This window comes from Fundulus heteroclitus, chromosome 8, assembly GCF_011125445.2.
Source record: "Fundulus heteroclitus isolate FHET01 chromosome 8, MU-UCD_Fhet_4.1, whole genome shotgun sequence".
Taxonomy (NCBI): Eukaryota; Metazoa; Chordata; class Actinopteri; order Cyprinodontiformes; family Fundulidae; genus Fundulus; species Fundulus heteroclitus.
The window spans coordinates 15,155,429-15,227,250 of record NC_046368.1 but is presented as its reverse complement, the minus strand read 5'-3'; the positions used below and the strand labels follow the sequence as shown (position 1 = coordinate 15,227,250).

Below are 71,822 nucleotides of genomic sequence, written 5' to 3'. Positions count from 1 at the left end.
GCAGATCATTTAAGGAAGCACCCCATGAGATGGCTTTCCTTGTTTTTAAAGTGAAACAAGAGTTGTTTTGCTCTTTGCTTCTGTATCCCTGAATTGCTTAAGAATGCAAACACTTGCTTAGAGTTGGTCAAGTACAAGTAGAAGTAACAAAGCATGAAAGATGGAGATGTCACTCCATCTTTTGTATTCAAGTAGAGACAAGAAGATTTCAAACTACAAGACAAGTTAAGTTATCACCTTTAAGTAAAGGTTTAAGAAAGTTTATTTGTTTTTTAATTTATTCATCAGAGCAAATTACAGGATGTAATTTGCTCTGATGTGGATGGCATGCAAAGTACATTAGCTACAAAAAATAACACTAAATAACAGATTTGAAGCTGTTTTCAAAGTTAAATACATTTATTTAAATTGATATAAAAATGACATAATTTTAAAGAATCAAAAGCAAGGTTAGTTCTCCACTGGAAGGAGAGCCAACACAATTCATTGTTCCTTGTTCATGTAACAAGAAGTAACAGGAAATGTACTGTAATTTTTTTATTTATCAAAAATATGCAATGAAATGCCAGTTGAGTTCCTCTTGTCTGGAGAATATCAATTAATATCTTCCTCTAGATGTTAAGAGAAAGAACAGCACTGGGAAACACCTGACCCACTTTCTTGCATAAGAAGTCAATGTGACTCTTTGGTCAGCAATGTCTCTTCTCCAGCCCGTGTTCAGTCTCCAGGAAACAAACATCGCTATTGCTTATGGCTGGTGATTTCTTTGCTGCTTTCTTTGCAACTTTTGGTTTCGGCCCAGGTGACTGCCACGGTACCATGAGATAGGTTCAACAGCAGACCCAATGCTTTGTCATCTGCTGGAAGAATGTTAGCTGCTAGCCCACTAGCGTATCCAGCTGTATTCAGCCATGTTGCTACTGAGTGGGGTAAAAACAAGAACGGCAGTCTCTTATTTGCATGTACAGATCTGTAGAAATGCATGTGCATTTACAAATGTCATTTCAGCTGTAAATAATGGATTTTGTTATGGAGTGGGATGAAAATTAGCATAAATAACATGAGATTAACACAATAGTTTTATACAGATCCTCTCTAAGCATGAGGCCTTCCATGTTGTTTGCTCTAAAGAGCCTGACCCCTTGAAGAATCAAAAATGGTATAAAATCCTGATTGTAATTTCTTAAGGTCAGAATTTAGTTTACATCTGGAAACCTGGCAGTCATATGGGTCTACATTTCTACTAACATTTCGGGTAACTAACATTTACATTGAATCTCACTATTATTAGGTCAGAGCAGTGAAAGCACTGCAAAGGCCCTTTGGAATTTTAATTGTTGATATACTCCAGTCAAATTATTTGACTTTTTGGGGACCCTAAACATTAGGGTGACCAGACGCCCTCAATTTCCGGAGACAGTCCCCGTTTTGGATAGCCTGTCCCTGGCAAAAACTGTCCCCAGAAATGTCCCCGGTTTCAGTGTATCATGAGGAAGTAAAAACGTTTAGCGCAGCAAGAGGTATTTACCCAGTCCTGTCACTGTCCAGCTGTAGTAGAAGAGCTGAGCCGAACATCGGCGTTGCAGATCAGGCAAAACAAACATCCCCCCAGACTCTGCGTCATTCCATACATAAAATCTTACAATTTTGCAATTTTGGGAAATTTAAGTATTTCAAGGCACTTGCAAAAGTCACTATAGAAATTATTCCAGAGTGCCACCCTAACATTTTCAAAACACTTTCCTCATTTGTCTTTATCTTACATGTATGAAGTTTGGAATTTACTGAAATGACACTTGTAAATAAAAAACAGAGCATGTTGTGTTCTGTTACAGTCAGCCATCTTGGATTAAATTTGCAAACTCAACCCCCGTTTTGGTAGTTTTTAGCCACTAAATGTGATCAAACTCGTACCAGAGGATTTAACCAATCGAATTGAAATTGTACGACATTGCTTATTGGAAATCAAAAGTTAGCATCAAAGCATGTGGGCATGGCTAAACCTAGTAATCAGACTTCTTGCTATGAAAGAGAAAGGTGTGATCATTTCCACACACAAGGTCGGCGCTGTACCAAACTTTCTGTGTGTCATCAGCGCTCATCTTATTTTTATTTATTTTTTAAATTCACCTTTGTTCACCAGGAAAATCCCATTGAGATTAAGAATCTCTTTTACATGAAAATGCTGTCCAAGGCTGGCAGCAGCACGCAGTTGCATGACAATCACAACAAAACAGAATAAAAGGAAAGAAAAAAAAAGATCAACACAAATAGAATAATGAAAAAGCCCTCAATTAAAACATCTACAGACAAATCATTCCCTCTCAAGATCTTTAATAGCAACCTTAAAAACATTCAGTGGCAGCAACAGTTGTAAATCTAAGTTTTGGATAATCACATTTGCTGCAATCATACAAATTGATGCAAATTCACTCATATAAACTTATAGAAATTCCAGCTGTTTCTGATGATGGAGAACAAGGTTATGTTGAATCTTAGTCTGAACAGTGACCAGTGGCTGGACCATGTGGGTGTGGAGGAGTGGCAAATATCATCATATCTCAAGTTATTGCTTGATAACAGGTGGATCTAAATCAAACATGAATGATACAATTTGCTCCAAACTGTATTTGAATGATCTTTGTTGACCCACAAAAATTAACAGTTGATAGCATTGAAATTTTAATCACGTGCGCCCCCTAGATTATTTCAAACACCTGTATCTCCCTGATGAATTATCAGATCCACACCAACTTTTCTGTGCTTCCTCATGGACGACTTTCAACGCATGATATGGTAAATCGTCACGTTTGCCCCGCCCACTGAGAACAGTGTCACTTTTCTGTGGTAAATGAAATCTGTAGAATAATTTAGATTATTCATAATGTTGACATGTTTCAGCCATCTCGTCAACTCTTTGTGTCAAATTTGCTGGTTCTGAAAACTTGTAAAACTAGGAAAAAGAAAAAAAAGGAATTGGCAGATGGAACAAGACTCACCCTCTAAACTACAAAGAGCAGGCTTTTGACTTAAAGATCTAAAAACATGGTGTACTTGAAAGCCTTTAGCTGGTCGTTCCATTATTTTATTATGCAAAACCAAAAGGAAACATTTGAAGGAAAATAAATGAGAAAAGTGTAGGTGTGGACATGTGAGGAGCTTGCGCCTTCTTAATGATATTCTGCTGAGAAATGTGAGGGGTGGCATGGATTTCAACTTTTAAATAAAAACTTGTTAAACCCGATCCAACCCATTATGGTTTGATCTGAGGAACAATTACTTCAACAAACACACGTGTCAATGATTTCCAACAAAAATATGTTCCCTAACTAAAAACATTCGGACGTAGCAACCCTGTATTCAAAGACACATATCCATGCATTGACTTTTTAAACACCCTCGTGTGTTTTTTTGAAAATGTACAACTTGAAAATGTTTAATTTTCAAGATTTTCACGCAAACAAAGTGAAGTTGATACACTACATTACATCCTTTTAAATCCCTCCAAGCCTTTCTTGTTGAGTTGCGGTTATTTTATTGTCTTCGTCCTTCAATGATCGGTAGATTAAACCTGTTTCCAGGAACAGATCCAACCAAGAGTTTCTCAGCGAACCAGAGATACGGACAGCGGATTGGCAGAAGGAGCCTTGGCAGGGATTGTGGGAGCAGGCAGGCCGGCAGACGGGCAGGCGGCAGATAAAGAGGACTCTATTAGTCTCGGCTCATTGTGCCACTCTGATTTCTTTCCACTTCCTAATTGGCTGGCTTCTGTGGGCTCTGCGGCCATTTTTCAGCTTAAAGGGGAAGGCTCTGTGGGTCACGGGAATAAAGGGGCCCGTCTGACAGGTCAGCAGGCTGATGTCTACAGCATAGTCTCAGGTCAATGGTCAAACTAACATCAAGATAGGCCGCGGCAGCACGGGTCAGCTCCCTCACCAGAGAGCCCGGTATAACTAAGTCGGCAGACGCACTGGAATGTTGTATCGTGGGTTTTACAAGGGATATTCATGCAAAAACAAAGAGTAAGACGCTTTTAATCTTAATGTCGTCTGTAAATGTAGACCTTTTTTACTTATCCTACTTGCCCAAAACCGATACAGTTTACCGTAATTTCAAATGTAAACAATCACCTGAAATACATAGAGAATTAATTAACTGCAAATACTTGTGATCCTGTTTTAAGAAACCTGTATAGTGTTAGTTTTTAACAACATTACACTGCATGATGTTTCCTTTAAGCCAAAAACTGCAAGTTATTACCTTTTAAAAGTTTTTTTTTCTTTGTAAGCAATTCATTTAGATTAAGTTTTAAGGTATAGGCTAGATGATATTTTTGTCTCATCCTGATATTAATAATAAGAGCAAATTAGAAAAAAATATAGATACTGATTTAATCCAAAGGGGATAATTTAGTGTGTAGTCTTTAAGTATCTGACAATAATAATCACAAAGGAGTTTGGTTTATTGCAACAGATCACTTTGTAATCGGTACTCTCCTACTGTAAAGTTTACATCAAAGAGATGAGGAGTCCTACAACATGAGTTGTCGACGCGCTCATTTGTGCGATCAAAGCTGCCGAAACATATATGTGCATATGCGCTCACACACGCACAAACTGACATCAGTCTGCCAGGCACCAGACAGCAGTGCACGGCCAAATGAGATGTGTGAGAGCCCCCTGCTGCCAAGAGGCAGACAGAGAGAAGCAACAAACCCTCTCTAATGGAGACATGACATGCCAGCTAGGGCGGAAACTCAAACAAACGATTAATGGGCCATGGAGCCTTTAGTAAGGCTGCAGAATATCCTCCGCTGCCCCCCCACCCTCCTCTCTCTTTCTCCGTGATCCCCCTTGCTCCTGTTGGCTCCCATGTTGTCCAAGCGGGTTTGACATTTCAAGGACCAGGCTTTTACTCAGAGGCGACATATTTCTGCCATCCCTTAATTTGACTGTGATCCCTTTGAGAGCTTAAGCGGACAGTACAGGCACACACATGTTTGTGTGAGACTTGCAGTGCAATGAAAAGTGATTTAACAGGAGATCTACGGTATCTTGCTCTGGTACTTGTAAGAATTGGCTTCTTTTTTTAAAAAAAATATTGTCCCATTTTTCACTACAAACCTCTATATACTTTATTAAGCTTTTAGAACAAGACAAAACAGTAAATAAGTGGAAGAAAAGAATAAATGTTCAAAAATCTAAAATTTTCACAGATAAAAATCCAACCAGTTGTGATCAGAGGTAGTCTAATCAATACATAGAGCCCATCTATGCATAGTTTAATCGAGATCAAGGAATACATGGGACAGGTAAGAGATATTACCGTGGAGACGTTTAAAGCAAACTGTGTCCCAAGCTTTGAACTTCCCAAGGAGCACTGTTCAATGCGCCATCTGAAAAAGGAAAGATCTTGGCCTAACATCAACCCTACCAAGACTGCAAGGCTGCACAGATCCACAGCCTGGGTGGCAGAACCTGTGGACTGGACAACCGTTAATTTTATGCACTCAACACGTCTGATATTTATGGAAGAGTGACAGGGAAAAAGTCTGCTTTGAAAGAAAGCCAGCTAAGGTGTGGAAGAACTTATTCTAGTCAGATAAGACCAAAACTGAACATGGGTTTGGAGGAAATTCTTCATCCTTTGGCACATCATCACCTCAGTGAAGCATGGTGTGGTGGCATCATCATACTGTGGGGATGTTTATCTTTTCCAGCGACAGGGAGGCTGGCCAGATTTGAAGATGGGTGGAACTAAAACAGCACAATCCTCATAAGAAACCAGCATGTGTATCACTAAAAAACCCTAAATCAGGCACTGTAGTTAAATGTTCTGCAAACGATCTTATGTAAACATGTTTTAGTTTGTATAGCTCTCAACTTTTTGGAAATCATTAGTGCTAATCATGTTAAATAGGAATGAAGTTTTTATTTAAATAGTATGAACCTTAAACAGAGAACAAAAACAGCCACTGAAAGACAAAATAAAAGGGAGGTCTATTTTCTAGGCGCCCATCTAGACAAGCTGCTGGTGCTGTCTCTTCCATCAATATATCTCCTTAGCAGCGAGTTCAGAGAGAAGAAGGGAAGTCCATACGTCCTTGTGTTTTGATTAGCAGGTAATGATCTTTGATCTAATGCGCTGACTGGGAAAGTGCGGCTCCCATTGAAATCCGGTGGATGCTTGGCCGACCTGGAGCCAGTGTCACTTCTCGTTAGGGCCTGCGGCTCCATGACCTTCCCGTTGCAAGTCCCAGCCCCCTCCTCGCAGCAGGAGCCCCCTGCGTAATGATATCAATAGCAGCGGGGGTGCAATGAATACAAATCCGCGTGCAGAATGTTTGGACAAGAATTCGCTCGCGGGCCCTCCCTCCCTCGTTCTGCTACCAGTCACCACCATTCAACCTCTATCCCCCAAACAACGGGCTGGGTCCGGCTGGGCATGGTTGATTTTACTCAAATTAAATTGTCGGCTACTGCAATGAACGGATGCCCCATGCAAACTAACTAACTAACTAACTGTTTCGAAAAATTTGCTTAAATATGTCCATTAATAACTGTACTTGCCATGATAGTCAGTGTGAGAAACTGGCTGCAACTGTAATTAATTGTTTAAATTAATTCATGCATGCAAGTAAATCTATTCATGCTGCAAATCATGTGATAATGAGCACTACACGAACAATTAAGAGTACAAAACTTGGTTGTCAATGTACATAAAGCAGGACAGTTGGATATAAAATATTGCTCATGTCACACTGCTCTAAACGTCGCTTATTTTCTAACATAAAACATTGTTTATGGGGCACAAGGCTCACAAGCTGTATTTATGGCTGCACAACAGTACAGAGTTGTCTCATCGCCGCATCTAATAAACTGTTATATACCTGAACTGACCGCTGGAAAAGGAAACCCTTTAGCCCAGTTGTACCTCATGGTATTGAACACTCTGTGCAGTGTTGGAGCTTGCATGCCAGCCACCAGATTTCCGCCTCTGGTATTGACACAGCCATTTAAAGCACGCTGACCGACTGCGCCCATAACAAAGGCATGTTCATGGAAACAGCCAATGAAATTAAGCAGGAAGGAAAGAACTAATGCATTTCTTTTCCAAACTTACAAGTCTGGAAAAACTATAAAATCCAACCTGAGAGACCTGTTTATTATCCGCTGCTAGCAGCTCGATGAAGCCGCATGGTGAGCATGCATGCTTCTGGAGCAGCCATGTGACTCTTAGCTCAAAATGCACGCAACGAGCGCATACCTTCTGCCTCAAAACCTTTGCTTTTTTTTACTCGCACGGCTCATTAGCACTGCATGAAAATGCCTCTTTTGCAAAATGTTCAAAATATTTCTTGCAGATTTAAACATCAGCATCACTTTAGGTAAAGAAAAACATACGAAGTTCTGGGCAAATTAAACTTTTTGTTACTTTGCAATCCACAAACTTTATGTGTTTGTGGGATGTTTTATGACAAACAAAGGAGTGGATTTTTTTCTTAAGTTAAAGAAAACTTACTTGTGGTTCTACAAGCTTTTGCAATAAAATTCTGGTGTAGAAAGTCTGTTAGTGGACAAAGAGGATCACGAAGACCAAGGAACACAGCAGACAGGTCGGAGATGAATTTTGCAAGAACATCTCTTGGAGCGGGGTGAAATCCATCATTCAGCAAGAGTATGATGATAACTCTGGAGGAGCTGCAGAGATCCCCAGCTCAGGTGTGAGAATCTGCTGGACAGCTTTTAATTGTGCACTCGACACACCTTGCATTTATACTATACTATTTATAGTACAGTATACATTTATAGTATTTATACTATACTATTACTATAGGCATGTATTTTACTATACATGCCTATAGTAATATTCACCTGTACATATATTCATAGTACATGTAAACTCTGTTATAATAATCATCTGTATATTATGCTATGTTACATATCTGTAAAACTCTATTCATAGTAATATCCCCCTGTATATTATATTCGGTACATATCCAGCTGTAAATTTAGTCCACAATACTAGTTATCTATATATTATACTCATAGGACAAATCTATCAGTAAAATTCTGACAATAATAGTATATATCTCTATATTTATTCAGTAAAAACCCATGTCCTGTACTTATGGAACCATTGTTTATCCTGCACTTGCTGCTATTGCACTTCTGGTTAGACCTAAACTGCATTTCGTTGCCTTGTACCTGTACCTGGGTAATGACAATAAAGTTGAATCTAATCTAATCTAATCTAATTTAGAGAACAGTGCGGGAAAATAATTTAAAACTAAAGAGAGAATACTGCAAACCTGTTAAACAAGGTGCTCAGGTAGAATGAGAACAAAATAAAACATGTTGGCCTACATGAAAAGTGATATGTGGGGAGGAAAACTAACAAACACATCACTCTGAAGTTACCACCCACACTGTAAAACATAGTGGCGGCAGCATCACGCTGTGCAGATCGTTTTTTTTCTGCAGGGGCAGGGAAGCTTATCGCAGTAGACGGAAGATGGAAGGAACTAAATATGGGGCGATTCAGGATCGGTGTCCTGCATCTTTTATATTAAGTCTCTGCTTCAACCCACTCATGGCTCATACACTAGCAGAGCTCGGCTGCGCGCTGGTAAAGCAGTTTAGTAAAGCAGGTGTGTAGGGCCACATAGAGACGCGTCTAAAAGTTGCAGGACATCAGCACTTGAGTATTTGAGTTTGAGACCTCTGGGTTAGAAGCTGCAAAAGACTTGATACGGGAACACAGGTGCACCTTCCAGGAGGACAGCAAAACTAGACATACAGTCAGATATAGAATGGGATGGTTTACATTAAAATTCATGGTCATAGGTTAGAACTATGTGGCAAGAGGTTGTCGTTCAAAGACGCTTAGTCTGACTGAGCTTAAGCTATTCTGTAAAGCTGGTTGAGACATGTATATAGTATTGACTCAAATGCATGCGCCACTTTTTGGATTATTTGGACAGGATTTTGAAAAACTGTGTTTCATTTTCCATAAACTTCACAATCAGGCACTAGCTTGTGTGTATCTACAAATATAGTTGCACCATAAAAAGTGGGAGGGGTGAGAAAACGTTCACAACGCTCTGTGAATGAAACAAAATTATCTGAACAAGACCTGTCCCACTTTATTTTCCCAATATATATATATATATATATATATATATATATATATATATATATATATATATATTCCCATTGAGAAAAAATCCACAGGTTTTTTTTAATCAAACTTGTACAAGGCGCAGAAGCAGGATTAGAGCAAAAACCAGCGGCTCAGAAGAGATGTGACTATTTTTTTCTGCGGTGTCACTCTTCACAGTGGTGGGTCGGTTCTCTCTCTTCCCAGTCTGCCACTGAGAAAACAGGAGCAGCATGAGATGACACATCTCACACGACCGGGTTTGATGTCCCCGTTTCATTTTAACTAAAGTGTGGTCCACATACTCATTTGCAACGCTGAAAATGTTGACATGTCTTAAGTGGCGCTCGTATCTGAGGGGTGCTCCTCGTCACAGAAGCTCCATAGTTCGTGGTCTGTCATCGCCTGAGGATGACACCGTCTAAAATCCGTTAATTGCACGCAAAAGCATGCAGGGGCAGGCGCTGTCAGTATGTGGCGCAGGAGACAAATTAATGGCTTCTTGCTGGATGTGAGGTTTGTGGCAGCTTGTTGGCTTCTTTGCTTCTTTTTTTTTTTAAAACAATCACTTTGCATAAATTTGGGTTTTTTCCAGATTTTTCTACTCCAGATCTTTAACCAGTTTGCATTTTTTATTTATTAAAAAGAGGGAATGACAAAAAAAATACTCTAGACATTTCAGGGAGTAGTTTCATAAATATGTAATGAAGTCACTTAAAAAAAGGAGACAGAATACATTTTCCACAAGTGTGAGGACTCCCATTTCCCCTCATCCAGCACTTTGTCTCATAAGCCTTTTATTCAACTACATCTCAAATGCATTAGCATCAATTCGACTACAAGAAGTAAAATTTTCATGCGTACACGAAGGTTGAACATTTTTTGCTCCCTCGTGTCCGGATTACTTCAGCTTTTGTTGCAATATGTGTCTTTCTAGCCTTCACATCTATAACGATGACCATGCTCAACACATGTTGATTATTTTCTCATGACAACATGTCCTTCTAATGCTTGATAATGTAATGAAAAGAGAAATGGTCTCCAACTATATCTAGGCGGAATGAGAGGAAAGATTAAGATGAATAGCTACATCTGGCTCTCACTTGAAACTCTAAAGGAAGTGAAGATAACCAAGGAGGGCCGGGTTATCCATCACCATCCAGACATGTGCACATGTACCACTGTAACGGCTTAGAAAAACAGACGCAAACAGAAAAATCGACGTCCAGGCATCGTCAAAAGCACCACCGGACACTAGGCTATCGTTTTGAACCGAGAAAAAAAAATGAAAAACACACTTTCGCCGAGTTTCGCCCGCCGCAGAAGAGAAAGCGAGGAATTGACAGCCGAGCCAAGAGGGGAGCTGGTTAACGTCACCTATCATCTAGACCCTTAGTGCCCCACACACCCGCTTGCATCGCTCTCTCTCCCGCTTTCTTTTTATTCTTGTGCTCAAGGGAGCAACCTTTCCTGCAGATCGTGACTGACATAAACCCCAAAAGCCTAAGACCCCAAACAGAATTCACTGCAGACCCGGGACTGCTTGTCTTCTGTCTGCCTCATCTATCTCTTTCTTCTACCATTTCCATCCCGTTAACCATGGCTCCCCTTTGTTCTTGCGCTCGATCGATGCGCCATAACTCAACTGGCCTCATGCGTTTGATGTCTGAGCTCTGGATATCATTTCAACCATTTCTGCTGCACCAGTGAACCACACTGATAATGCCGTGTCTCCCAAACCCAAACACGCACAGGCACACACGTCAGCACAGGCACACACTCAATTATTAAAATACATGGGAGCGGGGTGGTGGGGGGGATAACTTGAATTATCAAAAAACCCAAGCAAGCTCAGAAAACAGCAGGTGATTTGTCAAGAGATTTACCTTTCTGAGGAGATATCAGTGTAGAGCGCAATCTTGTAGATTAAAGCAACTGGAAAAAGGTTGCCCAAGTTTTAAACAGCAGAGCAAACTGCAAACCACAGGGGGAAAAAAAATAAAAGAAATGACTCGGAGAAGCAAGCTGCCTTACATTTTAGTTCCCGATCACAGATGTACAGTCAGCACGTGTTATCAGCTGATTTAAAAATGTTTTACAGTGTCCTGCAAAAGTGGTCATAATTAAACTTTTACACAGTTTGTCAACCGTAAACTTTACAGTGTTTCCTTGGGATTTCATGCGACAGACCAGCACAAAGATAAGAAAGGTATAAGGTTTTATTTTTATAAGGTTTTACTCAAATAACAATCGGAAATGTGTGGTGTGCGTCTGTGTTTTTAGGGCAGTTCATTTGGTATATGTCTCCCTCGGTTTTGCACATCTATAGACTGACATGTGTGCTCATTCTTCTTTGCATAAGTACCTTACACTTAATCTGACGGAATGAAGAGCATCTATGAACATCTGTTGTTGTTTTTTTTTTTAATTGAATGTAGGAATGGGCTTTGACTGGACCATTCTGCCACAGCTGTGTAGCTCTGGTTGTACGCTGGGGGTCGTTATCTAGACAGTGAATCTTCACCCTAGTCTCAAGTTTGTTTGTTTTTTCATCCTCCAGTAATTTTTCTTCCAAATAAAAAAAACCATCTTGACTCCAAATTCACTTGCAGAACGTTTCCTTTGCGAAGAAAAATGTACCCGCAGTATGATACTCTCACATCCATGTTTCACCATTGGCAGGGTTTAATCTGGTAAATATTTGTTTTATTTTATTTATTTTTTTCGCATATACTATTTTGTAGGCCAGAACTTATGTTCTTCTTCCTCTTTCCTTCTTCTTGTTACTTGTCAAATAAAGGACAGATTTGTGTAGAGCAGAACAAAGAATAGTCCAATCAACAGATTCTCCCACCTGAACTGTGGCTCTCTGCAGCTCCTCCAGAGTTACCATGGACGCTAATTTGTAATTGTCTGGCTTCTTAGTTTAGATGCTAAACCATTTCTTGGTAGGTTCAGCGTTGTCCCATACCAATTTTGTTTTCACATGATGGACTGAACAGTGATATTTAAGGACTGGGATATTGTTTTATAACCCAACTCTGCTTTAAAGTTCTCCACAACTTTATCCATGACCTCTCTGCTGTGTTCTTTGGTCTTTTTAATCGCTAATGTTTTTGGGTTTTTTTTAACAAATCCCTGAGACCCTCACAGAACAGCTACTTTTACATTGAAATTAAATACAAACTAATTAGTTGATTCTGAAGGCGATTTGTTGCACTTGCGTTCACTGAGGGGCGTCAGATTAAGAGGGGTGAATACAAGTGCAAGGTTTCATTATCACTTAACAGTGAGGGAATGATGTGTTTGAAATCCCAATAAAATACAATAAGTTTTGTGAGTGGAATGTGAACAAAAATGCGAAAGCAAAAGTTTAAAAGGAATGAACACAATGTTCGGCGTTAGCAAATAACTATTTTCATAGCGGCTATTTTTACGCTGGTGGAAGAGAAACAGAAGCATGCAGAACACTGACAAGAAATCAGACCTCCACGGCAAAAAGCAGACAAGTCTTCAATGTTTGGTCCGTTTTACGAGGCCTTCTCGCTGCAGCAGCAGTTTGAGGCACTAGCTGCATCTTGCTGCCCCGGACGGCATTGAGCAGACTGGCGCTCGTTGTTGTAAGGTCAGGCTTGACATTGCATTCAGAGTGTTTAATGACAAGTTGGATTAAGTCATCTTCAGGAACGGGTAAAAGCGCTAACCACTTACTAAGGAGGTCAACGCCCTCAGCAAACAGTTGCTTGTAAAGTCCAGAATGAGAGGAATCACTTTTCATTATTGCTTCAGTAAATATTAAAAATGATCAAATTAAAAGAGGGTATAGATTATCCTGAACCTAAAAACAAAATAGTAATCTACAAGATGATATAAATTGAAGCAGTAGAAAATGACCTTTTGTACATTTTCCACTCTTTAGTAACTGCATTGTGCCGAATGTTTATGTCTCTGCATCGATATAAAAGGAACTGTTCAGTTTTGTTTATCAAATCTGATAATATGCTTAATAATGGATCAAGAAACCCAAGGGTCAGTAGGTTGCAGTCTATAACCTCATGATGGCTAAAAGGTAAAATCATTTGCTAATCCTTTTTAGGGATACATTGTTTTTATTGGTTGTAAGCAAGTTGTTTGTCATTGCCATAAATTTTAAAAGCAAAGTTTTTTTTCTGACCTTTGCTGTTGCAGGATCTGTACAGTTTGCTGTGGTCTTAACATGTTTTTATGTCTAATTCTTAATAAATGCTGGACAGGTTGGAACTGCATAAAAATAAATATGATATTATAAAGTAAGATTTTTTTTATTATCTCATGAGCCAGCTGCAATAGACGATCAATTTGTTTCAAGGTATTGTACATAGCTTCACCAAGGCTGCTGACAACTTTCAGGGTCACTATGCAGTACAACTCTTCTCTCACCTGTCTTCCCTTCCTCTGGGTGGGGCGTGTGAGAAATATTTGGTCATTCAATGTATCTTTGCAGTTCCTAGGACTGTGCTCTGCTAGACTGATATGTTTGATATTCCCTCAGGTATCTGTTGGAGCCATTTCTCCAGTGTGGGGGTCGCTGCCCAGAGTGCTCCGATGTCCACGGACACTACCGTTGCCTTCAACCAGCCAGGCTCTCTCTAGCGCTTCCCTGTGCCCTTGGTATTTCTCCACTTTCTCATCTTACTTTTTCATGATCTCTCCATCTTTTGGGACACCCGCAGCCATTGCAACAGCTGTCCGCTGCTGGCCAATCAACAATGTTGGGTTGTTGTGGAAAATGTTCGGTAATAAATCTCTTGCAAAGCAGTGTATTTAGTACTGACAAGTATGACGTGCTTAACTGCAAATCACAGGTATCACTTGTGTCTGTTTACAATTTGTCAGGCTGAAACTGTCTGCAGAATTTGAAAACCATGTAGCTTTAAAGGGTACCTATGCACAATCCACTTTTTTAGCCCTTAAAAACATTTTGCTGTGTACTTGGAGTCTCCAGAAGTGCAAAAAATGAATTTAACCAGCCATGTGCTGCATAGATATATTTATATTATGTTTGGGTCATATTTTCTAAACCATTCATTTTTCTCTATTCTCTGTTATGTTTTTTTTAACAATTATGCCGCAGTATTTGCTGCGGGGCTGCTAAACAAGGTTGTGGACTTCCGGCTTACCAGAAATCCACCATTTTCATTTTTCGGAGCGATGATGTAGTCCAAACTCAAGAAGGTTAAAGTTACAAGTGATTGGGTCAAAATGTTCAGTTGTTGGGTACTACAGCAAACTACAAAAACGACCGAGAGAAGAGGAGTGTAACACTCTGCGACCTATAGTGGGGCAAAGTGTAAAGTGCCACCTTTAGATTTAAAGAGACAGCACCAAAACTAGTCGTTCTCAGACACAACCCAGAACAGGTGCAAAAGAGGAACTGTGGGGCAACAATAACGAGAAATTCAGACCAAAGCATTGCAGTTCCACTTTATACAGACCACAGCTGAATGATTTGAATGTGAAAAGAAGGGAATTAAAAAGCATGGTATGCCCCCTTTAAAGCCAGCTAAATTTGGAGAAGATATCTGTAAACGCTATTTCTATTTTTCATATATCTCGTTACACAGCTCCAAAACTGATTTGATTTGACACACCTTTAATGCATAGACATAAATGAATCCTTAGAATACTTAATAATCCTTATTCCTAGGGCTAAGGAACACTCAGAGCCTTTCTATGCCATATCATTATTTCTAATAATCCTTATCCTTATAATACCACTATAATATGTTGGATAAGTTTAAAGTTAATGAATAAACAGAAAAACTCCAGTAAAACGTAATTGTATGGCCTATTCTTTAAATAAACACGTTTTGTTTCCATCATGCGTTATGTAAAAGAAACAATAACCCAAACAACAACGAGACAACACTTTGCTAAGCCTTTCCAAGCCAAAATCGGTGAACTATACATCTTCAACTGCAGTGTAGCACCAGGAGATGTGACCTATCATGTCACGAGGTAGAGGCGTGTCTTCAAGTGCACTGAACTGGGAAGGAGTGCAGTTGTCATGTTTCCTAACGTGTAGCAGGATGTATTGCTGGCAGAAGCAGCGGGGGAGATCCCGCGTCTCTCCTGAACACTCAGAGCCTCATGAAAGAATGATGGTTGATTACCTGCATGAGATGAGCTACGTAGACCCTCCAGACACACAAGATCGCACGGTTTGCTGCAAACCCCACCGCTGCAAATGAAGTAAATCTGTCGTCATCTTATTCTGATGAATGGGTTTTTATTTTCCGTAAATGCACAGAAAAATGTGCTATTTTACCTCATTACCTGCCTATGTTCAGAACCTGTCAACACACTGACACATTAAAGTCACATCGTCCTTCCGTACCCCTGCTTCAGTTGTCCCGGTTGGTACCGTGTGTTTGTGCCACAGCCCGGCGTTTTGGGAGAACAAGTTCCAGATGGCTCAAGAGCCCGTCAAGTTTCCTCCACCAGCCACTCCGGTTATCGGCAAGTTCACTTCACTTCAAGGAACCACTGACAGGCCTGTTAATTAGCGCCTTTGGGCTTTTTTTCCCCCCCCCAAGACACGGAAAACACCAAAACATTCGTACGCTGAAGAACTCTTATCTTCTTCCTACATCTCAAGCCTGTTTGTCTGTTTTAAGTCAGAGTTGTACTTGACGGGTGGTGTTTAAACTCATTTTAAATTTTAAAAAATGTATTTAAAAAATGCAAACTGCAGTTTGGGAATAGCTGGTTATGTCTATACATTAATATTCATTGATACAACTCAACTGCACTTTAATGTGGAGGGCGTTGGTAGTTGCCATAAAAGGAAAATGTCTGAACAAAAATCATTGACTCTTCAACATTAGCTGAGCTGCTTTCTTTTAAAAAAAAAATTATAGGAGTAACAGCCCTGCGTCTTTTCTGTGAGGTCAGTCTCGGGCCCTTGGCCCCTACCTCGAGCGGAACTGAAATCCTGACCCGTTGGTCATTTGTCCGTGGAGCAGGTTCGACTTAGGTCAGCGCGCAGAGGAGGAAAAATTAACCATCTGCTTTGATCTGGAGCTGCAAAAGACTGAGAGTGATGAAAGTGGCCCTGCGATATTACACTAGAAGTACGTACGGTCAACACGCACTTATCAAGACTGCAGTCTGTAATTAGACTACAAATTAAGTGCTAGAAACTAGAGCATACACCATCTTATTTAGATTAATAGGTACTTCAAAAAAGGAACTTTGGATGGTCGTTAAAAATTAGCCGATAAAATTAAAGAAATGTGTATCAAGTATGTCAGTTTGTAAGTTTAGTATGTATTAATAGTTCAATTATAACAACATTAGCAGTTTTATTTCCCTGCTAAATCTTTTCTAAGCATTCTGATTAGCTATTCTTATTTATATGTGGTTTCTAGCAGAGGTAAAGTTGACGTGTTTGTTTAGGTTGTGTTGAGAGTAAATAAATCCACTTTGTAAAACTTAAATTTGTCCAAAAATATATATATATATATATATTGTTTGAGAAAGTGTCTGTTTTGGAGCAAAGATTTACTGCAGTGCCCAGTTTTAGCTGCTAGCAAGTTTGGCTTTAGCGCCAATGCTAAAACTTAGCTGTGGTTGACATTGGGAAAACATTCACAATCCACCCAATCAAAACTGATTTATTTAGTTTGGCCACAGCGCCAATGCTAAGGTGAGACTTGCAAGCTAGATGAGCTTTTAAATATGAAGGTGGTTGCTGCCAGTGAACCCTAAAGATTTGCAGCTTAGTTCTGCTTTTTGTTCTGGGTTTTTTGTCCTTTTTTTTTACCTAAGCTGCTGCTGCTGATGTTGCTGATCAAAATGATCAACATAATAATCTGATTTATTTGTCTTTTAGCTGTTAAACCTACCTAATTTCTACTCTTGCACTAATTAAAATCTACCCAAATGACAATAAAATTGCAAATGCAGATTGTTATATCACCTTTATTGACTCAATTGGTTATACGATTTGCTTTGAAGGTGTTTCTTTTTGAGTATTACTTCACTATAACTCTGTAGCTGTTCTTGATGGTTGAATCCATTTTATCAGTTGGTAATTTATATAAAAGTCCAATCCAAAAGCAGGCGCACATCTTGCTTTTGAAGCGGTACACTGGGGGCAGGACAATCGGTGCTGATAGATGACAACTTAGCCTATGAGGCTGACCGAGCTTCCCCCAGAAGGTCATGTCCTGTCTGGCCCCTGTTCACTGCACACTTCCACAACATATCCGGGGTCCCTGCCCTCCAAATTTGCCACTGCATACACACACACACACACACACACACACACACACTGACATGACCACTGTACCCTCTTGGCGCCATACGTGGCGGTGGTCAGGGCCTTGCATGCTATCAAGGATTTGGTGTGTTGGGGAATCAAGAAAGCAGCAAGAAAAGAAGTGTAGAAGTGTAAAGGTCTTGTTGAATGAATCAAAGTTGAAAAGACTAATACGCTCCTAACACGCTTTTGTTTAAACTACATCTTGCTGTGCGAATCCTAAACTAAACTCTATAGATTAAAAAAAATCATCCAACTCTCACAACTTTGCTAAACATTTTTGGACAGGGATTTCTGATGAGCTTTTCTCCTCCAGACAAGCAGTTGCTTTTAAAAATGTGGCCCTTTTAATCCCACTCTGAAGCATTCAGGGTTTTACCCATGATTGGAGATCTGTATAAGATGACTGACTTGAAGTCTGACTTGAAGTCAGACTTCACACAGTGACTATACTGCCCCCTTTCGGTAAGAGGTGTGAGTTCAGCTGAGTAAGAAGACTGATCGAAGGACTTTATGTGAGAATTTGAAATTAAAAAGTGAAATTAAAACATTGATGTTATAGATTTGCTATTATGCACTGCTAATTACCAAATACAAATTATTTGTCAGAACAGACTGACGGATATCTGAGTGTATTTGTTTTATTTTATTTATTCATTCATTCTTGGCAGTATTTATTTACCAAGATTGCAAGATAAACAAGGTGCATATTTAGTTGTGCACAAAATCTCTCTTACTAAATGAAGTTCCTGGGTAATCAAATGTGTTAAAGGATTGTTTAGAGTGGTTATTTTTTTTTTTTAAGATTCTGTGTCATTTTATTACTCGGTATTTGTCTTCGGTCCTGTTACTGCGTTGGTGTCCAGTGATTGTTTTGATTTTCAGTGTTTCTCTGATCCTGGGCAAGATAAATGAAGTGCGCGGCCAAAAAGAGACAGACATCTCACGCAGGCCGAAAAGAAAGTTTGGTGGGGGATGGGGGAGGGGGGGGGTCCTTTCCTTGGAGAACAATTAAGAAATACGTTTTTTTTTTTAAATGAGCGAATTCATTTGTCTGAAATAGGGAAAGTAGCCAAATCCCTAATCCAGAATGCACTTAAATGCACACATCAACCAACATCCCCACACACATATATATTCACACTCACGCACAAGTCAATAAAGAGAGAGACCATGTGACACTTTTGGAAGATATATAGAGTGACTTCTGTGTCCGAGAGGGAACGTGGAAGGTGTTGACTAGATGCAAACGAGTTGGCCCCATTGAGAAGCGACAGTGGAGCTGATAACCCACTTTCCACCCACCCAGAGAAGACCGCTTTATAAGGGCTTTCTGACTGAGCATCCCCAAAAATAACCCTCTCTGATCCTAAACCCTTGGACGGATGCGCATGCCAACATGTTTTCCCTCTCACTGCAACTCTCAGTACTAACCTGTACATCCTCACTCATTCGTGAAAACAAATCTGTACGTCTTTCTTTTCCCCCCTTTTTTTTTTTTTGTATGCCGTCAGCATTATCGAGTGGGTGTTCAAAGTTCATCTGTAGCTCCAAATTGTTTGATTTATAGAAGGATTTGTTTGTATTTGCAGTAATTGTTCTGTTTGCTTGGCCCAATAACAGGATCCGGGGGTCAGAAGGACACAAAACGGGATTGTGCTGGAAAATTACTGGGGTAAAAACTGGAGCAAAACAGACATAAATTTTGCGTGCTGGCATGGCTTCTCCTTCATGGGACTCACTGCATTGCAGCTTCTATTATACCCTATAGTCGCCTGCCGAAGTGCATTTTCGTCTCTTATATGGTGCGGTCAGATTTACTGCTTGACAGCAGCAGCGGATCACAGCCAAAAGATTTTCTTTGAGGAGTCCAATTAGAACCTTTTTATATCGTCGTGATCTCAAAAACCTAAAATTATCCCAGAGTTTTTCCAGAGTTACTGACGTGGAGATGAGTGCCGTCTTTTTCTCGTGGCATCAGGAACACCAAAGACATTACACCAATAATTAATGATACACAGGTCCTTCACAATTAGACCAGAAAAAAGCTTAGATTTGCACAGCCCAGAGTTCGGCAAACAGCAAGGACAAATAATTAGACGAAACGTTTTTTGCTCACATGAGATTTATCCACCACGATTTCTGAACTTCATCTGATCACACCTCATCAGGTCAGTTTCAGACTTATGAATTCAAAAAGATTCGATCATTTTTGCCTGTCTCGGTTCCTTTTTCACCTCACTGCAACTTTATAACAGCCAACATAACCCCTCCAGTCATTTCTACTTTCTAATTGGAAGTTTCTGGCACAGCCCCCCACCCCTGGAACAACTTCAGACTTTTCCCCTTTTGATCCAAGCTAAATTCAGGGTTTCCTTTAGCAGGTTGTTCCAAAACTCTTTGTGAGCTGCCTTTAAAGAAAAAAATAAAGAAAAAAAAACAAAGCCACAGCTCTGTAATTGACAGTAAACCCAGCTAGCCGGTATCTGAACTAACAACATCCAGCTCACCCCGTTCTAAGAGGGCGGCGTTTACACAGATCTATATAAAATCCAAATGAGGTGGGGGGGGGGGGAATTGGCCACATACTGAACAGATTTAATTCTCTGCAGTTTGACTCATAGAAGCAGAGCCTGCACAAGATAATTAGTGAGCAAAGGTGCAATTAAGGGCCACCAGGCGAACAGAGGGCCATCACAAGCACAGAATACACACTGCTCTGACAAATAATTTGGCCCCTTACTGATTACTTCTGTCGTTGCTTTTCAGTCACGCTAAAAAAAAGTTTTAGATCATCAAACATATTTTAATATTATATTCAACCAAACAAAAAAAAAACCCTGTGCAAATATAAAATGTTTTTCAAGTGATTGAGTCAATAATGAAGGGAATCCAAACCAACCAGATCTATGTCTCTATGTGAAGAAGAGACCGTTCCCTAAATTTAAAAACGGCGCGGCAGCAACACATGCCAACAAGCTTTTATCTGACGTTGATGAATATTTTGGCCTTGCCGCGATGGAAACTTTGACCCATTCTTTTCACCTGAATTAGTTTCCTCGCATTAAACGGCATGTCACAGCATCTTAATTGGATTTTAGGCCTGACTTTCACTAGGAAACTCCAAAACCTTCATTTCGTATTCATTAAGTCATTCAGAGGCGAGCCTTCTGGTGTAGGCCAGGCCATCCATGTTCTTTAGTTTTGTTCAGCAGATTTCTATCTCCTCGACACTCTCCCATGGATCTAACTTTTGCCCAGTCTCTTTCTTATTGTTGAATCTTAACTGAGGCCAGCGAGTCCTGCAGCGCTGTAGAGGCTGGCCTGGATTCTCTGGTGATGAGCCGCTCTCCAAGTAATTTTGGGAAGGAGGGTGGGTAATGGCTCTTACTGTGGTTCGCTGGAGCTCCAGAGACTGATGGATGTCACTGACTGTCTCTGATCTGATCTTTAATTTCTTTAGATCAGGGCAAGATCTGCTGTTTTTGAGATACTTTAGCCTAATTCATGTTGTCAGACCGGTTCTACAGATAAAGTCAACAAATTACATTATTGTTGAAAGGTTAACTCATTTCAGTAACTCAGTTTACTAAGTGAAGCACATCATATAGAATAACTACACAGACTGATGTTTTAAAGGGGACCTATCCTGTGAAATCCACATTTTTTTAAGCCCATGAATACATTTTGTTGTGTACTTTGTGACGCCAGTAGTGCAGAAAGGTTGGATGTGTAGAGATTGATGTATTCTGTTTGGGTCATATTTTTTAAGCCATTAATTTTTCCTCTGTTTTCTGTTACTTTTTTTCAAACAATTAAACCCAGTTATAGACATCCAACTTAGCAGTCTCGCCAATCCGCCATTTTTATTTCTCTGAGTGATTTTGTTATCCAAGTTGAAGTATGCCAAAGGTCAAGCGAATAAGTGCTCGGGTGTTCAATACGCCGTCCACCAGCATACTACAAAAATGGCCGAACGGAGTGCGGCCTATAAGTGCTCGGGTGTTCAATACGCCGTCCACCAGCATACTACAAAAATGGCCGAACGGAGTGCGGCCTGGAGAGGGGGCGTGGTTTGAAGTGCCTCCTTTAGATTTAAAGAGACAGCACCAAAACGAGTTGGTCTCAGACGCAACTCAGAGCAAGGCTAAAAGAGGGGGAACATGGGGGTAAATTAAGGAGGAATTCAGACCAAAGCATTGCAGACCACAATTTAATGATTTCAATGTCAAAAGGAAGAACTAAACAGTATAAGTCCCCTTTAAAGACTTCATTTCTGTTAATTATGAGGATTTTCCTCTCACAGCTGGTGAAAACACGACATTTAAGACTAGAATATAACATCAGCCCAATTTAAACAAAACTAATTATTATATAGAAATGAAAAGTATGTTTAATACCTGCCAAGGTTGTTATCTTCCAAACATAATTTTTATCTGACAAACTAGTCTGATCACAGTGCATATTCTAATTGATCCAACGTGACTGTAGTGAAGTCATTTCTTTCCAAGAATGGCATCACCAGTTATTAAATTTAGGGAGCTCTTACTTTTTCCACATACAGTAGTGTGAACTGGTTTATATGGATTGCTTTTTTAATAAAATAATAATTGTATTTACTCAGGTTATCTTTGTAAAAGAATATTTTACAAAATATTCTAAGGAGGCAAACACTATTTTCCAGCGGACTACAAACTTCATATTCATTGTAAGATTTGTGAGGAATAAACTTACTTTTAGATTTCCTTTAAACATTCACTCGAGGCTGCGGGTGGAAGGAGCGGCAGACGTGATTCGTATTGTCTTCTTTAAGTGCTCCTCTGCCTTGAGAGCGATAGCCTGGAGAAAAAAATAAAGCCTGCAATCTTATCATTGGAGGGAAGCATACAGAGGAGGCAGCAGAGCCAGGCCGCAGCGCTGGCTCCTCGGGAAGAAAATGACACACACGCACGCACACGTATCTGCAAACAGATAATTGCTTTGATAATAGATTAAGATTAATGTGATAGCTGTGGGAAAAATCTCAGCGTAATCACTTATTTTGAAACTGTCGCTTTTTAAAACAAAAAAAAAAGCTGTGCACAAGTTTTAAACTGTGCACAGCCTTCTTCTGCTCTATTTTTGAATAATTCAGAAGATATAAAAGTTTTGGTTTACACTCATTTCTTCCAGGAGGACCTTTGTTCCTGCAGTAATTTTAAAGTGCACAATGTTAGACATAGTGTAAGGATCATCACACAGCAAACTTGTCAGAAAACAGAAACCTAGAACACCTAAGATGAGATACTCTGTTCGACAGATACCAAGCATTCAATGATCCCTTCTGGGGGTTTTTTTTAGGCCATTCAAACGTATAACAGCCTTTTTTTTCCTGGCCAAACGCGTGCGCCGTCCAGCCGGTTGTGTTCCGATTCTCAGGCTCTTTGTCATATCTCAAGTGGATGCTGTGTCAGTCCTGGGAACCCTGAGCAGAGATAAAGCTGTCGTTCCTGATGCCTGGAGGGCTCCTGTAGCACTGGAGAGTGCTGGGACCGGGAGCGGGGCATAATCAGGTACATAACAGAGGAGGAGGGGGGGGGGGGGGGGGGGGGGCAGTGGGAAGATGGGATATGAAGTAAAGCCTCACAGAGACCCGCTATCTCTGCAGGAGGATTAACAGATATCTGGACAGCATACTGTCCCTCACCCCTGCTGGAGCTGCTCCCGCATATTTTTAAGGACTGTTTGATTCTCTTGGCTGTAAACAAGTGAGGATTAGTCTGAGTTTTTTTTTTCTTTTTCGTTCTTTAAAGGGTGTTTGAATTTTTATTTATTTATAGAATACTGTTGGTGCTAAAAAGGAAGCGCTTTAATTCTCATGAACATTATTAGGAAGTAAAAATGGCCCTAATTGCAAGAAGTGCGTTTGTTGTCCTATTTTTTTGACAAATATACTTGAGTTAACACATTTTTACCTTATTCCTTTCAACTTAAAAGAAAAACAATAGGCGTTTTGGAAAGAAGCACGGTGTGATTGAAGGAGTGAGAAATCTAGCATAGAAAACGCTTTTTTTGTTTGTTTTTTTACAGTAAAACATTATGGATACTCAAAAATATAGAGACACTTACGATTTAGTCTCGCTCTCTCTGACAATAAACCGGGATAAACCTTTCCTGTTTTAAATCTGTTGGGATTTACAAACTTATTTCTTAATGCCAGAATGATGAAAAAAATCTGTATTTCTGAAAAACCTGTACTGGATTTTCCATCCATCTTTTAAACATCTATACCAGCTTGGGGTCGTGGGGTTACTGGTGCCCATTTCCAGCGGTCAGAGGATGAGAAGCAGGGTACAGCCTCGCTACGCAACTCTCTCCTGAAGTATTTTGGGGGGTTTTGAGAAGAAACTGAAGCACCAGCAGAGAACACGCTGGACTGGATTATGCTGGAATCTACTTTAGATGCTTTATTTGAGTTTGTGGCAATACAATACCTTAATTTCACAAAATAAATAAGTTATATGCTAAACCAAACCCAACTCAAGAACCTTAGCTTCAGCTGTAAAGCTACAACTAAAATAATCTATAAATTAAAAAAAAGGACCCTTAAACAGCTTTATCTGTTAATTATCCAAACCTCAAGTTGTGATTTGATGAAGCTAAATTGAAGGTCATTGTCTAAAGATTTATATTGATAGAGAAATTATTTTATTTGGAAAAAAAAATTATGATTTCTGTCTTGATCTGAAGTGTGGACATTTTTTAACACCATTTATACTTTTCCCCTTATACTAATAATGATAAAATCTATTTCAACACATTTCTTGACTGTACTGGAACGCTGTTTACAAATCTCCACCTTTTCAAGATGAAGTCGCAGAGGAAACTAGTCCAGAATGGAAAAAAAGTCATCTCTATTCTTACCAATTTTTTTGATAATAATCTTTATTTGTCATTGCTTCATACAATGCAATGAAACCTATTCCCTGCCTTTAACCCACCCTTTAAGGAGCAGTGGGCTGCCACTGTGCAGCCCCTAGGGGGCGCTCTGGGGCTGAGGGTCTTGCTCGCCCTCTACCCACCGGGCCACCACTGCACATTTCCAATGATAATGAAGACAAGACACTGGATATTGCCTCTTTCCATGTATTTGGCCATCATTAACAAAACCCACAGTTTCAACAGTTATTAAGCTTTACAGGAGTCCATCTCACTGGATTTCTCTCTGGAGTCAGGAAGCTGTAAGGTGACAGACACCTGCCGGCCCGTAAGGCCTTTATCACCCCAGATCACGTCACGGTTCAGGGTTACAAACTTCACCGTGAGAACTATTAAAAAACACGGGAGACTCATAGAGCTCCTCATCACGCTCATCATGGTGTAGTCAGCCCTCTGCACACGTCCCTCCCTCACAGTCTCTTCCTCATCTTGCCCTTCTTCTGGCCGCCACGACCGAAGCCCGACTTCTTCACCTCTCCGAGCCACTGTTTGTTCCTGCCGCGGACTTTCTTCATCCCGCCGCCCTGCAGGAACTGCTGCTTGTGCTGTATCTTGCGCTGCTTCAGGATCTGCGAGCTCGTCTTCAGCTCCGAGCGGATCCTGCGGCCGCCGGCCGTCACCTGAGGTGTCGCGGGGCTGTGGGAGCTGGGGCCACGGTGGCCACGGCCTGCGGGGAACATTAAATGGAGGATGTAACGTTTTCATTCTGCCGTCGATCGGTAAAACATTTGTGATGCCGCCCTACCTCTTGCCGGTCTCTTTCTTCCACCTCTTTCTCCATCCGAACCAGATCCTGCATCATCCACTTTGTATTTCTTCTTCCATTCCTCATAACTGACAGGTCGTCAAGCGGCATAACGTCTTCATAATGCAGCTAAAACCACGATAGCAACAAGTTCACGAATGGAAACTTTGTTCAAAGGATACAAGTTTTTCCTTTTCTTGTTGTTCACAATTTGTCCGCTCTCGGTTCTGATCTTCTTGTTTTGCTCCTCCTTTCCTGACTCTCTCACAAAACGCTTCCTCTTTCGGTCCCTACATGTAAAAAAAACACACCAAGTCAGATTGTGAACTGGTAAAAATCAGAAACATGAGGTAAAGGAGACACTAAGGTTTTATGTTAGTCACCATCTCATAATCTTCTGGTGCTGCTTTAAACGGTCGCCCTCGTCTCCCATGAGGTCGAGGACGGCCGAGGAGGCTTGCTGTTCAAAGTGAGTGCCGTCTTCACCGAGGCTTAATCTGGGGACAGAACAGGACAGCATTTACTCTAATACAACACATTCTGCCTTAAAGGTAGATAAAACAAACATTTAAATGGATGCACTACCGCTCACCCTCTTTCAGAGTTGAAGTCCTTAGGTCTGTAGGGGATGTAATACTCTTCGTCTTTGCCCGTTTCCCTGCTCTTCTTGCTCTGCAGACCTTCTCCATCTTCCTGCAGGTTCTTTCTCTTGACACCGACCACTTCTGAGAACACCCCCTGGTGGAGACATTAAGAATTGCATGTAAAAATCTCCCAAAAGGTGTTGGCTACGGTAGTTGAGATAAAAAGCTGATTTTTTAAATTTCTTTTAATATGATAAACCCAGAGTGTAAAACATCTCATGGTTACCCATTTCTAATGACCTTTTCATTTTCCCCTGCATTTTGCTTTGAACTTGCTTTTCTGGATGCAGGAATAAATCTGTTTACAACTATGCAGTAAACTACATCAAAACAGACACATCATCTCTCCACATTCAGGAGTAAATGATGGAAAGTATGAATCAAATGTTAAAATCTGATATCCAAATATGAATTTAGTAAGAGCCACTCTTAACCTCTCTAATGTCCGCTCAAAATTAGAGAGGTGGTCAGTGTTGCACCGGAGGAACAGGTGGCATAGTACCAAACCACTGAATTCAGGTTTTTCTGCTCACTTCAATGGCTACAGGTGATTAAAATCCAGCCTAGGCCCCAAGAATGCTTCTACAAACATTTGTCAAACCATAAGTCGCTCTCAGGGGCTCCGAGCAGACAAGCTAGGCCCATAAAGACATAGATCACCCAAAAAATACCCTGTTCAAGTCTGAGTCAACAAATTATTTGCGTCACTAACGTTATTTTCAGGGTTCCTACAGATATTCCATTTCAAAACGGCATCCTTTTTCCACATTTAACCTTCTACATTTTTCCATCAATATTTCCAAATCTTATTTGGAAATATTGGGGGTGGGGGGGGGGGGGGTCTTCAAAACCCAATCACCATCTGAGCCAGAAACTTTATTCTGTTTCTGAAAATATGAAAGAATAGCAATATCAAAGCTTTGTTTATTGCCATCTATACCACAGCTAGTTCTAGTTGTCTAGAATCCCCCCCCCAAAAAAACAAGTGAAATAGCCCTTTGATTCCTGTGTGCTTTAAGCTTTGAGTTTGTTTTTTTCTAATTCAGCAACTCAAAATCATGGTGAAAAATCATATGATTATGGTTAAAATATCAAAGCAAACTGATGATGTAGCAAATCTCAAACAAATAATATTTAAGTATTAGTTGACGTTTAAAGCATAGTTACAAATAGAATAAAGACTGGAAACTGAAGCTTTCCACATATAATTTCTTGGCTTTCTATTCTTATCCAGACGTGGAAAACTACTAATGATACGCGTCATTTTAAGACAGTTGAAAAGAAACCTGGACGCTTCTTTTTTTAAATTGTTCACCTCATGCACGTTTCTGCAAAGCTCAGAGTGTTATTTGAAGGATCTGTACTGATACCTGCAGATCGGCGTCCTCTTTTCCATTTCCCTGAGCCTCGGCGCCGTCTCCAGCAGCATCCCGGGGGATGACAGGAAGCTGCTGCCTGCCTTTCGATGCCATGCCCTCTCTGTGCTTCTTGAACTTCTCCACCACCTGCTTGTCCTTTGAGCGTTTCTTCCGCATCACCTCACTTGCAGGCGTCTTGCTGTTGGAGTTAATTTCAAAAATAGTCTAAATGGAAAAAGGACAAAAAGGGTTTATTTTAGGGCATCGGTTAGCAGCAACTTCCTGATTTAAGCAACACCAGAAGGGAGCTCACAGATTTGGACTTGTAGCTCTTGATTGCGTCAACCAGTTGAAGGCGTTCCAGCTCGTTTTTCTCCAAACCAGAACCTGGAAGAACATTTTTTAAAAAGCTCAAGCTTCATGGATCACGCTGAGGTCTGAGCCCGTTTTAAAACTAGCACCTCCCTCTCTAACTGACCGAGTAACGGGTGGACGGCCATGCTGGACACGTCGGTGCTTTTCACCCGTCTGATCGACTCAGGAGAGGGGTTCGGTCTGGACTTCAGGTACTGCTTGTACGCGTTCTCGGACACGCGGTGCAGGTTCTGCAGGTCCAGGGAGTTTTCGTGAGCGGTGATCAGGTGGGAGCCTTCATCGTCCAAGATAATCTGAGGAACTCTTCCAAACAGGCCGTCTGAATCTGGAAATAAAAAATAAATAAATGGAGAACTATTAAAGCTTTAAGCAGCAATGGTTTCTATCGTGCTGAAAGGCCTTCTGCGGCATTTACCCTGCGTCTGGCCAGCTGTAGCAAACTGAACAGGCCTTCCAAGAAAGAGGTGAAGATCATAGACGTAAGGCATCTCATCTGGACATATCATGCTGTACGCTGTACCACTGCGACCTGCACGCCCCACACGGCCTAATTGGAAAAGAAAAGAGATGGTTTAATCATCCAGGCCTCAACATCCGGCTAATACGTGAGTGAAAAATAAAAAATAAAAAAGATATGAGGTCAAGGCCTGAAGTACCAACCGACTCTGTGCAGGAAGAGTTTAGCTTTGGAAGGGAAGTTGTAATTGATGACGTTGTCCAGCAGGGGGATGTCTATACCACGAGCTGCAACGTCGGTGACGAGAAGCACCATGGCCTTCCTGTGCACAAACTTCCCGATGTTGATCTTCCTGGCAGTCTGATCGAGGGCGCTGTAGATGTAGGCGCACTCTATGCCTTCTGAAGACAACAGCTGGAGAGCAGAGCAGGTTTTACTGTTAGCTGTATTCAGGAATCAAGACTTTGTCCTTTCAACAAGGTTCTTACACACTTATGTCAGAATTATTGGACAGATGGATCAAAAGAGAGAGGGAGGAACGTAGGAATTGGACAGATATAAAGAGGAAGGAAGGAAGGAAGGAAGGAAGGAAGGAAGGAAGGAAGGAAGGAAGGAAGGAAGGAAGGAAGGAAGGAGATGGATGAGACAGAAGGAAAATCGATGGATGGATGAATGGATGGATGGAAACAGGAAAGGAATTGGACAGATATAAAGAGAGAGGAAGGAAGGAAGGAAGGAAGGAATTGGACAGAAAAGAAAGGAAATTAATGGACAGACGGAAGGACGGACGGACGGAAGGAAGGGAAAGGATGAGACAGAAGGAAAATGGATGGATGGAAGGAAGGAAACAGGAAAGGAATTGGACAGATATAAAAAGGAAGGAAGGAAGGAAGGAAGGAAGGAAGGAAGGAAGGAAGGAAGGAAGGAAGGAAGGAAGGAAGGAAGGAAGGAAGGAAGGAAGGAAGGAAGGAAGGAAGGAAGGAAGGAAGGAAGGAAGGAAGGAAGGAAGGAAGGAAGGAAGGAAGGAATTGGACAGAAAAGAAAGGAAATTAATGGACGGACGGATGGCCGGAAGGGGATGGATGATAGACAGAAGGAAAATGGATGGATGGAAACAGGAAAGGAATTGGACAGATATAAAGAGGAAGGAAGGAAGGAAGGAAGGAAGGAAGGAAGGAAGGAAGGAAGGAAGGAAGGAAGGAAGGAAGGAAGGAAGGAAGGAAGGAAGGAAGGAAGGAAGGAAGGAAGGAAGGAAGGAAGGAAGGAAGGAAGGAAGGAAGGAAGGAAGTGGACAGAAAAGAAAGGAAATTAATGGACAGAAGGAAAATGGATGGATGGATGGATGGATGGATGGAAAACACTGAAAGGTTGAAAAGAAAGTCAGACCAAAGGACAGAGAGATGTAAGTAGGAAAGGGCTCGGACAGAGGGATTTATGGATGAAAATAAACATTTTCCCAGAAACCCAACTATCTACCTCCATGCTTTTCCTGGGAGGATCTTAATCTAATTCTATACTTTCACAGATAATGTAGAAGACAAGTTTCATTTAAGAGCCCAGAAAGTTGCTCTTTAAAATATTAGTAAAGTCCTAACAACTAAGTATCAGCCTCAATGAAAAGCAAGCTAAAAACTAGAATAGGACTGTACTACAAACTAGGAATGGGAACCTTCCCTAGTTTTGGTGCTTTTGTGTGTTTATGTAGTAATAAATGTTAGTTTATTAAAGGAGCAATAAGCAATTGTTCAGCATTAGGTCAACTACACTACAAACACTGTACAGTAAATCCATGAGAAAGCCCTTCACCTCCTTCAGGTACTCCACATGATGCTTGGTGGCAGCAAAAACCACCGTCTGCTCCTGAGGCTTCGCCACGTTCCTCAGGAGGTGCAGCAGCAGCGCTGGCTTGTCGTCCACGCGCAGGTGGAAGAACGACAGCTGACAGAGGAAAAGACAGTAAAGCGTTAGGAGAGAGCTGGACACAGACTCAACGACTCGGTGAGTTAAACATCAGAGCAGAAACTCATCGTCAGCCACAACATGTGTTTGGAGCATCATGGAAACATGGCCGTTATCGACTCCCTCACTCACCTTAATCTGGTCGCTGAGCTTTGAATCAACGTCCAGGCGAATCAGCACAGGTTCCGTCAGCCCTGGAAACAAGAGTTTTGTTTATTTTTTTCAGGCCATAACTAACTTTGGATGATACAGCGCGATCTAGAGAAGAGAAAGAGAGAGGCTGGGGATCTCACCGGCTCGGGCGAACTCCACCAACAGTTTAGGCAGAGTGGCAGAGAACAGGAGGGTCTGCCTGGTGTCTGGAAGCCTGCGGATGATTTCCTGAAGCTGCTCGGCAAAACCCATTTCAAACAACCTGAGAAGAGCAAGAGGGGGGAAACACGGCTCACACACAGGCACAAGTCGGCTTCAGCTGTAAAAACAAAACAAGCTCACGCTTAAATCTGTTCAATGCAATAGACTAAGTGACTAAGAAACTAAGTGGATTTGAAGCTTGAATAATGTCCATTAGAGAGAACTAAACTTAGCTAAACTAATTTCTAGTAAATTCTGGTGTCTTTAACCAAACCCTTCATCTACAGTCAAAGAATCTGCTCTCCTGCCAACTCAAATGCCCTCCTAGATTTTACTTGTCCCACAACGAGACTCCACTCTTTGGCCTACACACGAAGCAAAGCAGCCTTCCTACTGTGAAGCACGGTGGCGGCTGCATCATACAGCGGGAACGCTTTTAGTCGAGAGCTAAACACGGATCATTCGGGGAGGAAAAAACCTGCTGGAGGCCACAAAATGCCTTAAAGTGCAACACAAGCTGACCTTCCAGCAGAGCAGTGACTCCCAACCGTACAGCCAGGGCAACACAACGCTTTACATCAGTGATGACCGAAAGTTTTGCCAATGGGGACCAAAACAGTCCTATCTAAAGTGACCGCAAACCGTTGATTTGTTTTCCCTCTATTACTAAAAATGTTTATTTTTTTTTTTACCATTTTATTGCTTCATTTTTTACCTGCTCAACAATAAACAAAACACACACTTGAACAAAACCAACAAATCAGTCTGATTTCTGAAGGAGAGATATTTTTACGTCACTGTGAAGCTTAACCCAAACGGGCCATCGCATGATCGCCCGGTTTAAAAAAAGGAAAAATAAAAATAAAAACCCAAATTCTTTGGGTCCATTCCGTTTCTGCCAACTGTCATGATGGTTGCTGTGTATATTTTATGCAACAAGAACAGGACATAAGTTAATCTTCTAAAGCATTTGCTTTATTTAGCCAAGTTTACTAAAACTTCTGAGTAAAACTAAGTAAAACTTCTGAGTAAAACTCACTGGATGTCTGTGGCCCTATTTACTGTCGGATTTAATTAAAACCAAAAATAGGTGGCCGATAAAAGATTGATATTTGTGATGTGCCGTACATTTCCATTTTAAGAAGCCTTTTTTTAAAAGGCCTAGAATTCGTTAAACTTTCACCTTTATAAATTTCCTTTTTATGTACCATATTTCTAGTACTATAAGGCGCGCTTAAAATCCTTAAATTTTCTCAAAAATGTATATATATGATTACCTCTGTGCTTACTGAGCAATTTAATATGGTACAATGTGCTCAAAAATCTGTTGAAATGTTTAAGTACGCCTTTAGTTAGCAATGAAGCCACTCCGTTGAATAGACATTCGGAGTATTACGGTACACTGTGTCACTAGCTGATTGGACCCCTGAGCTGTCTACAAGGCTGCCTGACTGTAATGTCAAAACTAGAAGTGCATTCATGTAAGACAGCCCCCGCCCGCAGTACACACTAGCAACAGTAAACCTAGTAAGTTAATTCAATATAAAAGTTACGTTTATTTTGGCCTTATGTTAGAAACAGGGCAGTGTCGTCCAACTACTCGGTCCTACCGGCAGACGGATAGCGCTACCTCTCAGGAGAGAGCTGTGTAAGGCGACCAGATTTGATTTCTCTTATGAAAACTAGAGACGTCTCTGATTTTGTTAAGCACAGAATCTCTGCCTGGGGAAGGTTCGTTCGGTAAAACTCTTATGCGTTGGGACAGCAGCAAGACCGGGTAAATACCCCTTGTTGCCTAAACTTTTTACTCCATCATGATACAACGAAATCGGGGACATTTCCAGAGACAGGTCATCCAAAACAGGGACTGTCCCCAGAAATCAGGGACGTCTGGTCACCTTACCAGAGGGACGGAGTGATATTACACAGTTAGGAAGAATATGTAATGCGGTTTATAATCAGGTGCGCCTTATGGTTCGAAAAATACGGCATAGCTGCATGAACCGCCTTAGTGGGCGCCATCAGATTTGTGCAATTATTGAAATGTTATCAGAGGAGAGTGGACAAAAAGTTCAGCGTCCAGAAGTGCAAACCAGCTGGAGACGCCTTTTCAGATTTTTATTTCTGAAAACATTTCCCAAACTAAAAGGTTCATTGTTACTTCATAATTACTATCACAATAAACTCCAAAATAAATCCAATTACTGAGGCGCGGCTCCTTTTGAAAGGGACCGTAGCTCACCTGTCGGCCTCATCAAACACCACATACTCCACGCTGTGCAGCTTCAGGTTCATGTCCGTGATGACATGCATGAGACGGCCAGGGGTGCCGATAATTCTGTAGGCGGAGAGGAGATCACGTGTTTTTGCTTCTTTTTTATTTTTAAAGCATGCAAATAGGAGAAAACGTGAGTGCTACGTTCAAAAACGTACATGTCTGGGTTTTCATGAAGAGCGGCGAACTGATCCTCCATGCTGGAAACAGAGGAGATATTTACTGTTACCAAGTATTGAAAAAAAAAAAAAAAGGTAAAAAAAAAAAAAAAACTATATAAGTGAGAAGTTGCAAACCTGTCTCCACCAAGAATTAAAGCAGTCTTCAGGCGTGTGAATTTACCCAACTAACAGCAAAAAAATAAAAAAAAAATCAGAGTAAACATTATGAAAGAGCAGCACTTCATATTTCCAAAAAACAAAAAAACACAGCAGCCATCTTGAAAACTTTAGCACAAATCCAACAGACCTCTTTTGTGAACTTCATGGTCTGGAGGGCCAATTCTCTGGTGGGGGTCAGGATGAGAGCCCTGGCTCCCGTTTTGGCCTGAGGGGCCTTCAGTTTCTCAAACATGGGCACCAGGAACGCGGCTGTCTTCCCGCTGCCTGTCCTCGCCATGGCTACTACGTCCTTCCCGTCCAGAATCACAGGAATGGTCTGACGAGGTGGAGAGCAGCAATGAGGCGTCAAGAATGTCACAGATGTTTCGCAGCATCATCCACGGATATTACCGACATACCTTCCTCTGAATGGGAGTAGGGACTTTGTAACCCTTCTTCATGACGCCCTTATAAACTGGGAAGCTGAGACCTGGAATTAAATATAAAGTTGGCAAACTATGCGGATGCAGTTTAATAAGACGTCTGTTTTTTGTTTTTTTTTAAACCACAAGCAAAAAGCAGGGAAAAGCAACTGACTGTAAAACTCACCCATGGACTGAAACCCCCCGGACTTCTTCTTCTTCTTGTTCTGGGCTCGGACGAGCTCCCTGGTGTCGGGCTCCACGTCCGACGTGCAATCTGATGCCACGGGGAAGCGTGGCAGTTTCCTCCCTGGCTGTAGAAATCAGCGAGACAACACGCCCACCGCTTGTTAAAAAAACATGGAGCTACAAGGTACGAGGGTATAAAACTGGAGAACCAGGCAAAATTTCACAAAGGCTGAGCGACAACCGGAAATATAAATATTATACAGTGCCTTACAAAAAGTATTCATCCACCTTGAAACCATTTTTTTTTTCACACCACAACCTCATATTTGCATGTATGTTATTGGGATTTAATGTGACTGACTGACACAGAGTAGAACAGTGGACTGAAATGAAAGAGATACTTGTTTTTACATATTATTTTGCAAATAAACCCCAAAAATAAAAGCGCGTTCAGCCCCTTTAACCCTAATATAGTCCAGTGGAATCAGCTCCACCTGTGTGCGATACGATCCCAGTGAGAATCCGGCCGTTCGGCAAAGTTGTGCTGAAGAACATTAGTGAACGAACACCTTCAAGGAGGAGCTCCGACAATCTCACGGAGCGCCGTTCGATCCAACAGATCCAAAACAGAAAGGGTAGCCCAACCACTACAGCAGCCGGTCATCTACTACGCCAATCCGGCATTATGGAAGAGTGGCAAGAAGAAAAACAATGAAGAAAGTCATTAGTCCTGTTTAAGGTATGCTAAAAGCCCCCTAGGAAATGTTTGGGAAAAGTCACATGAGAGCAAAACTCATCTTTCTGGCTGCATGCATAGCAGTGACGCATATATAACGCTGGACTCAACATCCATGTGTGGCGGCAGCGTCAGGCTGGCAGCGGGGACAAGGAAGCTGGAGAAGGATGAAGGATGCAAGGAGACCTGTTGCATGACGCAAGCGGCTGGAGATTACTGAGGAGGCACGCCTTCCTGCAGGTTATCGATCCTAAACATGCATCAGATGAGCATTAAGGGTAGTTACAGCCCATCCACGGGAACAAATACACTAAAGTTATGACCAGGGCGAACCTCTGATACTTGACATTTTGTATCCTCTTGAATACTTCATCCAAGCAGTCCTTTGCGATCGCACCATCTCAAACACGGACACCGTAAAGACCTATTGTCTAAAAATAAAAATTCTAGGGCTGGGCAAGTTAACGCGTTAATTTCGCGTTAACTCATTAGACTATTAACGCCGATATTTTCTTTAACGCGCATTAACGCATGTTGCTCACATGCTTTTATTTTGTGAAGGTCTGTTGCTGCGGTGTAGGGGTTTGAATCAGAACAGTAGGTGGCGATAATACGCCAACAACCTCGCTGTCAGCCAAACCTCGGATTCAGAGGAAGAAAGGTGCTGGCCGGAAAAAAACACAGCTGACATGCGGAAGGCGGTGTTTCCCGCAAGAATTTGCTTAGGCGAGGCGGTGAGTTGGCGAACGGAACAAGTTTTGTGCGGAGCGGAGTCTGCATCGACGCCGTCGGTGAAGTCGCTTCTCGTTTCAAAGTATCCATGTATTTTTGCCTGTTTTTCCCTGCCATTCACTATATGCACGCGAGAAAGCAACAACAAAAAACCGCGTGTCAACGTCAAATAAACGCAAGCAACGCAAGCATATCGAGTTAGCAAGCATTTCAGTTTAAAGTTCTTCCAGCAACAAATATGACAGAAACAAGTTAGTTGTAACCACTGCCAAGTTAAACTTTGGTATTGAACATAAAATGGTAATGCTGCTCCCTGCTGTTACCTCAGAAATTGCCTGTTTTTGGTAGATTTTTTCCCCATAAAGAGAATTCCCTGTCAGTGGCAATAAGCTTTAATTTATTATTATTGCTATTTTTTGTTTTACATGTTTAAGTTGAGCTTTACACTAAATATGTGTTACTGATAAGTGCTACAAATGTTACAACACTTTTGTTCATATGGCAGCAGAACATTAAAATAAAAGTGCTCTTTACACTACTTTTGAATTCATTCTTGGAGTTTGTAAATACAATGCGATTAATCGCGATTAATCAGGCAAATTATGCGATTAAATATTTTAATCGTTGCCCAGCCCTAAAAAATTCACATTCGCTTACACTTTCCATCCGATTTTACTGTTTTTCGGCTAGTTGCAAAGAACAAAGGGAGAACATTTCAGGCTCCATGCGTGCAAAACTGCACATCCCAGTAGAGGCTTCCAGCTCTAAGTAAATCAAATCATACCAAGAATTAATTACGGTTACATATTGACTTTTTAGATTTGTATCTAGATTAAATTCAATTCCAAATGAAATAATTTGAGGTTTGAGACCAATATGAACAAGTCAAAAGGGTATGAATACTTTTGCAAGGCTCTGTTTGTATTGAAATGTTCTCTATTTTAGCCTGCCAGAGGAAGAAAGAATATCTACAGTATCTTTAAGTTGATACTTAATCTTTTAGTGTATATATTCAGACAGTAGAATGGATACAAAATGTGAAAACGACTTTTAAAGTATTCGCAACTACGTTGTACTACATGATCTCTAGAGGTAATCTAGTAAATTGTCCTCCTTGATGGTGTCTTGATTATAGAGAGTTAATTACGCATCACTGTTTGCTGCAGGGGGATCGAAGCTTATCAGTTAAACAATAATGGATGTCGTCTTGTAACTGCATGCTAAAAATGCAAGCAAGTATTTATTTATTTTTAGAAAATGACCAGAAACAACTATAACCAACTGTCTGTAATAACAAATGACAAAATTAAAACAAGGGGGCATCCGGATTTGAACCGGAGACCTCTTGATCTGCAGTCAAATGCTCTACCACTGAGCTATACCCCCTGACGGACATACGGCAGTGAGCACAAGGTCCGGTTCAGGTATCGCGATGCGCATATTTCAGTTTAATGCTTTGTTTTTCCCAAGAACAGGAAAAGAAAAGTCTTAAAGCCTTCAGACTCACAGAATCATCGTCTTTAATTTCAGCAGCCAGCTCAAAGTCCCCGTTGTCAGAGTCAGCCTCCTGCTCCCTGTTAGCTGGGTGCCTCTTCTTCTTCGTCAGCTTCTTCTTTCTCTGAGCCATCCTGTCGCTTTGGTGTCTTTACAGCCCGCGGTTAGATGTAATATAAAAACAGTTTACGAACCAAAACGGCGTTAAACAGTCAATTTATTCTCCCTGCGCTGTTTTACTCTGAGTAGACATGTTGAACACGTGGGGAAGTACAAGCTTTCTTCTGATTCTCTCGTTGCTTAAAGCTCGACTTCGCCCCCTACTGCTGCGGAGGGTTAAGCGCTACTTTTCCTGAGTGGCGGCGCGGGTGACTTACTCCCTTGTCTCCTGTAAATTACTATCGTTTATTTGCAGCCAGATATGAGTACATAAAAATTATTTTATAAGATAGAATATAAAAAAGTAATGAGAAAGCAACTAACAGAAAAACAGTGAATTAGAAAATTACACATATAATTTAATATAAAAACATCTAATCAAATACAAACGAAAGACTAAATACACAGTAAAGCTAAAATCAACATTTTGGTAGAAAAAAAATGGAAACAATTATTGCTTTCTTAAGCACAAGACAAAAAGATTACAGCCTTCTCCTTCTCAGCATTGAAGAAAATGCGTGTGCAAAAAAAATAAAAAATAAAGAAATATATATTAGATAATATATATAACAGAACCCATGCATACATTCTAAGTGTGTTTGATTTGTAGTTGACAACTTTATTATTTCAACCTACAAATTTGTTAGAATAGAATAGAATAGAATAGACTTATTGTTATCATGCAAGCATGAAATAAATTATGGCAACTGCCACCTTCAGAAGTAAGTAATAAATAAGTGCAAACATACATATGAAAAGCATAACATCCATATACTATTAAACACAATTCTGGATTCTGACAGCCAAGTGAAAAAAATTAAATAAAATTGTTCTTATTGGTTTGTTGGTGACTGGGACTCAGTGCGTAGAGTAATTGTCTTGCAATTGGAAGGTTCTGGGTGTGATTACTTTGTCACATGTCAATGTGTCCTTGGGCAAGGCACTTAACCCCAAGTTGCCTAGTGATCTGTGTACAGGTGTATGGATATGTGAGTTAGTGAGTGTAACTGGGTGAATGTGGCTTACCACTTCGAGTGGTTGAGAGGACTAAAAAAGTGTTATACAAATCCAGTCCATTTCATTATATTTTGATGTAAATCTTAAAAAAAAAAAACGTTTTATGTTTGCTTGGGATCATTGTGAATCAATGGTGTCCACCTTTCAACCCTCTGACTCAAATTGTCACCTTCCCACCACCTAGAAATGAACGAGGCTCAAAAAAACAATATGAACTGTAAAATAATGAAAGACCAGTGTCAAAGATCAAGACATTTAGGTATGACTGAAGTCTTCATTGCTTGCCCACATGGTCACATCCAATGCTTTCTGGAAGAAGAAGAAAAAGCTAGACAAATGTTGAGCTGTTAACTGAAGGAATTAAAGTTAGGCTTTAAAACATGTGAATACTGTACCGCCCTTCAAGAATGGTGGTAACATGAAATTGTGATTCTGTTTTGCTGATACTGATGTTTTGCACAATGTGTATGGAATAACAAACAAAAGGAGGACACCCAGGGGCTTTAACCTTCCCTCAGATTAAAATCTTAAAAGACTGAAACTTTTCTTTTTGCCATCACTGGCTCAGTAATTGATAAAGCAGGTTAAGTTTCTAAAACAGCCCAGTCACCAGTCTTCTTGAAAATCTCCTAACTATGATTATAAGATGGGTCCATGCTGAGAAACCAACCAAGTTGAATTTCCCATACCAATTCTGAGCACAAGAAAGATCAAACCTCCAACCAGAATTGTGGCCGAAGCCAGTTGGTAGCTCCAAAGGCATAATATGGTTTTCCAAAAGTTAATGGGGATCTCTGAGCATGTATGTATTATCTTGGCCATGTTATGATTAGAGTTAACCCACAGCAAACTCAAACATGTGATTGAAATTCTAGTTTTTAAAAGCCACCCTGGAAAAAGAACAGCTCAGATGGGCCATTAAAAGCCAACAGTTGTTGTTTGTTTATTTATTTATTTAGCAGTTTCACTTCTCTAGGGATTTCACACGTGTGCGATCTTCGCCCCACGTTTAATTATAGCTTTAATATTGCTTTTAAAAGATTCATCTTATAAAGTCATGCATTAAAGGTGTTTAAATAATTCAATCATAATGTTTAGGGTCTCTGATGCTGAGCTGTTTCTCTCTCAACTTTGTGGTGAAGTTCACATTTCTATGTTTTCAACAAACCAAACGTAGGAAAAGAAAATACATAAATATGATATTATCACCTACAGAAACAGAATAAAAATTGTTTCCTTTAGTTTAAAAGGATTTTTTGTGGTGGTAAAATAATTATATATCTGGAAAAACTGGGTGAGTTAAAGGGTAAAATGTATTTAACTACTGGCAGTTCCTGCGTCGATGATAAATAATAAAGAATGTTGTTTATTCTCAACTTATAATGTCTGTTTTATCTTTGCTTCAAGAAACATAGATTTAAGAAAACGGTTCCAAAAGCAGAAAATTGCATTGCATTAACAAAGGTGCCAACGACCCATTTAAGTCCATTTCTATTTGTTTCATAACTTCCATTGAATGACTCTCAAATGACATTAAGTTGCTGAGCTTAAGAATGCTTTCAGAGCGTCTCTGATTGGAGTTCTCTAAAATAATTCTTAGGATTTAATATCCCCAAGAACTGGCAGAAAAGTCCAGACGTTCGGATACAACAACGTCTTATAATCCCTCATGTCGTCGTGCTGCTGTTGATGCAAAATACATCTCTGTCTGTGTGCTGAACAGAAATCTCTCAGTCCTAAATCATATACAGACAGCTGTGAATGAAAACACAAAGGGGATCAAATCTCAAGAATTGGATCTTTTTTCTTCTTCTTCTTTTTGCACTCTCTGTAAGCCTGCATTAGCATAAAATGTGCACTTCAGTAATAGGCTGTTATATATATATATAAAAAAAAACAGGCTTTGTTGTGATTGGTACGCAATGGAAAATATAAACATTATATTGTTGTTGATTAAAATGCATGGTCAGCTGCTGTCTCAAGCATCAAAAGTCTTATTAGAGTATGTAAGAATTGAAATTAACATAATATTTCACCAACAAATTGCAATTAATTTAGCAAAGGTAAATGCTTGCAAAGCAGAAACAGAAATCTCATCCTCTTTATTTTTCTGACTGGCTCAGAACAAACACAGTGTTTTATTTTTAGGTTGGTTTTATACACCCAAAGCCTACTTTTTTTTTTTAAATCTCTGAGTAAAGATGTGTTGTCAGGATGATAACAGATGTTTATAGCAGCCAAGACCGGTACTCTGCTCCTTGATGCCAGCGGGCTGATATTCAATAAATAAGACAACACCATGGAAACAGCCTGCAGCCTAATGCATTCATATACTCGCTTTACAGTCTGGCAGGGTGGGTAAAAACTGAAAGGCCCCGAGGGTAAGCTGTGAGGAAAGAGACGCAGCAAGTCACATACAGCTTTCATGATGTCCTTATAGGTAATGTAAGGGGTTAAAAAGAGAAGGGATTAAGATATGGCTGCAGTGGGAGGACTGTTGTTTTCAGCAAGGCATCTAAAAAAAAAAAAAAAAAGCCAGATGGTGGCATGGATGCACTCTCAGTTGAGTCTCCTCACTTCCTGGCAGGGACTCACGTCTCAGTTTCCTTAACTAGGTCTGGTCTTCCCTAATCACTGGTTCAACTCCACATGAACTGCTTCAGTCATTTCTTTGGAATTTTAACTCTTCTCGAGACAAAACTCTAAATGTAATGTAAAACTTTTTTACTTTTCCCTCCTATTTTTTTCCTTTTTTGCACTTTTTTTATACTCGTTTTATTTTTTTCTCCCTTCTTTCCTTTTTTCATGTAATAAAGTAAATAACATAATATCACGAGCCTCCTCTTGATATTGTCAACGTTTTTCATTTTATTATATTTTGGAGAGATTTGTTCTAAACTGGCATTGAGGGCAAAAAAATAACGCAAAACACGAGAAGAAACAGAAATGATCAATTTAGTGTATCGTCATCAAAAATGTGTTTCACAGTGATGTTTGTTCCTTTTTGAGGCAGAGTTATAAACGCTTAAAGAAGAGATCAAATCCAACTATACTATGAGGATCTGTTTTTGAGCTGCCTGTGGGTATGTTGCTCACCACCCATTAAATACACATCAATGTACACCTTCTTCAACCTAGATGAATGACTGGTGATGTGATGCATTACAAGAAAGAAACAAAAGAAAGTCATTTGCTCTCTATGTGACAACAACGTCTCCTGAAGTACATTAAGACTCGGTTTGCAAAGCCCAAGCTAAAAAAAAAATCTCTTTCTACAAAAGAGCAGGGGTGTCCAAACTTATTTTCACATGGGCAAAAATCATCAAGTCAAAAGTACTCGTGGGCCAAAAGGGAAAAAAAAAAGAATAAAACTTTTTTTAACTGGTCAATAAACTATGCATTCACTATTTTTAGGCATTGCAGTTATAGATCCAAAGTTTACTGTACATTTGCCTCATTATATGCAGAGGCCGTAGTCCTCTGATTCAGCTGATCTGGGTCAGATTCCCGGTGTCAGGACCATTTGCTGCAGGTTTTCCCCTTCTTCTCTAGATGTGGTCCCATCTACTTTAAAATGAAAGGGAATGCATGGTTATTAAAAGACCGATACTTTGTTTTGTACCAAACATTTTACATTGCAAGAAGATTTTAATATGTTCGAAATAATTTTGCACTAATTAAAAGTAAAAAGTATCCTTCTGCATTTACTACTTGTACTGGAGGGGGAAAAATGTATAAAAATGAATGTTAAATTTAAGTATCACTCATCTGGACGCCGCACAAAGTAGGTCCAGGCGCTACAGAAGGCCCCTGGGCTGCATTCTGGACACTCCTGCACTAGAGAATCAAATTATAAACTCTAAATATGGTTTTACAAGACACAATGGTCTCATTGGTCAATTTATCCCTTTCAAATCTTGTGCTACATTTACAAGACAGCACTCACCTTTACTTTCCTAGTGAATAAGATAAATCCACTCCTGTACTGAAGCAAACCTAGCCTGTTGCACAAAACACTTCAAGGTGGGATTAAGGCACCTTTTTTTTGCATTTTGTGAAAGGATCAATGCAGCGTGTTTTTTTTGTTTGTTTTTTTTTTAATCTGCCCGTCTCTATTGCACCCCTGATTCGCCAAATGAGGTCGTTACAGCTGACTTGTATACAGGCAAGCCGCCCTCACAGGTTGGAGGCAGGATGTAGTGATGATGTATGGCTTGTTTGAAAATCCGCCCAAAGGATTTAAACAAGATCTAGAAATAATTTCCACTGAGAATATTTGGAAGGTAAAATGTTTAATTTAAATTTGATGCATTTGCTCGGCCAACAACAGGACCTCCACACTGAGTTCAACCTCCACTATCTTTTGGAAAACAACGGTTGGAAAGACTTCTAGTACAGAAGTTATGTTAAAGAAAATGCTGTTGCTATGTTATTGTCTTTACTTCTTTATTGCACAGATGCAGGACTTTGGCTAAAAGATGTTTCAAAAAATTTTGAAACTGGAAAAATCATGTACAGGCTCAAACGGAAAGCAGATAATTTTTTTAGATATGGCAACCGTTCATCAATTACTTTAATTCATTAAGGACAATTACATTGGAAGTATAAACGTGAATCATCTCTTTCTTAATTATTTATTTTTAGAAATGCATTTTCTTGTGTTTTATTTAATTGTTTATCCTTTGTTCGCTTTGGTTTGAATTGGGCCATGATGATTGATTATAAACTGTTGTATAAAAAAAACTAAGAAAAAGTTCTGCATTTATGAATGGGTTGAAATGTGTGGATTTATGCTTATTTTGTTTGTTTTTTTAGCTTGTTATGTCAAAAACTACATGTTAAATTACGTAAATAAAGAGAGAGTGCCCCTTTGTTAAATCAAGATTTAATTTTGATTAACTAGTTTCCCTAGTCACAACCGAGTCTGATTGGTGCCAGTCCTGAAGAATCAAGATATCACTAAAACAAAACCTGTCTGGCAACATAAGTTGGCACAAAAAATCTTAAGAGAAACACATCATGTCACAAAACTGCAGCAACAAATAAGGAACAAATTCAACAAAATATTAACTTAAGGGTGTGCACACTCATGCAACCAGGTTTAGTTTTTTTTCCAACATACTGGTTTGGTTTTAGTTGAATAATAAAGCAAATATATCAGATTGGTGGTGGAAAAAGTCCTGATGTATTTTGACTTGTTTTACATCTCATAAATCAGGTATTTTAATAGGAGTGTTCAGACTTTTGGATCCAGTAGGGGAGCTACATTGCAAATTTAGAAATATGGAGAGTAAAAACTCAGACAATGAAAAACTCCACGGTTGAGCTTTCCCAAAGATGGGTGAGAGCGGCAGATGCTGCCTCTCTAAACTTGGGAGATTGAAGGGAATGCTTAAATTAGGAGATCGAGTTGATGGTTTGTAAAGATAAGCTTTTAAATAGGACTAGCGGTTAAATATTCTCTGTGTCAGTCAACCGTTTGTGCGGCAAACATCTAATTACTATCATGACTGATGAACAGTAACAAGTCAGGCATTCAAGTCCCTCCAGAAACCCTTTAAACTCCATGTTGATTTACCATGACAGTCCGCACTACATCCGAAGGACACATTAATCTCAACAGCATTCAAACTGCTCTGAAAGGCTCTTTGGGAGGTTGTGTCAGCCCAGCAGTTGGATCTTCTAAAATAACTGCATTCCCTGTATTGAGACGAGGAAAGGGCCGTGAATAAACCTGTGAAACATCACGTCACACAACAAATGCTCGAACATGAGTGTATTATCCAGCTGGAAAAATAACCCAGTGAGCAGAATAAGACAAAGGGCAGGCAAGGCGTTGCCTTTGAGCTCACTGCGACGGCTTTCCACTGTGGACGGCACCGTTAGTGACAGCGGCAGATGGAGGGAGGGCCCTGAGGGCCACCTTCAGGCTCCAGGGCCGAGAGAAAGCAGAGGAAACGCACAAACCGAGGTTGCTCATTGGACTGAGCAGCACGCAGACGCAATGGACTGATAAGACGCCACGCGTAGCAGAGCCTGCATGCTCGAGAAGTCTCAATGTTATGTTAATGCAGCAGTTTTTCTTACAAGCTGCCCGACCTGGCAGCTAATTGAAGGGAACGCTTCACAAGAACTGGACTGTAAAAGTGTCCCATTTTACCTGCATCCTATCAGCTACAGTCAGCAGATGAGGACACCAGAAATGATTTACCCAATTTCAGTGACATAGTAATTTTTGTACAAATCTTCAGATCTGCTTTCCTCACACGTCATTTTGTCATATAGACAAAGTGAAGTCTTAATTCAGCCCAAACAAAGTGTCTTTCCAAAGCTATTACTAATGGCTAATAAGAACTACTATTGTCCCAATTTGTTGCTTTCAAGCTCCCAGCAACTGAACTAGACTCTACGAGGAGAAACAAAAATAGTTATTAATCTTATTTAACTAGAGTGATAAACTGTATTTTTTTTTTAAATGTTTTATTTATTTGTTTTTCATTATAATTTTTAAGCGAGATCCTTTTTACATTTGAGTACTTGATTTCAAATGTATATATTCCTTAAGCTAAGTTGTACAAAGGTGGAATTTGCAGGTTTAGCCTAGGTCTGTGTGTATGTGGGGGTGGGGTTATGTGTTAATGTTCTATTTTGAATTGTTATGCAATGCAAAAATCAATAAATATATTGGGGGGGGGGGAAAAAAACTAGAGTGATAAAAATACCCAACTTTGCCCTCAGTCCTACTAAATCGAATTTGTTTAAAGTAACAATGCCAAAACAATAAAAAAATGTTTTATGGTCAAATTTAAATGTTGTCAATAAAATTGTTGACCACTCTTGACCTTCAAATCTCTGCAAGGTTGCATGCTGGAGCCAGCTCTTAGTACTATCACCTTGAACTAAAACACAATTGGGTTCAATTCCCAATTGTTCAACGACTTTCTTCATGTGCAGCCCGGAGAAGAAAAAAACAACCCAACCAACCAACACTTGCTCAAATGTTTGGATTGGGCGCTTAATAAATGCGGATTTATTCTCAGGGGAGTTTGCCATGTGGAAATGTTACTTTTGCTTCTCCTTTTTCCTTTCCCAGTCTCTCATCTCAGGTAGGAAATAAGTCCTGAATATCCATATTGGATCCTTAAAACCATCGCCCTTTGGACAGCTAGAATCATTTATAACTTGTAGGATTTCAGGCAGCTTAGGTTTTGCATAAAAACAACTCCAGTTCGACTCTTATTTACAGTAAAATGCTTTGTGAACTTTTTGCAACTATTTCTTGTGCTTTTCACTTGTTGGGTTTGCCCAGCAGGCATTTATGCCTGCTTTATGATGACATATTTGGATCGATATGAAACACGACTTTGCTCCAATCTGTTTTCTGTTTATTGTTGTAATGAGTTGCAACAAATCGTTCTTTTTATACACATCTTAAAACTCCCTGGAAAGATCTTGTGCTTTAGGCAACATTACTCGGTTATAAATGACTTTATAGCTAGTTAGACTGGTCAGCTGATAGACAGAAAAGTCATCTAAAGAGGTTTTAAAAAAAAACACACATCTGCAAATCTGAAGAAGCTTTCTCTAGTACTGTGAGCCTTTATTATCACTGAATACAAATCAAGAAATTAGATTATTTTCTGTCTTACTAAGGCAAGCAGCAAGGGGTGAGCATTGGGGAGCTCAAGAGGTGGCACAAACGTATTTATAATTCATGAAGAAAAATCATAGGGGCTGGCTTTTATAGAGCAATAAAGCAAAATTCAAAAGTGCTTACTTTTCTGTAGCAGAGCTCAAGCTCTCTTCAGTGTGTCGTCTCCTTTGCTGTATAAGTAGCACCCGGCTTTGCGCTGCCTTTCAGTGTAAAAAATGCAGAGGCACATACATTGGGTAAAAGCGTTCAATTACTTGAAATTCTGACTGTGCTTTAGGGCTGGGGCAGTTCATCTTTCAGCTAGTGCCAGCATTAGGGTGATAATCACCAGACATGTGAGGCAAGTGCCCCTAAAAGGCGCCCAATACACCGACCTCCTTGATTATTTCTCCTTCCAGACAAATAGTGGAGACATAGTCATTTTCAAACCTCGCTGGCTTTGGACATTGTGGCTAATGCAGTTGTTTGGAAGGGGGGGTGCGGAGGGGTAAAGCCATTAAAATATTTTTCCATGTTGTAGAGTCAGATTACTGCTCATTAATGCTGCAGAGACCCTGCTGGGCAGACCTAATGACACTTTCCGGTTTCATCTCTCCTGTAATTTTGGGCGCAGGGTTATGCACAGTGACAGATGCCCAGAATTAAAACCCACGGTGCTGAATTAACTTTTCATGCGGTCCCTTCTTACAGCCGCGTTGTTTTCTTTTTCGGCCATGACTTGCTGCAGGCTCAGTTCCTCTCCTGGTGTCTTAATTGAAATTTCATCAAGTATTTAAAGCCCCGCAGCCCTCCCTATTTTCGTCACTGTCACTCCAAACTAGCCGGTGGCAGTGACTTCAAGGGTATTTAAAGCAGCTATTGTGTATACCGAGTTAAGTCGGTAGTGGTCGGGGGGGGAAGAGAGGCTCGCTTTCATCACCGCAGAACTGCTGGACCTCCTTTCTCCCCTCCAAGTCGATCCTCCTCTCACTCCTCCTGTCAAGGTTTTATCACTCAAAGGCTCACGCGGCTCAGCAGAAATGAATGAGGCCCGTGACACGGGGAAGAGGAAAGAGGTCGAGACCGAAACTGGATGTGCGCATCAGCACCGGGACTTTGGCAAGAGCTGCTCTTTCATGCTTCGCAGCTCTCAGTTCAGCTGCGTTAGTGCTGAGAGAAATCTCGCATTACGGATTCATTGCGGCCGCCCAGAACAAACCGAAAGCTCGAGCAGTGAGTCGGGTTTCTGTTTGAGACTGAGAGTGTGAAATATAAGGGCATTCCTACTGTTAGCTGGGTAATAAGAACAATTGCCCGCAGTTAATTCAGGCTGCTTCGCACGTAACAAGTCTCCCTGGTGAGACAAGGGGAATGGAAATAAAACTCCTTCAAGTTTTGAATTCAACACAGACCATGTGTTCAGTCAGCGCTGTGGAACATGTGAGGCTACAGAAATAATTGCAGGGATAAAAAGTAAGAGGTCCAAAGTATTAGTGTTCACAATGAGACGGGAGAAGCTGCGAAGCAGGCAGGGTTCACCAGGTACCCTTACCGAGTCGAAGCTAAGAAAACCTCCCACCCAAAAAGCAGGAAATGGCGTGCAGCATCCAGCTATGTGCACGCAAGAAAAGAACGAACATACAATCTGGACTTAGTGTAATGCTGAAAATAAAATCCCTGCTCTTTTTACGCTATGTAGAAGCAACCCGAAGGCCTCAGCAAAAACCCAAGTTCCGTCTGAAAGAAGTAACCCCAGGAGATGATGCTGCCACCACCGTGCTTCACTGTAGGCACAGTTTTCTTTTTAGCATGTGGAACGTTGTGTTTTTTTTTTGTGCCAAATGGAAGCAAAACACAGTTTTGAGAGAGGAGTTATAAAAACCTGGACATTTTTAATCAAATGAAGACGGGATGGAGGGGGAGATGGACAGACTAGATGTCGTCTGTTGGAAAAAAAGCATACTCCTAATTCACTGGTCAGTCTACATTGCAGCTCTCAGATTTTACCTTGAGATCCTGTATTTAAGTGACTGGTGTGATCTTCTTCTGTAGGGTTTCTGTTTTCTTGGAGATCAGGTTAGGGGCTCTTTCATCCAGGAAGAACTGCTGCCGCTCTTCTGCCTTGAAAGGAGTCAGTTGAAGTGGTGATGGCATCCAGAGATGAGAGTCGTGGGACAAAGTGATTGTTTTGCAAGTAATAACATTTGCTCAATCTGAGCTAACGTGTGTAAATTTCAGATCAAGTCCAAAGTTAAGACACGTTAGTCCCGAGTCGAGTTCAAATGCCAAACCTGAACGCTAGAGTATTAAATAAGTCATTTGAGCAAATAGTAATTTAGCAGCAAAGTAATTATGAAGGTAGTTTTGTTTGTTTATTATTCAACCAAAAGAAAAGGTTGCTTCAATCAAAAAATATACAAGTAATAAGTATTGTTCACCAGAAAAAGGCTTTTAAAGAATGTATTTGCCAAAACAATTAGCAAGAGGAACTTCTGTCAAAAATGTTAGCGCTGATGATCCTTTTCACCAGGAATATTAACTAAAACAAAAATAAATTATCAATCAGATATAGGAAAATAATGACCAAACTGATCCACAATAAAATAAAAAATAAAAAAACTGGGTTTATGTAGAAAGTAAAAAAAAAAATATATCTCTATGTTAACCAACTAGAACAATTCAAAGTTGTTGTTTTTTTTTTTACAATAATGAATTAGCTAAATTGTCTTGTTACTGAAATGTGCCTTACAAATAAACAGGCCTTGCCTTGGCTAATAAGAGATTATTGAAACAACATGTCGAACCATTTAAACAGATGGATAAAAGGAAACTTTCTGATAAAGTTGATTTTGTACGATATGATTATGGCGATGCAAGATCTGCACAGATACTGGACATCCACACTTAAGAAACAATTTAAATGAAGAGAATACGTCAGAAAGGTAACTTTACCATTGGAAGGTTACCAGATTACAACGCTAACCATCTGGTTTAACATCCAGTTTTTGGGTTTCCATCTAAGTGAGAATGCATGCATTCAAAAAGGAGTTTCCAGCCTCCGTGATTTAGTAAGCAAGCAAATGCTATTAATCAGCCGTTTAGCTAACAATTAATTATTATCATGGAATCCCAAAACTGGTCATCTCAAAGTCTGAAAAGTTTTAAAATCCTCCTCAAACAAAAAGATGAAACAAAACTCTTTTCCTGGGAATTCTTTCAAGGAAACGGTCTGAGATGCACGCCGAAGGCTGAATCTTGGCAAACAATGACCCAAATGCCTCTTTTACTTCCCACACAAACAATGACTCAGATATAAGAGGGGAAACAAATTACACACAGCTGCACACATTTCCAAATCCCAACGTGGTGCGTGTGCATCATTATGACAAGATGCGCCGCGACGTAATTTCACATTGTGCGCCTCGTAAATAAGCTGTAATGAATTTTTTATTCCCCCCGCGCTCCATTGTAATGTGCAGGGCTGCTGTAAATATGTCTTAATAGGAATGATATAGCAGTCAATGGCGGCCATCTATCAGGTCAGGACCATATGTTGCTTGGGGTGGGGAGGGAATGAGGGCTTACCACAAAGCCTGCCTTATCCTCTGGCATTACAGTCTCTAAGAAAGGATTTAGTCTTTAATTCTTGATTAGATAGAATTTTCTCCCCTGTGCGAGTGTGTAGTGATACACCAAGCACAGATAACCTGCCCCACTTGCGACATGTGTGCGCGTGTTGGTGTGTTTGGCCGTGCTTTTGGCGTCGCTCCCAATCCGAGGCGTAAACACGCGCACACTTCCATCCATACTCTGGGAGGCTGAACCTGTGGCGTCCCGTCCCATTTCGCCCCCGCCGGGCTTTTAAAACATTGTTATTGGGCTATTATTAGACACAATGGATTATCAATTGGGATTAAGCCGTGATTGATTTGTGCGTCCCAGCTGGAAAAGGATCACTCTCTGTTGTTTGTTTTCATCTCTGTGATGATGCTCCCATGTGTGTCCCCCCTCGTTTGTTTTTTTTGTTTTTTTTATGTCATGAGATGTGAGAGGGAAGAGATTCTAACAACCTCTTGACCCTCCCAGGATCTGAGGACACTGCTTCTGAAGGCATTAATTTATTTAGTTTCTTCACTCAAACCATCTTCCTCCTCCTCTTCTCTTTGCCTGACTGGCTGCTGAGCTGAGCTGAGCTGACTGGCTGGCTGGCTGGCTGGCTGGTTAGCTGGCTCCCCCTCTCACTGAAGTCTCACCATCAGATCCCTCATTCAGAGTGCGAGCTTCGCCGAGGCAGAGTGGGAGGCAGACGCTCGGGCTCCTCGGGGTTCAGGCAAGTGGCATCGCTGCAATATTTCTCTTTCTCTGCATCTGGTTTGTTGGGAAATTAGATGTGAGCAGAGGAAAATCTCTGACTCTTTCAGCACAGACAACTGACCCCCCCACCCCCACCCCACTTCTGTGCTGCATCCATGACTGTGCGTACCTGGTTAGGGTATGGACTTGGATTTATTTTGGTTTGGATGCTCTGCTTGGCACAAGGTGAGTGGCATGCGTTCTGCTGCATATTATTGCGTGTGTGTGCATGTGCGTGCGTGTCAAAGGGCATAATTGCATCCCAGACACACCTATCGCCACTTTCATCAGCTCTTTGTTTTGAGCGTCATATGATTTGTATTATTAAAACAACCTCGAGAGGCCAACTTTAAAGAGCTGCAAAATACCAAACTAAGAGAACAAATCCACACCAAAAAAAAAATAACATTGCGGAGTATGAAGAACATATTGCATTGTAAAGGACTATTTTAAAGGCTTGTTCCAACAAAAAATTATTTTGTTCTGACGGTAAACGACCAGGGAGCTCGAATCCATCTCCGCCAGCAATACATTATATATCCATACAAGAGGCAAAGTAAATTTCCCCACAGAGCAGTAGCCATTGACCTAGGTAAGTTTGACTGTAATTTTTGCCTCCAATTCTATCCACCAGCAAGGAAAATATGTTATCTTATTTCATATTGAAATGCCGCTTGGTGTTTTTTTTTAAGCCCCCTGTCTCGTCTGTGTCACATAACATCTGATTCCAACAAAAGAAGCCGCTTGGATCATTTGTGCTAGCTGTTTGATGTATGACTTATTGATCTGGCAGCATCGATGACGGCAGACGGGGAAGCCAGCGGCTTCATTAGCACGTCGCCTGTTTGATTTCCACCTCAAAGTGCATCCGATTAGCAAAGAATTTGTTTTCTGTAAAACCATTTTTTCCAGGTTTACATTAAGAAATAAAGATATGATCAAGTAAAGGGATTCATAAAATTGATTTGCCATATTTGAAAGTAAATTAGCATTTATGAATTTAAGCACCTTTCTATATTAGAGGGTTTTTAAAACATCTTTGCGCTCCATGTGCATGAGTAATTATTTTTAGGGTTTTTACTCGTTTCTGGCATAGTGATGACTACAGCACATGGACAAAAGCAGGGTTTTTTTTGTCTGTGTGCGTGTTGACAGCATTTTTTTCACATAAGTCACATCGTAGAATCCAGTGTGTCACTCCATCTACTGTACAGCCAGAGCAAGTTCACAAAAATATTTCCAAACCTACGTAGCCAGAAAGGGGGAAAAGGGCACTGTGGGGTATGTAGCCCCCAAAATGGCTGCTATGTTGGGGGCTATTGCTGATTTCCTTTTGTCCTCTGAAGTTGGTATTTCAGACCTCTGAGTAAGAGAGTTTTACTGGAACGGCCCCTAACGTTGGAAAAGTCGATGTGCTACCAGCAACATTGAGTAAAAAAATCATACTTTGACTGTTTTTAGCAGCTCTCTATTATTTATAGAACATTTAGTCAGTCAAACAGTTTCTGCTTTTCAGTGTTTATAAAATGGGATGTTTCAGCGCTGTTTATATGCACAAAATTCTACGTAGAATGGTATTATTGTCATTGTTATTGTTTTCCGGGGTGCCGCCAAGAATTCTGGGCCCCATGTTGAAAAAGTTCAGCACGGCTTAAAAATTGATGCAAAAATGATTTTGCAAATAAAATAATACTTAAAAATGCATTCTGAGACTCAGGTTAGCTGTATTTGTATGTTTAACAATGGTTTTTGTGCGAGCGTCCATGTTTTTTCCTACTGTCTGACAAGAGGGAAACTGGAAAGCATAAAGTCGGAGATGACGTAATCTCCGTCAGTTTTGAGTTCTGACGTAAATGGACCCTATCTTGACTTTTAGAAAGTCGTAAAACCCTAACCTTGAGAATACATGTCCAGATATTTCAAATAATTAAACAAAACCTGAGTCAGAGGCAAGCATATTATTAGCATGTATTTTGGAGGATAATTAACATTCCTATCACATTATTTAGAATATTAAAAAGGTGTAAGCTTTATGCAATGAGTAGTCTTGTTGGGAGGTACCTCCATCACTGCACCCTTTCTCCACTACAAAGCATATATATATATATACCTACATACACACATATCTATATGTATGAAACAATACATATATTGTACTTTTGTGAGAGCAACAGTATTATTTGCACATGTAAAAACTGCAGTTTTTGTGCAGTATGCCATAAATATGATTTAAAACACTGATGCATGAGCAAATACAGAGAAGAGGGTACAAGTAAAAACATCTTCATTAAAATATAATAAGTGGCGAAATATGTACCAGCTTTATAACATTTTATATTTTTTTCTCATAACAAACAGCATTGTTCCATTTGTCACATTTTGTCCATATTTCAAACTCCAAATGCATGTTGCATGTACATGAGAAAGCCTCATAATTGTAACTGTTTAAGCGGAATTGCCCAGCAATAATTAAATATTGACAGCTGAAAACTGGAAGCAGCTTTCAGCAACTCACTAATTATACATTCAAAATGATTTTGTTAAAACAATGATCTTGTGGGTTGTTTTTTGTCTGCATTGCTAGGGGTTTGCATGCTTCAGCTCTGTTAAATAAAATTTTACTGTTCAGCTATCCTTTCCCTTTAAGCAACTGATGGAACAGCTCCTTTCTGAAAAGCTAATCTGCCACTGACACCACAAGGCAACCAGACCCACCACACAGCTCAGCTAAGCTGCCAGGACAGGGCTCGAAAGTTATTCCTTCTCCTTTTAACCATCTTCTTGTTTTTATTAGATGCACAAAGCGCGGGCCCTGGAAATGGTGGGCTCATTTCGGAGATAAAATGCATGCCCATGATGCTGATAATGAGTAAAACCAAATTTAGGTCACAACAGATTCAGAGTTAATCAACATTTTTAATGCGCACTGCAACAAGCCTCGTTGTGGGCTCATAATAAACTGCACCGTACCAAGGGAGCTGACTGTCTTTTTAATGTAGCCTCATTATGTTGACAAAATGCTTATAGCAGGCAGCCTTTCGGTGTTTCATAACTGATGTGTGTTACGGCACAGAGAGGAAATTGATCAATCAATTATTTGCAAGATATAAATCACAATTCCCACATCTATTATTGACTATATTCATTATTTTATTAAGATATGTCAGAATTTATGACAGATTTTGCTATGACTAGCAGGGGAGTTGCGACACATTCCCCTACAGACTGGCATGTGTTCTGTGCGCCCACAAGGCTTTACATTGATTCCAGCAGATTTCTAAAGTGATTTTTGTAAGAGCATTTGCCCGGGATTAGTTCGCTCCTGAAAGCTCCATCAGAGCTTTTGGTGGGCTATTTAACATAGCAGAGGCGGCAAGAGGCTGTGGCCTGACGCTCTGCTCTCACACTGAGTCCAACGGGCTGCACAGATAAAGAGGGAGGATTGGTTTCAGCCAAAGCTGATCTTCCATCTTATACGGGTAGGCTTCTGGAGGGCAAGCACAGGTGTGTGAGCGGGCTGGACTCTCAGCCAATCCCTTTAAGCCCTGATGGATTTTGTTCTGGTTCGGCTTAGCCTCACTTTCTTAAGAGAGTTAAGCATTTGGAAAGTGAAACAATTGCAAGGCAAAAATCAGAAGTTAAATATTTCTTCTTCTTTTTTTAATACGTTTCATACCACATCCCTCTGTGGCCTGATTGAATCAGTGCTGTCTGTTCCTCTGACTGTACAATTAGCAATCCTCTTTTTGGCAATTTACCTTTTCAGAACATTGCTTTACCTTTACTCTTACACTCAGTTTATTGACCTATCTGCATCGACATGTAATTTTGATTCATGTACTTTAACCATAAAGGAATTTAGCCAGGGGCTAATTGAGTTTTACCTCATGATTATAAGCCCTGACAAACAATTCCTTTAGATTTAAACATATGTTTCATTTTATTTTATTTTAGATAATTTATTTTGAGATTTTTTTTATCACAGTGGCAGGGCAGTTGGTAGCACTGGTGCTTCGCAGCAAGGAGGTCTTAGGTTCAAATCCCAGCCTGCTGTCCTTCTACATGGAGTTTGCATGTTCTCCCTGTGCATACATGGGTTCTCTCCTGGTATTCCAGGTTCCAACCACAATCCAAAAACATGACTGTTTTAGGTTAATTGGTCTCTTCAAGTTGTCCTTATGAGTGTGTGCATGTGCGTCCCTGTGATGGACTGGGGGCTTGTCCAGGATGTGCCCTGCCTCTTGCTCAATGATCATCAAAGATAGGCTCCACATCAATATCATTTTTTCTACTCCTGGAAAGATCTTTATACCTTCACAACTGTACAACATCAACGCATCTGATCATGAAAATTAGGAAATGTACCAGAAGAACAACTTAAATAATAATCAGTCGATATTATTCTGATGTAGGCTTGAGTTTATGGCAGCTATATTAAACAAAAAAACATCATTGTTACTATCAAAGATAATTTTTTAACCATATTTTCTAATAGCATGAAAGAAAGCAATGCATTAATGCATCTGACCATGAAAACTGATAAATGTGCTGGGAGCACAACCTAAATCAGGGGTGTCAAACATACGGCCCGCCGAACAATTTAGTCCGGCCTTGTGGCTAAATGCATTATCATTATAAAAAAAAAAAAAAAAAATTTCCCCCAGTGTCCTGTCTGGCAATGTGGCAATAAGAATTGTTGTCTTAATGCCAAAAAGAGCTCATCAGATTTGACTTTCACAAGTGGAGCAGTACTGCTTTTGCCATAGTGCTCCGCTTGATTTATGAATGTGAATAGTTTTATTATGATTCATGTGGGGAATATCTCAAATAATATGGACACTACAATGGGAAAGTAGGAGAGGAATGGAAGAACAAGAAGAAAAAAAACAAAAGGTGAAAGAAAGAGGAGATAAAAGGAAGAGAATGATAAAATAATTATTGAAAAAAAAACATGTACTTCGTTTAATTGAAAATATGCAGTTCCTATATTCCTATATTGTCCACGCTGTGTTTTAATTAGCAGATTAAGCTTCAGGTGTGGAAAATTTAAAAAAAATTCTTAATTTTTATCTGTTTGATGTATTTTGTCATGCAGGACAGTGTTTTTAAGTTCCAAAAAATGTGAATAAATGTTTTTCAACATTGTACAATCACTGTGACCAGTTCTTATGCATAATGCACAAGTAAATGTTTAACTGAGTAAAAGTATTGTTGAAATTGCACATACTTTTCTTAAAAACGCTGAGGTTATTCATAATATATTGTGTAAAAGTGAAATTAATTTAATATGAAAATTAACAACAAGTCCATGTTTATTAGTTCTATTTAATCTTGCAATGAGTTAACTCGTGTGGCCCTCTTGAGATCAGATTAAGCTGAATGCGGCCCCTCAACCAAATAAGTTTGACACCCCTGACCTAAATGAACACAAATAACTCGTACATACTGTAAAGGGACATCATAATGTATTCTACAGGTTGCAGTTAGAAAAGAAATGTTGCACATCAGAAAACAGTCAATGGACTGGCAACCTGTCCAGATGTACCCCGCCTCTCACCCAATGACTGCTGGAGATTGTCAGAAACACTCCCCCTGCTACCCTGCACATATAAATGGGTATAGACAATGGATGGATGAGAAAATGGTCATTCATTGGGAAGTTACTGTCAATATCATATCCACAGAAATAATTTTTCAAACTAAAAAAAAAGATATGTTACAAGTAGAAACATTGATTTCTGTGCCATCATTTGTGTATTATGGCTATTTTTAAATAGTTATAATTACAACCAATCTTAAAATCCACCATAACAAACTTTTTGTGTAGAGATTTAAGATTTAAGACAGGTTGACTTGAAAATTTGTACAACTAATAATCTTAAAAATGTGGGGTGTGTTTTTATTCAGCTTTCCAGATTGATTTGCACATTGAGAATAAAAAATCTTTTCCCAATCTTTTATGCAAATAAGCTCAAGCTCAGTCGGATTGGATGCAAGCATTTGTAGCATCAACATTCAAGTCTTGTCAGGGCGTCTCAATTGGATTTTGGTGTGGACTTTGACTGGGCCGTTCTAAAATATAATTATGCTTTGAGTTAAACCATTTAATTTTAGCTCTGGCTGAATGTTTTCGGTTGTTCGGTCTTACTGGAAGGTTGTTCTGTATCCCCGTTTTAAAAGAGACCTATTGTGATTCCTTTTAAACAACTCAGGATAGGTGTACAGGCTATACAAAACATATTCATAACATTTTTTTCCCCAAAATCATTCTCAGATAATGAGATTTCAGCTCCTCATTTCTGCCTACTTTGACCTCCTTTCAGCTGTTTTTAGGGCTCTGATACTTTTATGCAAATAAGCTGTAGCTGGCCACACCCCTCACCTCAACTTAATGTTTACATTTGCACTTTGGCAATGTGGCAGGGACTTTGCCATCAAAAATTAAATCAAGCCACGCAACTTTGTTCTCCGTTATTGGGAGAAACAGCTTCTCTTCTCCACTGTGAAGCGGGCTCGGCACAGATGCAGTTTCTAGGTGAGAGGTAATGCCCGTTTACTGTGACGTAATGATCAGGAGGTTTTTGAAACGGCTTGTTTTCAAGACGCAAACAAAACATTCACTTATCGGCAAAAAATGGCTGGATTATTAGATTTTTAATTTTAGCACTTGGACTGTTTATAGAAGCAGGAGAGACCCAAATTAAAGTGCAGAAACGTGCAAAAAGTGAATTTAGCATAATAGGTCCCCTTTAAGTTTTTTTAAACCTCTAACAGGTTTTCTTCCAGCATTGTCCTGCATTTAGCGCCATATAATGTATAATGCTGTGTGTTCACTAATGTTCTCCAGTAAACTTCCTAGGCTTTCATAGAACTGCTGGTTTACACTGAGATTGAATTACACACAAGTGGACTCGATTTACTAATTTGGTGACTTTGAAAAGCAGTTGGTCACACATCATTTTATTTAGGGGAATCAGCGCGAAGATAGCTGAAGGCAAACACAGGTCGTACATTTTTGTTTTGTATTTGAGAGACATGTTCATTTTAATTCCACTTCACAATCATACACAAAATCCTAATAAAATACACAAGTTTGTGGTTGTAATGGGACAAAGGGTGAAATAGTTCAAGGGATGTGAATACTTCTGCAAGGTATTGTATGATTTTGCATCTGTAAATTTTAAAACAGTTTTTTAAACAGAGAACGCACTCCGTTTCTTAAAATCCTCTACTTTGCACACCATATTCAGGCATCCATCTCTCGTTATCTTGGTTAGGTTGTGTGGTTGTATGTATATATTTATTTATTTTTTGTCAGACAGAGCGGTTCTTGTCTAACAAAGTCAAAACCTTTTTCTTTTTTCTGCATAAATAAAACTAAACCCTCAATTAAACGTAACCATGGTGCTGAAAAAATAACCTTTCAGTTTTCAGAACTCTCCATTGATTGGCATCGCTGTCTTATCCAGTGTGTCTGGTGTGTGTATCGTGCTCAGTTGGGTTTGGACCAAAATGGTTCCTTCATTTCTCTTTATTAACCTTTGCAGTGCAGGGTCTGCAGTGCTATGGCTGCAACATCATCCACGGCCAGAGGTATGTGGACTTGGGCTGCGCCAACCCAGAGGTCATCACATGCACCCACTCACACAATGGCTTCAAACATCGTTTCTGCATCAAGACAGAAAGCAGTGAGTGAATCTTTTTACTCTCCACCTCGTTTAATTCAGTGTGCAAATGTTCTTACGTCATTATTCGCTGACTTTAACTATTTTATTTTTTACTTCTCTGGCTTGATTCACCCCGATGTACCACTGGATATCGGCATAATCATTTTTTAATCACACATTCGTGTAAATGTGCCTTGTCTGGCAGATTTGAATATTCTATTTCCCTGCACAGGGGGATAGTTATGTAACTTTAATGTGCTCTGCTGAGTAAATTGTAAGTCATTCAATGTTTGATGTTGAGTCAAATGAAGGATGCGGACATCCAAGGCAGGGACGATGATGGAGCAGATCCACGGAAGCGTGGGCAGCCCAGCTGTTTCTCTGCTTGACATCTCAAGAAATCTGCCCATGCTGAAAGGGCTGATGTGGCACGGTTTCGCAGTCGCTTAGAGAATCAGCTAGCCCAGACAGGAACTGCATGTCATGCGCTGTATGACAAGCTCTTAGTCAAAATCTCGTACCGATGTCTTGGCAGTAATCTGTGGCCAGTCAGCCCATTTAATCTTCATCTGACCCTGTCAAACCCAAATCAAACAGACGCTGGCAAAGTTCCACGAAGCAGTCTTTTGTCCAAAGATACAAGACATTTGTCACTAATCCATAACATCTTCTGCTTCCTTCCCCTCCCTTCTGATAAAAGATGCCTTGTGCTTCGTGTGCCTCTGACTCAAGGCTCCACACACATCAAGCTGAGAAAATGTCGGGTAAATTATTGGGTGGTTGCTATATAATACTATGCTGAAAGGAGGTGAGCCATCAGCCTCCAAAACCAAGAACAGCGATGCTTAACTATCAGAAATCAATTTATTTTATATTCATCTGCAAACCAATATGAAGGAGAAATTTGCTCCTAATCTTATCACATTTTTTTAAGGAGCTGTTTATCAGAATATCAAATGTTTATTTAATCAGTTAAATTAACTAAACACAATCACACATTATATTCATTCCTAATCAAGCTAAGATCTATTTTGTAATGATTTAGTTTAAGCTCATCATAAAACAAACATCCTACGCACTAATTCTGTGTTAAATCAATACAGCTAAAAGAGACGCGTCTCTGAATGAGGAAAAATATTTTCTAAACTTAAAAAGACTTAAAAAGAAGATTTGAACTTTGATCAAAGGTCAGTGGCCGACACTTCCAGACACTTCTGATAAAACTACCCAAGGCTGAAGTCCAGCTATTTGCTGTCTCTGTGCACTTGCATATGATGTGCATCTAGTGTTACTGCATTAATTTATTCACAGCTAAGTAAAAATATTAAACAATTGTGTTTTTGCTGTCAAGCAGATGCTCAGTTAAGTAGAGATAATTAATTTGAATAAACCACAAAAACGGGAGCCTAAAGCAGAATAGTTCCAGAAGCAAAATAGTAAATAAACAGATTTCCCACTTTCATGCTTGTAGATAATTTTATTGGTGCTAATTTTGCAAAAAAAAAAACTGGGCTTTGACTTTAAATCACAAAATAATTTTCTGCGCAATCCACCCTGGTCCTTCTTCACACTGTAAAATCCCAAACAGAGTCCTTCAGGTTCTGATTTTAAGATGAGGTGGTCTGCAGAGAGGTTTCAACATTATCCTTTAGGGTGTTTAGAACACTAAGACTCAAAGTGGTCCGCAAAAATTTCATGACAATAATCTAAAAGGGGTTTAAAGCATCAAATGGAGCTCTTTATTTGATGAGACCCACCACGGCGCTTCCAGTGCCCCTAAAAGGAGCTTTGTGGAAAAACAAGGGCGGATCAAAAGCTTCTCAGTCAAGGATGTTTCTCAGAACCGAATTTCTTTAGCATGAGAGTCACAGTTCCTTATTGCGATCTTGCTGTGTGACCTTGACCTGTAACTCACAGCAGCCGGTTTCATAGCTCACCTGACAGGGGAATCAACGCACAACAGTTTTTGTTTTTTGTTTTTTTTTTCAACCTGACGATTTCCCACTGGCAGGAATCTAGCGGCGGGCTTTTCCGGTCCTGGAAGTGGGATGTTTGCATCACGATCCGAAGATGTTTGGGTTTCGTTTTTCTTTTGGGTGATTATTGTTTTTTTTTTTCAGATGAGGTGTTATTACTTTATCCTTTAGGTTTAGCTTCTTATTTATTCTTTTATTGTCAGCTCTGTTACATCAGTAACATTCATCCTGTTGTTAGATTATGTCCTTTTACTGGTTAGTTCCCTTCAGGAGTTTCCACTCCACGCCCTGCCATGCCTTCCTGCTCGGCTGTAATGAAGCTCATGTTATAAACCTGTTGCCTTCTCTATTACTTGTGTTAGCCTCCCATTTAAGCTTGCCATTTCTCTTTGTTCCCTGTCAAAAAAAACATATTTCTGTTCATCCTATGCCAGGTTTTACTTCTTTACACTTGCCATGCAAGTGTTTGCCTGTTTTGTTTTTTTTGTGTTTTTGTTTTGTTTTTTGCGTCATCCATATCATGCCTGTTTTTATTAAAGCCTTTCCAAGCTGCTCCTTTCCATCTGCTTGTTTGTGGGTCCAACTCCTTTTTACCACAGCCTTGAAAGTTTGAGGGTTTCTATCTGGAACCAGCTTGAAAAACTCTTAAGAAAGTAACTGAGCACTGGAGGCTTGAAGAGGAATAAGCATGACAAATAGAAAAAATGAAGATGAAAAGAGGAGGGGAAAAGGATAGAAAACTATAAAAGAAAAAGAACTTGGTATGAAGCTTGCCAAAATTTAGGAATTGATTAGATTGGGCTACCTTCTTAGTTCTTCTTGGAGCTGGCACCTTTCAGGGGGGGGCCAGATGGGGAAGATGCGATTAGCCAGTCAACCAGCAGATGTGGACTTTATGTATGGTCATGCTGAATAACACGGCTAATAACTAAAATTACATCTGTTTCTTTTTCTTACCACATTCTTTAAACTCGGACAGAAAGAAGAAGTGGAAAAAGTTAACAATTCTACAGAATTAAAAGGCAGGTTTACACTTCAGATTTTAACAGACAAAATAATATTGTAATCAATGGTTAAAAAAAAGTATTTCAGAATTTCAAAATCAAAAGAATGTTAATATTTAAATGAGAAGTACATTTAAATGTATTTAACAGGCATTCAGGCAGATATCATGATTATTACAGAACACGTCCATATCTTAAATCTTCCAGGATGTTATCTTTTTGGGACAAAACAGGACGTTTTGATCCGATTTAACCTCAAGGCAAAAGTCAAGCAAGGACATTTTCATGGTACTTGGAGAGAAGCAGATAAATGTGTCTGATTTGAGCTGTAAGTAGTCACTCGCTACACAAACTACATCAGTACCCGTGGATATTGTGCATTATTTTAAATGTTGACCTGCAGAGTCAGTCTTATTGGATCTGATCTGAATCTTTAATGGGACGAGTTGGCTTGAGGTTCAGTCGGGAGTCGAAATAAAGACATGTTGCATTTTTTGGGATCTGCACAACTGAATATTCATCAACACAATATCCAAAAAGATGCATAAAATGGCATTTAAGTTATTTACAAATAGCTGAGCTGCAAGTCAAAGTAGATCGGTTAAACTGATGCAAACATCCTGAATGTGATCATAGCCTAAACTTATAATTACAAAATTACATTATAACTTGTGAAAAAGGAACAGAGGTTAATTTGGAGGTTTTGTTCTTTGAGGATTCAGCATCAATCTATTTGTATCCCACGTGAAAACACCTTGAAATAAACATCACAGTAGCATAATCTCCCACAGAAAATTTTGGAAAAATATCCAACCTCCAGGTTGAATACATTTATTCATTGGGGAGAAAGGTTATATTAGGAAAAATGTTTTTAACTAAATATTGTCTTTTATTACAAAATGAATTGGATTGCCTTTTTAAATACATCTTTCAATTAGTCACTTTTTGATTAGTAAATCACGACTTTCTGCTTCTTTTAGGAATAAATAAGATGTGCGACAGATTTCCCTTAGCTACGGAGGCAAAAGCTGGACAAAAATCCAAAAACACAGTGCAGGATGGCAATGGAGGAAAATAAAAGAGTGGTACCTCTGCCTCATCTTCATCTAAAGTTTAGATTCTAAACTATTTGATGCCATTTCTGTGCCAGCCCATAGTTTGGGAGGCACATAAAGAAAAGCAGTTTCTGTCCTACCATCACAAACGACATGGGGAGTTTGCTAAAAGCTACTGGGTGTTTCACTAAAACTCTGCTTTGGTCAGATTAGAGCAATTCCAGGTGGGTTTGGTGTGAAACACATTATGAGGGAGACATTAACACCTCCTTTCCACTGTTAAAAGCATGGTGGAGGATCTGAGATGCTTGGGGCCTGTTTTTTTTCTGCCAATTGCAACATGAATTTTATCAAGACTTGTTAAATAAAGCCTTGGTCCCCTCTGACATGACCTAAAGGAAAATGGAAGCTCACAGGGTCTTTAAACAAGATAATAGTGTGAAACATGTCATCAAAGCAATACAGTAGTGGTTCACCATGGCCATCCTTGTCCAAAAACCTCAATCCGAAAGAAAACTGTTGGGTGAGCTGAAGAGAAGAGACAATAAAAGAAGACCCAGGACTCTGGACAACCTCTACAAGTCGTGCAAAGAGGAACGGTCAAAGATCCATCTATGCGCCAATCTTGAGAAAAGTTAAAGGGCAGAGGACTGAATGGTCTGCTATTGGCAAAAGAAGGGTGTATATTTAATTTGATGTTAATAAATGGGAAAGGAGCAGTAACTCTCAATGTTTTGCAGGTATGGAAACCTATCAGTCGTGTATTATACTTTGCAAAACGACGGGTGAAATAAGATGTTTTTGTTTTGTTCACGGCAGTAAACATGCTTGTCAAAGAGCTGCCTTTTCTCTCCTGTGCACTCTGGAGATTTGTACATGTCTTCCTCATTATCCGCTTGCATTACTCGGTGCTTAGTTATGCCTTTTTTTTTTTTTTTTTTTTTTTTCCTGCTGAGCCAAACACCAGCTCATCACTCTTATCTGACTGACTGACTGACTGACTTCCCCTCCTCCCCGTTCTGTCCCTGCAGCGGCCCTGGGTATCGCCCTGACCAGTGGCTGTGCTACGTCCAGACACTGTCAGCAACAAGAGCTGCCGGGGGTGCGAATTCACTGCTGCGACACCGACCTGTGCAACAGCACCCCGCTGTGGCATCCGAGCACGCTCCACTATGTCTGCGCCCTGGGTGCCCTGCTGCTGAGGATGTGGTGGTGATGCGAAGCCGGCCGCCGGGACAAACCCTCAGCATCGCTGGACCGCGCCTCTCAAAGGCTCAATGAGCGTGTTAGTCAGTGTGGTGTTACTTGAAAGCGGCTCTTAGGTTCTGTCAGATTGTGGGCTTGGACTAAGAATCCCATAGAGGAATCACAAAATAACCCATAAACATGTTTGAGGGAAAAGAATTATGAAACCACTTACACCCATCCGAGAACTTCTTGGGCACTTACACGTATTTAAATGTAGCATCGAGTATGGCATTTTATGGAACGTTTGTGTTAGAGGTTTACTGTCTGTTCAGTAAAAAGAAGATTTTACCCATAATGAACATAAATAACCCATAAAATAACATAACCCATGAAAATTAAAAATCCAAAAATAACCCATCAATATCATAAAAGTCCCATGGCAATGCGGATCTCAGCTTTAAAAAGTATTGCGTCTACTTGAAAGCCTGTCTTTTTTTTTTTCTGTTTTAATGAGTTTGTTATATTTTTTCAACATCCAACATATGCTCGGTGTGGTCTTTTAAAGTCACATGCTGCTTACTTTACACAGCATCATATATTTATTTTTTTCCCCTGTGTATGTCGCAGTAATGCAGGCCAGCTGGTTGGAAACAAACTCTATGTAAGTTTATGAAATGTTGGTTAGTGAAAGCATGTAATACTGTCAATTTCATCAATAAATGTTTCATATTTTTCAAAAGAAAACTGACTCGACTTTTGCTTTGATTTTGTCACGACAAGATAAACAATCACAGCGACGGAGGGATTCAAATTCAAGTTTTCTGAGGCCGTGCGTATCAACCGGGAAAAGGCAGGTTATACTCTCGAGTTCAGGAGACTGGTCTCTGTCTCAAACTGAGGAGTTCAAGGATCCTGGGGTTCTTTTTTAGGAATGACAGCAGGATGGAGCAGGAGACCGCTGGATGGACTGGGGCTTCTCCTGAAGCAATGTCGGAGGTGCTCCAAGCCAATTAAGAAATCTGTCAGGTTCAAACACCTAAAACATTCATTAACAACGCAAGAAGGAGAGACAACAATGAGGTTGGGTTTTCAAATTATCTTGCAAGGAGAGGAGCCGAGATGCTTAATACAGATCTCCAAAACTCGCTCTGAAGCACTCCGTTCCCTCCTTTCTTTTTTATTAGGCATTGTCAAGCTAAGGGGTAGGGATAAGCAAAACAACTGTGACCTTCGAGATAATACCAAGCAGTTCACACAGTTCAGTTATGCGTAAGCACTCCAGATGTCTGAATAGAGTTCATAAAAACTGTTTATTATAGTCACAACGTATTTCTCTGCTTTCTGCAGGCCTTCTGCAAAGATGAGAGAAAGATCAGCCACATGAAATACACTTTAATATCTAAAACCTTAAAACTTCTTAGTAGTAAATAGTAAATGTATATGATAAATGCAATGAACATAGTAAATAGGATAAATAGTAAGAGTAATTCTATCAAAATCAAAGAATCAAAACTACAAATTTAATGTGCAAAGGCATTTTTCAGTTTCACCTTATTAAACTATGAGACCCTGTTTCATCAAACTGATGACAGCGCTCTTGTTGCATCCCGGTTGCAGTCAACTTGGAAATCCCGGCTTCCACTGAGAAAAATCAACTGGAACAGCCGCTATAGTTGGACTTTCTCCTCGGAAAGTCGGAGAAGGTTTTTTTTTAAGGCCAGTTATCTGATTCAATATGGCAGCTCCTTGCATCAAAAAGAGCAAACTGCCAGAGAGGACACAGAAAGACAAAAAAAACAAAACAGTAAGATGTGATAAAAAAACATGCTTACTTTACAAACCACAGTTGTCAGTGTTATATGTAGCGGCTGCAACTCTGAAGTAAACAAATTAAAAGTGGTGTTTGTGTGTGGAAAGTATAGCTTTAAAAGACGTTTAAAAGAGGTACTACAAACAAAACAACAGCTTTCCTGGCCGTTACCGTATTGTAATCATAAATAAATATTATTTCATTTATTTTGTAATCCTGATTTTCCGGCTTTATTAAATGGAACGCTTTTTACTTGGGTTTACTTCCTTTCCAGCTCCTATTTTTGATTTCTGATGCAAATGGAATGCAACATCTGTATTCATAGTAGAGAAAATGGTTGGCATCAGAGGGTTTTACATTAAATTGGGTTATTTTTTTGTTTTGTTTTGTTTTTAATAGCTGACCAAAAATCTTAGAGCTGGTTCTTATTTAATGAAGGAGTTTAAACTTTTCGTGGCCCAAAGAGCATGATCCCAGTGGTGTAAGTAAAAAGGTGGAAACATGCTTTGGAGCCATTATTCAGCAATGGGTAGAGGATAATTTCACCTCATTCAGATATTTTAAAGGTTCGTTCAAAATTTGCATGGAAACACAGCTACTGAGGAGCCAGTGGCCATGTGTTGTAAAAATCTTAAAGGCAAACTTTTTTTTCCCAGCTATAACCCCGAAGATTGCTCTGTCTGTTAAACAGTTCATTTAAAGACATTTTAGGCCAAATGAGCTGGGTATAGTAATATAGGCCAAGTTGTGTTTTCTGTGTCTCTGTGTGTAAAAATATGACATGTGAATTTTAATATGTAAATAGCAGATATCTTGTCATCAGATCTCAGGGCCTGTAGTTAGTCTCATTAATCTTAACTTTCCAAGAATGTTTTCTGTCATATGTCACAATGGCCTCGTGCAGATGTGATACTTCGTATGACTATATTCTCTGTTGTTAGTTTAATTTTGACTACAAATATTTTTAACTCTGTTTCTAAATATAAATTTGAGCTGAATAGTCGACAGTTACTCAGAATTCGGAAGATAACCCATGTGACCTATTCCTGGTAAATTTGTCAGGGTTACCTGCTTTGTTACAACATAAGGTCATATGGAGAAAATTATATTTTGTTATAAAAAAACAGAGTTGTGTAATTGATACAAACTTGTGCTCACTGTGTAAAAAGGGAAAAAAAGGTTAATGGAAGTTTTGAATTTGACCCAGAAAGTTTAGTTTAAATGCTGGTAAGTCACTAATTTAACCTTTAATCAATTTATAGTAATTGTGCTGCTTTACTAATCTTAAGAAATTTTGTAAAATGCACCTAAGATGTTATCCCCGGGGTGGTGCGACAATTTAATACTTTGTTCTGTCGTTGCCAGTTTGTTTGACAAACCAACATGCAGTGCTGAACGTTATTAAAAATCTGCACCAGACAACATATGGCTGTCATTTTACAACATGATGTACAAGCTGTGCCTGTAATAAATCTCATACTACAAAGGCAGCAGACAGCTCCATGTACTGGCGCTGCACAAGGTGCCCCCTTTTCTCCACTTGAGCACCAGCCCCCCACCCCCCAAAATCTCTGTGCAAGCCACTGCAAAACTATGACGGCTAAATTACTGGGTCAGAGTATCCCTAAAACTGCATATCTTTTGGGATGTTCCCAGTATGCAGATGTAAGTACCTGTCAAAAATGGCCCTGAGCAAGAACAGAACATGAGGCTCACAGATGCATGTGGGGGAGTGAAGCTTGTCGTTTGCCGTTTAATACAAAAAAGCTACTGTAGCTTAAATTGCTGAAGATGGTATTGCTGGTTCAAAGAAAAAAAAGGCCTTTATGGTTTATCTCAATATGTTGCATACTGGGCTGCATAGCCACAGACGAGTCAAGGCACCGATGATGACCCCTGCCCTGTCCGCAGCCGAGAGCGCCAACGGGGAGTTCATGAGCAATAGAACTGGATCGCAGAGCAATGGAAGAACATGGACTGGTCTGATGATTCACGTTTACTCGACATTACATGGGTAGCTGGGTGCATGTGTGTCACTTTACATGGAAACATGTCACCAGGATGTACCGATGGAGGACTCTGTGATGCTTTGGGCATCGATTTTGGGTTCGGCTATTAATCTGAATGCTCCTTTGACATGTACCACCTACCTATGCAGTGCTGGAGACCATTTACACTGTTTCAAAGAACTGATACTTCTCGATGGTTGTGGCATCTTTGAGGAGGATAACATTATGCCCCAAAACAACAATGGATCAGATGTGGTCAATTGCACAACAGGGAGTTTGAGTTAAACTCTCCACATCTCAATCTAGTCTAGCATCTTGTGAAGGTACCAGATAAAACGAGACCAATCCATAAAGGTCCCACCTTGCAATTTGCAGGATTTAAAGAATCTGCTGCAATAATCTTGGCTCCAGATTAAGAAAAGATAAGATAGGCTTTATTGATCTCACATCGGAGAAATTCAGATGTCACATCGGCTCAGTAATCAGTAGTCATAGGAAAGAGGAGTCAAGTAGGACGAGGTGCATCAAATGTATACACAGTGTGTCCTCGTTATACCATGGATCAAAAGGAGTATGTAAGAAAAAGTAAAAAAGAAAAAATACAAAAAGAAATAAGGCAGATGTCTTCTGTACATTTACTGTTCGGGTGTGGTAGCAGCAGAAGTCACTTCTTCCACGGCAAATCAGGTGCGCAGGTGATCATAATGTTATTCCTGGTTGATGTAAGGCTGCTTTTTGCAGGACCAATGCAGCAATGGCTCCACATCACACACATTAGGCAAAAATTGAAACCAAAAACACTTTTTTTATTTATTTGCTTCAACAAAAGCTTTTACCATCAAGCAACCATCGCCTTAAAAGAAGTTAAATCTTTGCTTCTGTGTTGATTTAACTATTGTTACATCTCAAATTTCTATGTGATGTGATTTAATGTTGAGGTTATTTATGTCCACTCTCCACTCCTACTGATTGTGCCCAAACAGCAAATCGCCGCATACGAGGTTCTTTGTCCCAGAAGCCCATTGTATAGAGCTGAGGAAACCCTGTGCCGCGAGCAGCCATCTTGAGCCAGGATAACCTGCAAACCTCTTCTGAACAGCTCCAAAAAAACGCCTGAAAGATTGAATTCCTGGTAAGGACAGACAGCAAGATTTACCTTAATGCGCCCCGAGAATGGAAATATGTAAATTAAGTAGAGAGGCACGGATGTTTTAAGTCATCAATCTGTGGAAACCGGTTAGCTTAAGCTGTGTTTGCCAGGAGACAGCTAAGTGGGAAGCTAACGTAGCTTGCTAACAGATAATTTAATTCGTGACACGGGTTGTTTCGTGTATTAAACAATGTAAAGCGTTATTTGGTTATTGGATTGGAAAATGATCTCCCCTGTGTCGCGTCGCTTGTCTGCTGTATGACCACAATATACGTTTGCTTAGTGTCCACTAGCTGACAAACTAGCATGCTAACGCAAACGCTAGCTGGCGTCGGTCTGTTGTTTTGTGTTATTTGTCGAAAAACAAAACTGTGGACAAGTTAGTTTTGGACTTCGATTGCTCACAGCGATTGTGCGAAACCGTCCCAATTTGTGAAAATGGTGGCAAATGAGTTACGTATTGTTTTTTTGTTTTTTTGGTAGCGTTTGTTGTCGAGAAGCATGCATTGACGTCAGCTAGCTTATTAGCTATAGCTAATGCAAACTTAGCTTTCAAAACACCTAACGTAGAGATGTCATTTTTTATCAGATTCGACCACGTATCTTGTTTTTTTCACGTCAGTGTATAGTCGTCTTTCCTGTTAGACCTGCTTTTAGAATTTTTGTCTTTTTATGCCTGATAAAAGCAACAAACTAGTCTAAACAGTGGTGTTTTTTTGCCGGGTTTCAAGCTAACGTTTAGCTAGCCTGTTTTCGGGGCTCAATAAAACACGAATCTGTCAAATTAAGACGTTTACATTTGACAGACACATTTAGTTCTGGCGTCGCTATTTCTAATTTTCGTATCTTAAAACGGAATGGAGACAGATTAAGAGGGCAGCTCTACACACAGTCTAGTGCTAATTCGTTCTCACCTCTTTTTGGATTATTTTATTTTATACAAAATTCAAACATATATAGAGAAAGAGACTTGTGAATAGCTTTGTGCGCATTTAAATGCTTCTTCATTTCAGTGTCGGTCCCTCTGCTCTGTGTGTACATCATATTTCTGTTAAACTACTGTGACCACGTTATGTATTGTCTTTCAGTTGTTTTGTTTATCATCGATCGCCTTAACACGACAATAATTGTTTTCTGTATCCGGAGTTTTGATGATAAGCCATGCTGTAAGTCTTCATTGGCACTTGTACCATGATTTAAAAAAAAATAATAATAAATTCAATTTAGTTTATATATATTGTGCCGATTCACAACACGTGTCATCTCGACACACTTTACAATTCAGTCATACAGAAGGATCGGTTAAAAAGTTTTCCATCCAAGGAAACCCAGCAGAATGCATCAAGTCAGTGTCTTGCAGCATTTTCTCTCCTGGATGAACATACAGCCACAGCGGACGAATGGTTGCATTGTGTTGTTGATTTTGCAGCAATCTCTCGTACTGAGCATGCATGTAGCGACAGTAGAAAGGAAAACTCCCCTTTTTAATAGGAAGAAACCTCCAGCAGAGCCAGGCCCAGTGGGAACGGCCACATCTGCATAACCGACTGAGGGCTTTGAGAAGACAGAGCAGAGACAAAATGAATGCGCAAACACTGATGCAGGAGTACTTTTCATATGGGAGGAAAGTAAAAACGTAATTGCAGCACTAGCCTCTTTTGTGGCTTCATCTAGTAGAGAAACACGGCTAAGCAGGTTTGCTCCAAGTCAGCTTTCTAGAGCATATAGTGGCAGTAAAGGCTCTGCCAATAGCTATATTTGGGAGAGAAACATGGCTAAACACAGGGCCAACATAATCTATAGACCAAAAACATTAAGTTGTTTACAGCAGTCGCTCAGCCGACGGCCCCCTCCAGGCCAGATGTCAATCCTAAAGCATTCATTATTTTTGGAAAAAAAGAAATGTGGTTGTTGTTGTTTATATAAAGATATGACAAACTTAATTGTCCTAGTTCCCTGACAGCATCAATTACCTACCTATTTAAAAGAAGACGGCCGGTATAACGATATAAATGACAGATGAGGGACATGATAAACATCTGTTGCTAAAGGAAGTAGAGGGGGGGGGGGGGTGTCACATGACTGTTTTTACTGAGAAATTAATGGTTGTGATTAAAGTGAATAAATGTGATTAAAATTTCAGTCCATATTGGTCATTTATGATAGCAAACCGTCTTTGCTTTGCGTTTCAGTATGAATCCCATTCATTACTCTGAAGTTAAACCACTTAATGAAAGATAAATAGTTTTGAGGCACAGTAGAGGCCGTTGAACTTGTTCCCTGGAAAGAGACTCAGTGTTTTAGGGGGAATATGAGAAGTGCTGAATCTGCAGTCTGATCACACGATCTTGACTTTTCTACATCCTGATGAATGCTCATCCTTCTAACTCTAACCGCAGATCTACTCTTAACTCTTGCTGGTAATATGCACTCTAATAGATTATCTCCCCGTCACGCTCGGGGATGGAGTGGGCGCACGAGGGTCACATAATAAAATTCAGTCAAGAATGACCTGAAGAGCCATGCAGGGATATTAAAGGCACTGCTGCGTAGCTGGTTCGTGGTCCAGATCACCTTAAATTTTGAATATCGAATTTTCAGCGTCTGGGACATGAGTCATTTCATTTAATAAACCTACTTTTTCTTATGATGCTGTTATATCACCAAGCAGACACGAGGAATTAACCGTTATGGGTAAAATAAAAACGTGGACGTATGTAGCTTTAGTTTCTGTTTGGATTGAATTAGGTACCCAAACAACCGATGATGGATGTAGCATGTGCATATAAACAGCTTTTGGGTTCTGTTGGTTCTCGTCAGCCAGCGTCGCTGCTGAAAAGCGGGTCAAGTTGCAGATCGTGGAGCGCTTTCAGTGTGAGCCAAGTCTTTTCTTGGGCCATTAGCAAAAACACAGATTGCACTTGAGCGTCACAACATGTTTACGCAGTTTCAGAGTAATCAGAGTAATCTGATGAAATAAAAACTTCAATAGAAACCTTTTTTTTTTCTTTTTAAATGTGCTTATTTGGTTTTATTTAGTTGTTCTCCTCGCATTCAGTAATGCGCTGTTCTCCGCAGGAATGGTTGCAGCAGAGCCCAGTGAAGATACAAAGTTTGGTCCTACTCTTTTAATATTTGGCACCCAAGAATCCAGCTATCTTCAGCTAAATGTTTTTTTTTTCAGCTTTTAAGCATTAGTTTGTCAGAGTTAACCTCTTTTTAGACATTGTTTGCTTTCACGTTTTATCTTTGCATTTATAGGAGATTTTGTTTGTTGTGACACACAAAACTTATGACCTGTCGACTTTTCAAGCATTATACAGGCAACTTTTATAAATAAATAAACAAGTGCTGTGTTTAGACATAATCAACCACTCTACTAAGAACTGAAAGTCGTGTTTAGTGGTAATTTACCACCGGCAGCAGATTGCAAATACATCGTTAAGCCACTTTTTACTGTAAAACTCTATACTCCTAAAAACCTTATGAAGGCAGAGGAACTCTTGCACAAGACCATTTAAAAAAAAAAAAAAAAAAAAAGCAATTCTGCCTCCTTTCAAACAAGAAACCAAGTAGGAAGTGACGGCCCAACTCAGGCGTGTTCATGTGCCAAGTGACTTTTAATAGATAAAAAGCTAATCTTGTTAGTTTATCTTAAATCTAGGCCACAGTGTTTATCTAAGTTGTCCGAAACAAATCGGCACAAGTACCCTGTAAAATGTAAATGTTTATACACAGCCTGAAATCCTCAGTTTATCCCAAAGTCCCAATTTGCCTCCAGTTTTGTATAATCCTGTAACTGTTATCTTGCTCGTGCCGTTCTTGCTCTTTTCCGGTTCGCTCATCTTATCGCAGCGCGTCCGCATTTTTCGGCGGTTGCGTCAGCGTCGCCACAACCAGTCGGACGCGGCGGTCACTGTCCTGCAGGTATCTTAAGTATGAGCGCGTATGCCAGTGCGGTTCTGGGTTGGGCGTGTGGCACAGCGACGTCAGCTGAAAGGAGCTGCAGCACAGATGACTGAACTTCCACTTGCTGAAAAGTGCGGCCTTAAGGCACGCTGCCCTTGAGCAAGGAAGACGGAGAGCGTAAGTCTGCAGAGTGATGATGCTTTCCAGGAAGTCTGGAAGTATTTTCAGAATCTCATTAGCACAAACGTCTGGAAATGCCTTCACCAAAGGTGGGAGTTTGATGTTAAAGTTCAACTGGATCTTACTGTTACTGATTGTTACACATGTAATAATCATTGAGCGATTACTTTTGACACTAATGTGAGTAAATCAGGGAAGAACGACGTCGACGGG

The 71,822-nt window shown here is 40.0% G+C and overlaps 3 protein-coding genes and 1 non-coding gene across 5 annotated transcripts in view; 2 read left to right on the top strand and 2 right to left on the bottom strand.

Annotated features, from left to right (window-relative positions):
• Positions 1-24,849: 24,849 nt before the first annotated feature.
• ddx54 (DEAD (Asp-Glu-Ala-Asp) box polypeptide 54) lies at positions 24,850-36,632 on the bottom strand. Its single transcript, XM_012869202.3, has 20 exons — positions 36,513-36,632; positions 33,536-33,662; positions 33,346-33,416; positions 33,075-33,263; positions 32,903-32,952; positions 32,765-32,806; positions 32,574-32,669; positions 30,271-30,392; positions 30,110-30,171; positions 29,825-29,956; positions 28,222-28,432; positions 27,977-28,108; positions 27,665-27,886; positions 27,500-27,573; positions 27,199-27,411; positions 25,777-25,922; positions 25,568-25,681; positions 25,367-25,474; positions 25,185-25,273; positions 24,850-25,106 (listed from the first exon to the last, which is right to left on the bottom strand). Exons 1-20 carry the CDS (start codon positions 36,630-36,632, stop codon positions 24,850-24,852), a joined length of 2,577 nt encoding a protein of 858 aa, XP_012724656.2.
• Positions 36,320-36,391, bottom strand: trnac-gca. The gene has a single exon. It is a non-coding gene; the product is annotated as a tRNA-Cys (tRNA).
• A 12,469-nt stretch (positions 36,633-49,101) lies between the features above and the next one.
• Positions 49,102-63,289, top strand: LOC118563925. 2 transcript variants are annotated; one of them, XM_036140167.1, is made up of 4 exons: positions 49,102-49,638; positions 49,730-49,847; positions 57,209-57,349; positions 62,395-63,289. In XM_036140167.1, the coding sequence occupies exons 2-4, from the start codon at positions 49,778-49,780 to the stop codon at positions 62,577-62,579; spliced, it is 396 nt and encodes a 131-aa protein (XP_035996060.1). In that variant the 5' UTR covers positions 49,102-49,638; positions 49,730-49,777; the 3' UTR covers positions 62,580-63,289. The 2 variants fall into 2 exon arrangements, with proteins under 2 accessions (XP_035996060.1, XP_035996061.1); XM_036140168.1 differs by lacking the exon at positions 49,102-49,638 and having other exon boundaries at positions 49,731-49,847; positions 57,214-57,349.
• A 4,072-nt stretch (positions 63,290-67,361) lies between these two features.
• Positions 67,362-71,822, top strand: part of rab14l (RAB14, member RAS oncogene family, like) — a 19,782-nt gene continuing 15,321 nt past the window's right edge. Inside the window, exon 1 of the mRNA XM_036140166.1 lies at positions 67,362-67,502. The gene's annotated coding sequence lies outside the window, so the exon portion shown is untranslated. The remainder of the gene's footprint in view (positions 67,503-71,822) is intronic.

Bases quoted from the DNA above. Each gene is read 5' to 3' on its own strand.
- LOC118563925 (XM_036140167.1), top strand. From the start codon at position 49,778: ATGACTGTGCGTACCTGGTTAGGGTATGGACTTGGATTTATTTTGGTT. The intron at 49,848-57,208 runs GTGAGTGGCATG...TAACCTTTGCAG, and splicing joins GATGCTCTGCTTGGCACAAG to TGCAGGGTCTGCAGTGCTAT. The intron at 57,350-62,394 runs GTGAGTGAATCT...CTGTCCCTGCAG, and splicing joins CTGCATCAAGACAGAAAGCA to CGGCCCTGGGTATCGCCCTG.
- ddx54 (XM_012869202.3), bottom strand. From the start codon at position 36,632: ATGGCTCAGAGAAAGAAGAAGCTGACGAAGAAGAAGAGGCACCCAGCT. The intron at 32,670-32,764 runs GTACGTTTTTGA...CTCCGCCTACAG, and splicing joins CTTCATGAAAACCCAGACAT to AATTATCGGCACCCCTGGCC. The intron at 25,274-25,366 runs GTATCCTTTGAA...ACGACCTGTCAG, and splicing joins AACAAGAAAAGGAAAAACTT to TTATGAGGAATGGAAGAAGA.